The sequence below is a fragment of the Morus notabilis genome, unplaced genomic scaffold, assembly GCF_000414095.1.
Source record: "Morus notabilis unplaced genomic scaffold, ASM41409v2 Scaffold1219, whole genome shotgun sequence".
Classification (NCBI taxonomy): domain Eukaryota; kingdom Viridiplantae; phylum Streptophyta; class Magnoliopsida; order Rosales; family Moraceae; genus Morus; species Morus notabilis.
Window position 1 is genome coordinate 371589 of NW_010360067.1, and position 52259 is coordinate 423847.

The window sequence follows — 52259 nt, forward strand, 5'->3', positions numbered from 1 at the left end:
TTGTAAGACAGATATCTTAGCTGGAATTTATTCTTTAGCAGTAGTGTATTACTCATCTAAATGAGAAAATTAAAACAAGAAGTTGGTCTTTTAGTGCACCAACTCCATAAATATGTTTGAGGACACGAGATGACTAGAATGCCAAAATGGGTGATTCCGTTTTTATGGACTCCAATAGAAATGCTAGATTACGGTTCTCCCTTGAGTTTTCAAAATCAAGGTGTGACGGTGTATCTCCTGTTTTCACCATAATATAAGAGTAGCGCATTGTTTTGGTGCTGCTTTCCACTTTTTTATTTTTTTTATTTTTTTTATTTTTTTTTAGTTACTATAATTTTTAACTTTTGTTTTCCATACCCATTTTAGTAATTCTCCTCCTTTTTCTTTTTTTAACTTTTTTTTTTTCATACCTGTTAGCTAAGTCCTAAATCAGAAATCCTAATCTTAAATATATAAAAGAGTAAATATGTAACTTGTAGTTTAAAATGGAGAGTGTTTGTCGCTTTATTTTTATTTTTCATTTTTTAAGTTTTAATTCCATTACCTTTTTTAAAAAAAATTTTGTTCTCTCATAATTTATATTCATCATATGGTACTAATCCAAAACAGTTCCTTTCCTTTTTTAAGTTTCAACTCTTTTATTTTTTAATTTTGTTAATTATAATTTTTTTTGGTTCTATAATTTTTAGCTTTTCTTTTCCATACCACTTTGGTGATTCTTCTCCTTTTTTTTTTTTTCTTTTTTTTTTCACTTGTTTTTTTTTTTTTTTTTTTTTTATAGTATTCTGTTAGCTCCTAAATTCTAAATATATAAAAGAGTAAATACGTAACTATTGTTCGTACTTGAGGAGTGTTTGCCCCTTTGTCTTTTTTTTTTTCCTTTCTTTTTTTAGTCTCAACTTTATTACCCTTTTTTTTTGTTACCGTAATTTATATTCATCTTATAGTCTAAAAATGTCTTTCCTTTTTATTTTTCAACTCTTTTATTTTTTTAATTTTTTTAATTATAATTTAGAATGTTTAATGCATTTTTATGCATTAAATGTAAACTTTTAACTCAAACTACTACTAACATATATTCATTTTTTCTTCGAAAATTGGATGTGGGGCTCTATATTTTATAATAGTGTTTGTATTCTACGTTATAAAAACTTCAATTACAACTCAATACATGCACTACACGTACTTAAACTAGTGGTCATGAAATAGATGAAATAAATCAAAATCCAAATGAATTTTTATTAGGACTGTCTATATTAGGGTATCCTGCATAAGCATATAACATCTTGGGTATATGATGAAATATTATGAATTGTTTTTGTATTTTTTTTAAATACGTAACTATGTCAAATACATTAATTATTTCCTTATTTTTTGATCGTCTAGATGGGTTCTCATTTAGTTTGTTAACTATGCATGAAAATCGCTATTGCTTTTTTCCATTACTCCTCAAACTTTCCATCTAATCTTTCACTCCTCATCATTTGTTCTTTGTGAACCAATCTCTCCGTCTTCTCCTTTTCCAAATCTAAGTTTTTATTCAAAAAAACTTGCCAAACAGTTGTGGAAATCCAACCATCCTCTATATGTGTGTTCACCCTAGACTATGATGTTTCTAACTACCTCATTTTGAATTTTCGTTATCTTCGTGAAATTTCAAATTAGAGATGAGCTTTTTACTTGTAGATGCATCCTTAATATGATGGCTATAGGGATTATTGAATAGGTGGGAGCGGGTATGGGATATCATGCTCAGAATCGGGCATACGCATGTCCTACTTCTATCCCGATACACATATATCTTTAATTTTTTAGAAAAATATTGCATATATATATATATATATATATTTCATCTTATTTCATGTTACAAATTTCGTTTTGTGAACTATGATACTAAAAGAATAATAAGTAATGAAGTTGATATGGAGGGAATAAATAAATTAGAAGAATAATATTCTTGGTGCTTTTAATGTTTTTGTTTTAAGACTTTTGCATTGAATTTTTAGAATGTAGTTTCATATGATTTTGAGATTTGATGAGTTATTTTTAGCGTTTGGAATTCCTTTTAAGGCTTTGGTTTGTTTCCATGAGATATTAATGCTATGTTGTTGAATTTTATATTTAATTTGATGCAATTTACTTGATTTGTTAATAATGTTGCGAGATATTTTTTTTCTTAATAGGTAAATGGGTAGCGTATAGAAAATGATGCGTCTATTAACACCTCTCATTTTATTTTTGACACACATTCTAAAACATCCCCTTTCTACTTATTACACCTCTCTTAAAATTTTAAAAAAGTCATTGCAATTAAATCACCCAACATTCTACTTTTTACATACATTCTTAAGCCACCCCTCTTAAAATTTTAAAAAGTCTATACAACTAAATCAAATTATTTTATTTAATAAAATTTAAAACGTTCAATTTTTTTCCTTTTTTCTTTTGGAAAAAATGTACAATTTCTCCTTTTTATTTTCTTTAAGAGAAATTGTGCTTTTTTTTCTCTAAAAGTATGATTTTTTTTTTCCACTTGTTGTTCTTGCACTTTTATCATATGACTAAATAAATTATATAGAAAATTTGATCATTTGTTCTTATGATGAAGGTAGTCACAATTTGTTTATATGAAAAAAAAGCCTTATAAAATAAGATCATAAGAATTAGTTTTGTCAAACATTAACAAGCGATTCAAAATGTCAAGATCTCAATGTAAACCGTGATACTTTTTATGATATCTTAAAAAATACCATAAATATTATGGTGTGTAATGAATATTTTTTTAATAGTAAGGTGTGTAATGAGTAGTTTTGTCAAACATTAATAGTAGAGTGTGTAATGAGTATTTTTTTTTAAATAATATTGTCCTTAAAAATAATTTTATTAATGAGTATTTTAATAATATTAAAAAATAATGCGTGACAAGTAAACAAAGGATGTCAATAGACGCCTCCTAAAGAAAAGCCTTCTTGATATGGATTAAGATGTGGTGGAAGTGGAGGATGCATACCCCCTTTATGCCTGATAATCATTCGTATTTACAGTCATATTTTTTGCTGCAATCTAAACAAACGTAAACCTGTAATTATGACCTCTGTAGAACCTTCTGAAATCTCTCTCCTTCCCATGAATTAGAGCTTCTTAAACAACGTAATTTAATGAAATAGCGCCCCAAAACGAAGGAAAAAAATTACTCTAAAAACTTTTAGAGAGAGAGAGCGTGTCCCTCGCTAAGAATGAGTCAAAATACCTCATAAAACGATGTGTGCTTTTTAAATATTAACTAATGACGAACTAACAAATACTAGTCACTATCTTACAGAAAAGATCGACGTTAGGTCGGTTATGATAAATTAAAAAGACTTGCATTGAAAGTGGAGGGCATTTTGAAAGAGTAATCATTTCTTGTGGAGCTCAATTTTGAATCCTCGTGGAGTTAGGTACTTTTAGGTTCATGCTAATTGAAAGAGTGCACGAGAAAAAAATCCTCAAATTCTTTAATAGAAGTGGTTAATTTTATAAATGTTCTATGAGGTTTACATTCAATTTCACTTTAGTTCATACTTTTTTAAACGTCGTATAAATAGTTATTGAGATTTTATTTTGTTTCAATTTTAGTCATTCCATCAACTAGGTGTTAAAATTTGATAAAATATGTATAAATTAGAGTCTAAAATTAAAAACAGCTACAATTTTAAGTCTATATGTGAAAATTAACTTTTAGTTTTTTTGTATTATTTTACTCGAAACTTTATATGCTTCCAATTTTAGTCCATCATTTCTACATATTCTGTCAAATATTTAACACTAAATTAATAGAACAACTGAAACTGAAATGGAATAAAACATAAGAGACCAACCATGCAATGTTTGAAAAGTCAAGAATTAAAGTGGGATTGAGGCTAAATCTTAAGGACCATTTATGAGATTAACCTAATAGAATAAATAGTTTAAATGTTTTGTTTATTCTGTTGGTTTCAGAAACGATTTCAAATGCGAAAGCGTGTGAGTAATGGATCGTGTATAACAAAAATTTTCATAAAACCTTTGAAATACTCTATAGATTATATTAATTTATGCACGAATAAATTAATCAAATTAATTTATTTACCTAGCAACCGATTAGGACGATAACTTGAATTCTTTGACTCCGAACTTTCCTCGCTCTAAGCTAGTTTAGAACACCCGAATCTTTCTCGTCAATTCCTTGCATCTATGAAGACGTGTGTGTGGAAACACTTGAAACAAAATGAGATTAGCGAATAAGCACTCAAGGTTTTCACGAAGACCAACACATGTACGATGTGGATTTTTTGGAGAAAATTTTTCCTTTCCCCACTCTATAAAATTCAGCCACTATAGCTAGGAGAGAGCAAAAATTGTGTCACACAATTTTCTACATATCTTCTTTTTTTATAGAGTAGTAGTTAGACACCCAAAAGAAATCTAATCTTTATCTCTAAAATAAAACTTGATAATTATCTCAAACTTTAAATTTGATTTTGAAACAAAATCTCTCTCTCTCATCCAGATGTCAATTTTAACTCAAATTCAAATTTCAATTTAAGTCAAACTTAAATAAATTTGAATTTCAGATTGGACAACTTATCAAATAAGTTAATTGGATAACTATGGAGAGCAAGCAATTTGAATCCCAAAGGTATTCACACTGTGCTGTGCGTTCACATTATGTGAACACCTTCACATGTGTGTTTCAAAATTTAAATTTAAATAATCACATTATTTAATTTATAATTAATTCTCAATTAATTATCCTTGAGTATTATATTTTAGAATTCTATAATTCTAAAATTCTCATTTTGTCTTTAGTGTCTTGTATAATTACAAGGACAACGCGAGAACTCATGGACCTATAACTTTGAGCTCCAATGAAATTAATAATTAATTAAACTCTTTAATTAATTAATTATATTAATTCTAGAAGTTACTCTACTATAAACTTAGAATTGCACTCTCATAATTATAGACATGAATTATTTCTAAATTATGACCTATAATGTCCATTAATGCTTAAGACTTAAACGACACAGGTAAATTATGCAACAATAACATTCTTCTTTTAGAAAAAAGAAACAAATATCCCCTCAATTGTATGGATTTTAATTTTTACTATTTTACTCTTGATTATACCCTTATTAATCAAACACTATATTAGTAGAAAAGATATTAATTAAAAGTAAGATAAAAATCTGAATGCATATCTACTACGAGCAAGTTCATTACACTTCTATGTTTTTTTTTTTTTTAAGACTATCCTAAAGTTCACAAAAAGAACAAATATACATGTAAACAAGAAGTGCCAATTAGTGTTGAAACTTTGGGCCAGTGGGCAGGCCTGATGCTTGGATTTTTCAGGCTCGGCGGGCCGGCCCATATGCCGGCCCGACCAAAGTTGTAAATTTGGGCTCGGGCTCGGGCAGCCTGAATTTGGTCACCACGCCGGAGCCCGCTGCCGTGTAGGCGCCGTCAACTGGCATCCGCAGGACTTTTTTTAAAATTTTTCCGGCCAAGCCCGATTTGCCCAAATGCCCGAACTGCCCGACTGCCTGAGAAACGGTCAAAATTTTGATCGTTGGTGCTCGACCCGAAAATAAGCCCGAAAACCCGAATTTTGCCCGAATGCCCAACATGCTCGAAAACCTGTCCAACGGTTAGTTTTTTTACCGTTGCCGCCCGAACCCGCCGAAACCCTAAGTTGTCTTTGTTGTATGATTTAGGTACTATTTTTTATCCTAGATTAAAACTAGAAGGTTTAGAAAACTTAGGTGAATTTTTGAGCATCAATTGTTCGGACCAATATCCAATAATATAAGAAAAAATATATTCGATCTATAGTAAATATGAGATTAGGTTTAGAGTACCTCCTAGAGTACAGGAACCGCAATAACAAGACGAAAACCCGCATTCATTCTTGAATGTTTTCGGGTTGAAGAAGAAGAAGAAGACAACTCAAACAGAAGCTGGGAGTAAATCTTCCTCAACAAGTGGCAGTGGCAACGGCGGCGGCAGCTTCAATGAGCTTATGGCGTACCTCAGTGAAGGCTTAGTAGTCAACGGTACGGCATAATTGTTTGACTTAGTTCAATAGTGGAGGGCACGGGCATTAACTTGGTTAATCCTAACTCAATTGGCAATGGATATATTTTCGATCTCAGTCTTCACTATTTCATCCGAATAAGCCTTTAGTACGACAGGAAGAATACTTGAGGAACGCCGGAATGCATTGCAAATGGACATTGTTGAAGCCTTGGTCTGCATTAAGGATTGGGATCGGGCCGATCAACGTTTACAGGATACAATTTCACCAGTAAGCCAAGAATGAATCGATGAATTTAATCGATTATTTAATTTTGAAGACGATCCTTCAGCTTCAAATTAAATTGTAAATTTGTAATTTGTAAATATGTATTTACTTTTGACATTGTATTTGTAATTGTATAACTTTGTAAGTTTGTAAAATTTGTAATTCGTCACAAAATGATTGCACTCTTTTTTTCTTGCCAAGTTTTTATCCCAATTAGATTTTTCTTGGTAAGGTTTTTAACGAGTTAATCATGAATTACGAATTTAATATACATAATTAATTTATTAAATTGTGTTAATAATGTCTATTGAATGTTGATTTTGATTTTTATATAATTTTAACACAAAATAACTTAATAATTATAAAAATTAAAAAATATTAAAAAAAATTCAAGCTATTCGAGCGGGCTTGGGCTGCCCGGCCGGGCTCGGACAGCCAAATATAAGCCCGCGGCCCATTCAAGGGCATTTTTGGGCTCGGACGGGCAGCCTGAATTTGTTGGGCAAGTCGGGTCAGGCATGGGGCAAAAAATCAGTATTTTCAGGCGGTCACGGGCAGCCTGTCTAAAGTTCCAGTACTAGTGCCAATACGTCTATTTTTTTTTTCTTTTCTATCCTTCCTTTCTTTCCCTTAAAGGGATTGAAGGGATCTTGTAGTAAATAGTAAATTTTTAAAACTAAATTAAATAAATAACATAACATATTTTAAAACTATTTAAAGTAAATAATAATTTATCTCATTAATTAATTCTTAACATAGTAAATGACTTATAGAAAATAATTTACATGATAAAAATCTTTATTTACATGAAAAAAATCTTTTTACTAGTCGTAAAAAGAAAATATACTTGAAAAAAAATTGTTTTTACTAGTTAGAAATAAACCATTTACACAATAAATGATAAATTTACCACACAATTATTATTTACTTCAAATAATTTTAAAATCTGTTACTTAATTTAGTTTTATAAATCTACTATTTATTACATTCTCCCTTTAAGGGTAAATCTCAATTTTCAATTAGAGTAGTAATGAAACTTTTTAAGTAAATACGTAAGAAAATATTATTAAGGAAAACGAGTAAAAGCACATCTACTGAAATACAGTATTTGAAGTTGGAAAAAATTATTGTTTTCAAAACATAATTGCAAAAATATTGTATTTAAAGCAAAATTACCAAATTATTCATGCTCAAAGATATCAACCGCATAGAGCTTTATTTTCAAAGTGAAAATAAAAAAAAAACCAAGCGATAAACATAATTAAATACAATGCCTTCCAAAAAAGAAATGTTAACATTACTCTTTTTATCACTCTCTTTATCACTTTCTACATTCACTATTTGACACATGAAATCCACTAACATGACATTATTTAAACAGAAAATGTTGACACATGAAATCCACTAACATGATATGTTATTATTTAAACAGAAAATGAGAATAAAATCTACATGTCAAACAATGAATGCAAAAAGTGATAAAAAGAGTGACAGAAAAAATGATGCTAGCCTTTCTCTTTCCACAAATTACATGTTGCTCAAGTACTCACTATCTATAGGTGTTTATCGTCTTGTATCGTGTCATCATGCCTATACAGTACATGTGAGGAACATTGTTAATGGCTATCAACATTTTTTTTTTCTCAAGCTGAACAACTTTAAAGAGCGGAAGAACTCTTAACAAATCACGGTCGCATATCTATAGCACGGCAATTACAAATTCTATTATTTTTTCCCCACATACACGACTGTAACTAAGAATCAATATATGGATGTCAAAGCCTCCGGAGAGAAACACTACAAAACTTACCAATTGGTGAGATGAAGGGGTTGAACAATGGATGGATCCAAACGACCAGGGCCAATCAATGCACAAACAATGAGATTTTGTTCAAAACATGATCTTGAATTGCATTAATAGCTGAGCATATCACATCAAGTCCTCTTTAACCCCAAATTTTTTGTCAAATTTGAGATCTCCTTACTTTGGGATGAAAACTGATCATCAAACCATGTATGTCATGCCAACCTGCATTAAATGCGAATGGGGCACGCTCAAATTGGCAATCCCCCTCCTGCAGTTCTTTCTCAAGAAAGCATAGAAGTAATTTATGATTAGCTTCTTAATAAACCAGGAATCCTTCCTGGCCCTAATATCCCCATGACCAAGAAGGTAAACTACTCCAGATTCTTTAGCCTTGCGTATAAAAGACAGCTCCCTCTCGAGACTCTGCTCCGCTGACATTGGTGGGTCTGAGGAAGGTACTGGTTTCACCTCTTCTGACGTGCTCGCTTCAGAGATAGGCTTGTTTGTCTCCCTGTATTCATCCAGAAGAGGAATACCAAGCGAGTAGACACTTCCATTAGGAGCTATCAGAACCCTTGAACGAGATGACTCACCCTCAGAATCTGTATCATTATCCCCATCGCTCTCTAATGACCTCGCTTGAGCTTCACGACGAATGAATTTCTCGAGGCTCTCGATCAGCAGCTGCTCAAACGTCTGGTGATTTTCCTTGCGCACATCCTTGTATCCATACCTGATTTAGTGAAACACGTTTTAAAAAGAATGAATTAGAAGTGATTTAATGGGTGGGTGGCAAAGTTATTTTATGTCATTTATTTAGAGCATGAGGTCCTCAATTAGTAGAGAAATAAATTAAAATCTCTATTTGGCAGAAAAGCCGTTTAGTTAAGGTAATAAAGATTCCAGTAAAAAGGCTTGAAAAAAAAAAAAAAAATTCAGTAAAAAGAATCTTGGCATGTTTCCAGTTTCTAGCCCAAGTAAAGACAATGGCACTGTCCATGAAAATTCGTCTTTCCTTTTTTTGTTTTTTTTTAACAATTAGTCAAAGCTTACCATTAAGGCTAAATGCTAAATCGTAAGTTCATATAAGATTAACGCTCTTCTCTTTACTCGTTAAAAAATAGAGGATTAAAATCCAGTAGGTTTATTCTTAGATAGCAAAGTGACAATTTTACGAGTAATCTGCTAATATTTGGCTGAAAGTGTTCTAGTCCTTTCTTCTTTAATTAATCTATCATTTGTAGTTCACTTGGATGGCTTTTGTAGATCAAACAGGGGAAGTTTAATGGATATGGCTTCGTTCTGGACACTTGCTTGTGCGTACCAAAAACCAAATGTAACCATTTTCAAGGAAAAATATTAAAAATGTCATCTCGTCATGGGACTATTAAAGCAATGCATGTCTTTTCGTCTCCCGCAATGGAAAATTTTAGAGATGGTTAGCCACCAAATACAACACATTAGACAGTTGCAAGAGTTCAATTCTTTTTTATAAATTCATCTTGTTCTGTACAAAAGTTATGACAATTTTCCTGCTTTCAAGGGAGGTTTTACATGAGCACGCTTTTTTTGTTAAGTACGGTTGGCAATGTTTCTTTATTTTTTATTTATTTCCATTTTATATGAGCACAAGAAATGGTCCAAGACTTTCAAAAAGTTATGAATAGATGGTATCCTGTCATGTACTAGTGACTTTTTATCCTCCTTTCTAGTATTTTTCTGTATAACAAATTACTTGATTTCCAATTATATAAATTATAAAGCAATAAACCACTAATCTCAAGACTCACTACAGATTAAGTAAAATACAGCTTTAGGGAATTGGAATGTTACCTCGCAATGCAGCGAAATATATGGTAGCCTTTTGGGCAGACTCGACGGAAAAGAAATCGCTCACTCTGAGGAACTACGGGAACTGGAACATATTTTATGCAAACAAATATGATCATTGAGTGAATTGCTGGGAGTGTAGTCAAAAAATGGCCAAATATTGCCGGTATCCCCTTTACCAGCTCATTATATAGCAAGCCAATGCCAGGAGCTCGTATTGTCCCAAGATTGCAACCCAATTCCCGCATCAGATCCGTTGACAGCTTTTGCTTGACTTCAGTTTCATACTTAAGCTTGCTCCCATAGTTCCAAATGGACATGATCAGAAACATAATTACAGCAAAGACCAAAATAATCCAACTTCCATCTCCCACACTCCACAAAACTGACGAGAAAAAGGTCAGTTCCAGCCCAAGGAAAAATATAACGAAACTTAGCACTATTACGATGTTTATCTGCCATATAAGAAGCATAACAATGGTTACCAAAATTGTTGTCATCATCATTACTCCCAGCTCAGCAATTCCTGCAAAACATACACACGTTTTAAAACATTAAACTCTTGTCTGACAAAAGAAGGGTAAAATCAATTAGTGATGCCATAGGAAACACACAATTAGTTCAAACTATGAACTTAATGCTGTTACTACGAAAAATTCTGGTCCATGTCCGAACTGTATTCATTGCAAGTTAATCAAATCAGATGAGGGATTAACTTTTCAGTTGAAGCAAGGACCCACTAGTAAGTTTGATAACTAGTGGTGCTGACGTCAGGGTTTTTAATAATGGCAATTGTAAATTCAGGGTACATAATGCTAGAGCATAGGAAATAATAAATGAATGAAAAAAAAGGACAAGAAGAAGAAGAAACAAAGAAAAAATACCAACAAAAAGCTGGTTAATTAAAGATTTTTCTCTAATCACCCAAAAAAAAAAAAAATTAAAGCTTTTTCTCTGGAAAGAAAGTGGTTAGTAAAGAAAGGCTAAGGTTTTTATGATCTTAAAGCTCAAAGAGCAAAATGAATAAGAGCTTAAAGGACCGAAGAAGTTAAGAACAGTTCACCAGTTTCACTAAGACCTCCCACACACACCAACAAGAAGAATATAAAAAAATAAAAAATAAAAAATAAATAAAAAATCCTAACAAGATTATATATTAATTTTGCATAAAAATTCTGGCGACTTAGATTTAATAGGAAAAAAACAACTACCAAATTGATCAGTGCCCGTGTCAAATGCAATGTACTCAAAATCCATACTAGAGCCTCCCAAAAACGATAACAGAATAGACAATGAAACCAGGAAAATTTTTAAAAGTAACAAGAAAAAAGAGTTACCATATGCATTTCCAATCTCATCAATGCTTGAGATGGAACAGACGGACACTAAGCAAACCACCAACAGAAACCAATTTATGACAGGGATATAGATTTGGCCCATGAATTTCCTAGAGGTATGAATGATTTTAAGCCGAGGAAAACAACCAAGTGCCATGGATTGTTTTATACAAGAAAATGTGGCTGTCGTCATTGCTCGGCTAGCAATCAATGCTGCAACATTAGCAATAAGGAATACAGGCCAGAAAGCACCACCTGTAGATAGAGATAGATGATTTAGTATCATGTAATGACTTCCAGGAATAATGAATAGTTAGTTACAGGTTGTAGGAAGCTCCAATATAGTCTAGATCAATGGATGCAGTATCAACAGAGACTCAAAATGCAGTTACTTGGGATTGAAGAGAAGAAAGCTTGCTCAGCCCCTGTCTGGTTTTCCATTAGGTACGCAGCTTGACCCAAATAGCCCAAAAGAAGGCAAGGCAAGACGAGAAAAACAAAAGTAAGCTGCAAAAAGCAGCAAGTCAAATGCGAAAACAGTCATGTCATGTCAAAAGCATGTAAAAATCTGAATTCTAAAGTATACTCTTTTGCTTCTTTACCTGAACCGATCGCACCGAAAAATAACAAAGATCTGCAAACATTGCCTCAGAACCTGAAAATTATCCCCATTAAGAAACAATAGAAAACCATTGGTGACACAAAGATTCTGATAACATTCATATCATAAGCAGAATTACTTTGATCATCTATTAGATTTTTGTTATAAATTTTATGAATTGGAAAGATGTTTCTGTAATTTGGATTGGGATAATCAAAACTATTCCCCTGTTATAACTCTTTTCCAGATCTACTCTTCTAAATGTTAATATTAACATTCTAGGGGAAAAAAACAAAGAGAAAAAAGAAGAAAGAAACAAAGAAATGGAACTTTAAATGGATTCATCAACAGTTCCCAACCAAATAACAGAGGAAGGAGCTATAAGGCTCATAAATTAGAATGATTGCCAGACGCAATGCTTGTACAAACATAAAGCCAATAGAATCCGGACAATGCTTTAATTACTTATCAGAAAAACAAAAACAAGAACACTGAAGTTACAATTAGATCCTAAGAAGTAAACTTTTCACCAAATAAATATAGCAACTATCTAGTATCTCCAGAAACACATCCAAATTCCACATGTATTTACTTTACCTGTTGCACATAGAAGACAACCTCCAAGAGCATACCACGCCTTGGTTGAATTCCTCTTGAAAAAGTAATAAATGTGAACAGGATTAAATGCCCTCAAGACACTGCTGTCATATTTAACAAGGTTGTAAATTCCAATGCTCGCAAGCGAACAAAACCACAAAAATAAGGCAGGGCCAACAGCGAGTCCAACTTTACTTGTCCCATATTTCTGTACACTAAATAGTATCACAAGAAAAGTAACTGAAATCATCACTACTTGATCTGCACCAAAAAAAGAGTAAAAGAAACAAGTTAATATAGTAGTTTAACTAGTTCACCAAGACATGACGTTACAAAAACTTATTAAAGATACATGAGTGCAGGCCGCAGGGCTAGGGCACATATAGCTCTTCATGAAGTATAACTTATTCCTAATATCGGCCAACAAAAAACTCAGATCGTATTCAGAAAGTAACCATTTAAGGTGATTAATTAAGGCATTGCTCGTTTCACAACTCAAGTATTATTGCTACAGTGTTTTCTATCACAACAATTCAAATTCAACTTTCTTGATACAGTGTTTTTCTCTCACATATACAATTCAAGTCATAACTCAAGTTATGACTTGAGTTGTGAAATGAACACACCTTAAAACATTATGATAAAGTCCTTCCAAGCAAGAAGGAAAAAAAAAAAAAAAAGGGATAAAGTCAACTCATTTCTATCCACTTTTATGTTTATGAGATCAATTATGATTTCCTTTCATGTTTCATGTTGTAGTCACGGTCAAAGGTCAAGTTATCTTTCAAGGTCTTGGAGAGGTTTTGATCAATTAAATGTGGCGTGCCTCGTCTTCGGTGGGAACATCATTAGTATTAATGAAGAAAATGCAAACCCTGCAGATATCAAAAATCTTGTGTTCAATGAAGAAAATAAGTAATGGTCGCCAGTTGGCCACATTGACAGTTACTGCACTATGGTTCATAGAGAAAAGCCACTGATCTCACATCATGAATATTAAATGGTAATTGGTACTCGTGAAAGTTAAGTAAATTGAACAAGGAATGTGGTCAAATTGGCTAGAAGGAAATGGTAGTTTTTGAAGAAAAGGAACAGTATACAAATTATTTTTAATGAATGAAGTATTTAGCTTCTTTGTGGGCTCCAACACAAAGTCTTCAAAGCCTTTCATTTTTCTTTGATTACAACAACAACAACAAGCCTTAATCCCAACTTAATTGGGATTGGCTAAATGGATTTCACTTTTCCACGCAGTTCTGTTCGAAATTAAACTTTCCTAAAGGCCTAGATCTAGAATGTCTTTCCTAACTACTTCGGTCCACGTAATTCTTGGTCTACCCCTCCCTCTCCTAGTATTAGGTAAAAGAATGTCCTCCCAAGCACGAACTGGTACTTCTAGCGGTCTACATTGGACATGCGCGTACCACCTCAAGCGGCCTTCGCGCACCTTATCTTCTATTGGTGATACACCTACTTTACTGCGAATAACTTCATTCCTTATGCGATCTATTCTCGTATGGCCACTTATCCATCTTAACATACGCATTTCTGCCACCCTCATCTTAGATATATGTTGTCTCTTAATGACCTAACATTCACTACCATATAACATAGCTGAGCGGATTACAGCCCTATAGAACTTTCCTTTCAAGTTAATAGGCATCTTGTCATCACATAAACTCTCGTAGCATTCTTCCACTTAACACACCCTGCCTTAATCCTATGTTGAATATCCTCTTCTATATCTTCTTCGTACTGCACTATAGACCCAAGATACCTAAACTTCCTAGAAGCCTCAATCTCCACACCATCTAAAGAAATTTCATCACTCTGATTACTTGAGTTACTAAACCTACAATGCATGTATTTAGTTTTTGTCTTACTTAACTTAAATCCCTTCGTCTCGAGAGTCTCTCTCCACAGTTCTAACTTACGGTTAACTCATTCCCTATGTTCATCAACTACAACTATATCGTCCACAAAAAGCATACACCAAGGAACTCTATCTTGGATTTCTCTTGTCAGCTCATCCATCACGATGGTGAAAAGATAAGAACTAATAGCAGATCCTTGATGAAGGCCGATCCGAATGGGAAACTCTGTCGTGTAGCCTCCAGCAGTTCTCACACTCGTGACCACCCCATCGTACATGTCCTTAATTACCTTGATATACCTCACATGCACTCCTCCCTTTTTCTAGCACCCACCATAAAACTTCGCTCGGAACCCTATCATATGCCTTTTCTAAATCTATAAAGACTATATGTAAGTCCCTCTTCACTTCTCTTTACCTTTCCATCAGCATCCTAAGAAGAAAAATGGCTTCCGTAGTTGATCTGCCTGGCATGAAGCCAAATTAGTTATTTGAGATGGTAGTTGTGGCCCTTAATCTCCTTTCGATAACTCTCTCCCAAAGTTTCATAATGTGGCTTATTAACTTTATGCCCCTATAATTGTTACAATTCAACACATCTCATTTATTCTTGAAGATGGGGACAAGAATACTTTTCCTCCATGCATCAGGCATATACTTCTTCTATAGTATCTCATTAAAAAGCTTAGTGAGCCACACAATTCCAGGATCTCGTAACGCCATCCAAACCTCTATTGGAATATCATCTGGCCCACATGCCTTTCCCTTTTTCATCTTCCGTAGTGCAGTTTTAACTTCCAAGACTCTGATTCTTCTTGTATACATCACATTAGGTTTTCCTTGTGACCTAAGATTGTCAAACTCTATCGTATGATCATCATTATAAAGCTTCTCAAAGTAACTCCTCCACCTTTCCCTAATGTGTTTATCTTTTGTCAGAACCTGATCCATATCATCTTTAACACACCTCACTTGATTTAGGTCCCGACACTTCTTTTCTCTTATCCTAGCTAGTTTATATATATCCTTCTCTCCTTCTCTAGTCCCAAGTTTCCTATATACCTCATCTAAGTAAGTAGAACGAGCCTTACCAACTACTCGCTTAGCTTCTTTCTTCGCTTCTTTGTACTTATTAAAAGTTTCAACATCCTTACGCTTTGGTAAATCTCTATATAAATCGCTCTTGGTCCTAATAGCCTTTTGAACTTTCTCACTCCACCACCAGGTTTCTTTTCCAAGGGGGCCTTTACCTCTCTAGATTCCCCTAGTACCTCCTTTGCCACTTTTCTAATGCAGCTGGTCATGGCATCCCACATAGTATTTGCATCACCTATATATGACTAAGTAGCCTCATCTAACAACTTCTCTTTAAAGGCCAATTGCTTTATTCCCTTGAAATGCCACCAACGAGTTCGTGGGAGGTGGTTTATATTAGTCATTCTATAGCAAAGCTTACTGCTCACATCTAAGATCACTAACCTATGTTGGATGGCTAGTACTTCTCCAGGACTTACTTTACAATTCTTACATAGAGAACGTTCTCTATACCTTGTGAGAAAATAATCTATCTGACTCAAGTTCCTCCCATTCTTAAAAGTGATCAAATGAGAATCTATTTTCTTGAAAAATGTGTTTGTTATGATAAAATCATGTCCCAACGCAAATTCCAAAATAGATTTTGCTTCTTCGTTTCTAGCTCCAAAACCAAAACCACCGTGAATCCTTTCGAAGTTTTCCCTATCCTTACCAACATGCCCATTGAAATCTCCTCCAATGAAAATGCTATCCTCATTACCTATACGACACACTAACTCATCCATGTCTTCCCAGAACTTGACTTTAGTTTCCGCATCCAATCCTATTTGTGGAGCGTAAGTACTAATTACATATATGAACTTATTTCTTAATACCAATTTGAGCATAATAATTCTATCCCCTATTCGCTTAATCTCAACTACGTCATCTTTCACAATTTTGTCCACTAGAATACCAACTCCATTGCGATTCCTTTCCCAACCTGTATACCATAACTTGTGTCCTAAATTTCCAATCTCCTTTGCTTTCTTTCCTGTCCACTTCGTTTCCTTTGCACTAATTACATATATGAACTTAACTCCATTGCGATTCCTTTCATTTTTCTTTGATTGTGTTAAAAAAAAAAAAAAAGAAGACAAAAAGAAAGAAAGATGTAAAAATAAATGAAGTATTTAGCTTCTTTGTGGGCTCCAACACAAAGTCTTCAAAGCCTTTCCTTTTTGTTTGATTGTGTAAAAAAATAAAAAATAAATAAAAAGATGTCATGGGATGTTGATGTTTTTAGTTTCTTAAGTTTTTGTTGTATCTTCGTTATTTTCAACAAAGTTTTTGTTTCTTATAGAGGGAAAAAACAATATTGAACATGGCTGAGTGAATTAAAAACAAATGTTTGCTATCTATATGCAGCCACTATGGATTCATATGGCGACAATCATCAATAATCAAGTGTATTAATTGATAGGAATTTTCTATGGAACTTTAATTTTTTGTCTCTGACTTGACAGTATCTAACAAGTACAAATTAAGCAAGCAAAAAAAGACAGGTGACTAGCTGGCTGAATACCTTGGTTAATAGCATCAACTCCGACCTTTAAGCCACCAACAGCAGACACCACTGCATAAAGATAGACAGATAAATAAGTAAATGAATTTTTTATAACATGATTAGCCAAAAAAAATACAATAAAAAAAAAAAAAAAAACCTAGGAAATAAAGAATATTTATACAACCTACAACCAAAAAAAAAAAAAAAAGGCCAGCAACAACAACACCACCACCACTAGTATAGACCAAGAAACAGCTTACATCTATTTCAGGCATGGCATTCAAAAGAATGAGCAAACAAAAGAGACAGGCTAGATAAGAAACCTGACATCGCTGGTGTAACAACTCCATCAGCAATCACCATGGCAGTACCAGCAAGAACCAGCATCAGAAGAAGCTTTTTCAGAGTCAATGAAGCCTCAAGCCTTTCCTTGATTTTCAGAGATCGCTCAAGCTCAGGGGAAGGAACCTTCAGCCTGAAGCTTGATATACGAGCATCCGATGGAAGCTGATTTGGAAGAAGACTGACCTTTGCATGCCGACAGATCAATGAATACAAAGCAAAAGTGCCACCTGGAATGGATATGAGAACTAAATAGCTAGCTTATGCAAAAATCCATTCATACGTTTAAGTTGCAATATGCAAAGGTAGAGAAAGAGAGAGGGGGGTGGGGATGGGGAAGAAGAATAAGGAATATATTTCACTTTTACAAAGCAAAAATAAAGACTAAAAGAAGTGAAACTACAAAAGAAGCTGAAACAAGATTGAAGAGAATATACAAATAAGATTAGGGAAAAAAAAAAAAAACTGATACGAAATTGAAGGTGTGATTTAGAATACATAATACCTTCACCATCATCATTGGCCAACAGAACGACTAACACATATTTAACCAGGGGGATCAAGATTAAGGTGTAAAGAACAAGAGATAATGCTCCAAGAACATCTTCATTTCCCTTAATGGGTGCCTTACTAAACATCACACTGAAGGTATACAATGGACTTGTACCAACATCACCAAAGACAACCCCAAGGGTCTGAAAAGCAAGAATTATTTTCCTGCCCACAGTGAAGTCCTGCAAGTGCACATAAATTATCAATGAGATAGAATCCTACCATGCTATTTTGTGCCATATGCAAGCGAAGTTTCAAAAATTGCATAATTCAAAAGTTAATACAAATATAGTTTCTAACTCGGGCACACAAAGTGGGCTTGGAGGATTTCTGGGTATAAAAAAAAAGCTAATACAAGACAAAGTTGGTAACCAAAAGAAAAGGAGTGTGTACTGACCAACGATGGAAAAAAGTACTAGAAAAGAAAATAGGTCATATGGGACTCCAGTACTACAGTTCAAGTAACGAACCACGCCTATTGGAATAAATTATGATTCTCATTGTCATTCCATTATAAGTCAATAATTAGGCCATAATTAGGTTGCGACCATCTAAGAAACCCTTGAGTTAAGACTTTCACATTCTAGTTCACAATACAATGGATCGCGTAGATGTAGGCATAGCTTTTTCACAAGGAAACTCAAAAATGTTTGATACTTTAATATCGAAAAAGAAATGTTACATCTTTTGTACAAGAAATGGGTCAATCCTAACATAAAACGGATAAACCATACACCTTTTGTCATTCCACAACAAGCTTTCTGTAAAACGGATAGTAATATCCTAATCGGTACTCGCTTCATTAGCAAGACCTAGATATAGATTCACAAAGAAAATCTCAAAATCTCACCAAAAATAGAAACGAATAAACCATACACCTTTTGTCTTACATTCTTTCCAAAGATAACACCAACGAGGTGAAGAAAAGGAAAGAACACAGACCATCAAAACAAAACATTTTCAACAACTCCTGCACTAATCACCCATTTTGCACTACGGATAACTAAGAAAGCAAGTAATCAAACAGCTATAAGATTCGTGAATCGCAACAAAGAGATCCCAATTATGGATTTCACAAGCTCAAAGTTCGATGTGAAAGAGAGAAATCATAAGCACCTCGTAGTCGTTTCGCTGAGCACCGGGGACCTCTAGGGCTTCGACATCGAACGAATCGACGCGCGGACCGGTCCTAATCAACCTCTGCTCAGCATTCTCATCGTCTTCATCGTCCTCTGAATCCATGGACGTCCGGTGCCTCAAATTTTCTTCGTCCTCATCGCCGTCGAATTCCGAATCGTCCTCGTCCTGAAACACCCACCGCGACTCCGTCGAATCCATCGACGCAAGTCCGCCACCATTGATCTCGCTCCTCTCCGAACTCGCCTCCTCCGCCATCACTTGCTACTATTTGCCGTTTCTTCGTCTACGCCTTTTCCAGCATCGTAGCTTCGGGAATTTCAGTTTAATTGGGTGTTTGGATGGGGGGGAAAGCGATGGAAAATGTTTGGGTTTGGCATGAGAAAATCAGAATCAGAAAACAGGAGAAATTCGAAGAACTAATAACTAACAGAAAAATTAGGGTTGTAATAAGTGTGAGATTAACAAGTTAATAGTGGGATAAAATAACGTTCGGTTAATAAATTAAAATCATATGATTAAAATTATTTTTAATTTATATTTTTTTTTTATAAAAAAAATATTATAATAAATCATTTGTATATATTTTATAAAAAAAAATTATAATAAATTATAAATTATAATTTAAATCATAATTTAAATCTTCAAACTAAACATATTGTCAAATCAGAATTGTTAATAAAAAAACTAAAGTCGATAGAAATTGGCACCACAATGGCAAAAACGAATGTGGTCTGCAAAACGACAGCTTTTATGTCTTTTTATAACCAGCCTGGCCATTTGTCGCTGTCTTTCTTCTTTTTCTTTTTGATATATAAATGTTCGTCCCTCTGGTCTAGAAAATAAGAATACTTCTTAAGTTAATCTAAAAAATAATCCTTTAAAATTGGTTTGGTTAGAAGATTTATTTTCTAATTTGAATTATAGTTTATGATTCGTTATAATATTTTCTCTCATAAAAAATACACGTACATTAAAAATAATTTTAATCTCATAATTTTAATCCATGAACTAAACGGACTCTAAATTTTAAAGTATTTCTATAAGGCACTTGGACGACACCGTCTATTAATAGAAAGTGAGTGTGAAATTCACATATAAGACTCTTTTTTTTTATTAGTGATGGTATTTAACACCGGTAATATTTTTAAATATTTTACTTAATTTTATTCAGTTTTTAATTTTTAAAGAATAATGTTATTTGGTACTAGTGGTGTTAAGCACTACTCACTAATAAAATTATTTTTAATACAAATGTTAATGTAAATTGTATATTTAACATAAAGAAGTATGATATAATTTGTTATTTTTATTTTTAGTCTAACGCATAATGCTATTTAAAATACTAAATCTATTTTTTCTCATAATCATTAAATTTTAAAAGTTGTATAAGTAAACTTTTATTTTTAAAATAATTATAAAATATAAAAATTACAATGATTAGGACAACACTCTGTACGGCGAGACGAATGACAGTGATAATCCCTTCTTATATCAAAGAAAAAGACGGAGAAAAATAAAGCCCAAAAGTATGGCAGATAGCCTTAATAACTTATATACTTAAATTAAGGGTTCGTTCGGTTAGGGTACTCAAATTTAAACTATAATTCTGTTACAGTATATTTTTTCTCACAAATAATTTGAATTTTAAAATTTTTTCTCTCACGATATTTTTACCAATCATGATTATGATTTGAGTACGCGAACAAAACGAACTCTAAGTATAACCACATAAAAATTATTGGTAGTGTGCTAGCCCTAATTACAATATCTATGCATTCCTTCAAACAGTGATGGTATGACGTCCTACCGATATGTATGACATTATCACAATACTCTCTCTTGCAATGTGGAAGGCAATTTACTCTGAAAACCACATAACCGCCATCAGGTGTGGCAAACGGTGGGTCTCCGGCTTGTGCAACGTTTCCAAGTGTTGTAATCATTCAAATCATAGTCACAAGTGTTTTCATTATATCATACATCTTATGATTTACTTGTGTAATATACGTATATATAACAAGATCCTCTATTGATTAAATTTGGTTTTGGCAAAAGCAAACGCAAAATGATGGTAGTTGTAGGCCTAAATCCTGAATTCGTGGTGTAGTTGTTGGGTATTTAATTGCAAATTAACAACAATATTGTTGCTTTTAGCTTTAGAAGTGACTTAATTTTCATGTGTGTATGTATATTGATATATTTAACTTATATAGTTGCTTTTGGCTTAAGGAATGATTTAATGTTACAAGAAAAACTTTTAGTATCTGTTTAGTTCGTTAATTTGAGTTTTAATTCGAGTTGAGATGTGACTGTTTCTGAAAGCTTTTTACTATAGCAAAACTCAAATTATAAACCTGAATCGGTGAAATAAACGGAGCCTTAGAAACAATATATTGTTGCTTTTGGCTTCAGATATTATTTATTTTTCAAGAACATTTATAACTTTAAAGTAGTTTTTTTAGAAACAACATATTGTTGCTTTTGGCTTCAGATATGATTCATTTTTTTAGGAACATGTATGAATTTAAAGTAATTTATTCAGACTTGTTCTTTTGGATTAAAACTCAAAAAAAATTTGAACTCAAGTTATAACTTTATTTAAGTTTATGTTCTTTTGTAAAATTTGAGTTTGAACTTGAGTTTTAACTTGAATTACGGCTAAAATCTGATATCCCCGTTCATTTCACCGATTTTAGTTTAAAATTTAAATTTTGCTCAGTAAAAATATCTCAGTAACAGTCACACCTAACTTTTTTACTACAGTAAAAAGCTCTTACATAAAATCACATCTCAACTCGAATTAAAAACTTGAATCAGCGAACTAAACGGGTCTACACCTTCAACTCAAGTTCCTAAACTCAAACTCAAGTTAATGAACAATATTTTTTCTATTCTTAAAAACGTCATTACTTTTTCGTTTTAATTCCGATTGAGATGATTTTTTTTATGCGTTCACAACAAAAAGATGAATAAAACCCCACCCATATACTCTATTAAAATTTTCTATCACCATTGATTTTTTATTAAAATACTATTTAAATACAAATTCAAGTTGTGACCAAGCCAAACACAAACTTAAATAGATTCTCAATTCAAACCATAACTCAAATGTGCAATCTAAACACAAACTCAAGTTACAACTTTAACTCAAATTATAACTCAAATTCAACTTAAAATCTACACTCAAGTCACTATAACTCAAAAATACAAGAGAGAAGAAAGGAAATAGGCCTAATTAAGAGAGTAATAAGAATTAATAGTCCAAAGTTTAGAGCTAGTTAACAAATAGACCATTTACTATTAATCTGGATTTATCAACACTTAAATTTACAAAAAGTGTCTCCGTGTAAAAAAATTAAAAATAATACCTAAGAAAAAACCAAAATTCTCTCTCGTCTTGCTATCTCTCTTTCTCTCTCTATGTTCGTTGTACTCGGGCTATAAAAAAATAAGAAATTCATCAAACATCTACTAGACAATCAGATTGTCTTACCCAACACAAAGCAAAACCCGAACATTAATAGCCAATAGAACTAATCAAAACAACAATAAACTTTAAGAGATTCAAACCAAATGACCCAAATTAATGGTTTAGAACATAACTTATAAATTTACATTCCAATCAACAATTTATTTATTTATTTATTTTCTAGCATAAATTGCTTAAAATACATATATTCAAATTATTCTTGAAACACCATTATCTCTTCATGTCCATCACAGTACATGAGGTGCCGACTAACACTGAAGGCGGATAGAATGACGGCAAGAAGATTTGGATGCAGATCAATGAAATCCGTTGCCGTCAAAAGGGCTCGCATTGTCTCGACTACACCGTCGTGAGTCTTGACTGCGAGGTCTGAGCTTAGATTTTACCAGAAGAGAGAGAGAAGTCGGGGAGGGTGAGAGAGAAGCAGGAGATCAGGAGAGAGAGAGAGAGAGAGACGTTTGGTGACGAGAGAAGTAAGTAGAGAAAGATGGCTCTAGAAAGAAAAGAAAAAAAAATCAACAAATCCTATAAAAAAGGTAAAATTGGAAGATAAAAGGTTTAAAACTGCAAATGACCTATTTATTTCTAACACTCGGTAAATAATTTATTTACTTCCACAAGTTTTAAATGTTGGCTTATACACTGCAATTTCCCTTGTTTTTGTTTTTTATTTCACTTTTTCTCTCTTATTTCACACTGATTCTCTCAAACTTAAGCCATTGTCCGTGGGACTCTTCCAGTCCGTTCCTCAAAAGTAAACTAGTGATTTACCTTTTTCTTTTTTTTCCTTCAATTTCTAGGTTTTTGTTTAATAATCAAATAAAAGAGAAACCACTGGTTTATGCTTTGTTTTTTAAGGACAATGTGTATATATATATATATATTTTTTTTTTTTTTCTAAGAATCAAATTAAAAGGAAACTACTGATTTATACTTTAATTCCCTTTTTTTTATTATAGTTAATGGCTTTTGATTAGTTATTTGAATGCATAGACTGTGATGGAGGGTTTCTCTTATGCTCTCATGTCCAAATCTTCACATACCAAATCAACAACTGAAAAAAAAATGGTGTTTCAGGCCGTTAACAGGGGTCGTTATCATATTGCCCACGCTACTCACATACAGCTACCTCAAACTTCATAAACAAGTTGTTTCATATATTTACATAACATGCGTGAAAATACCCAGTTACGCACAAACGAACATCCTAAGATGAAACAAAGGCAAAGCATTAGAAACTCCGCAGGCAAAAGAAAAAAGCTTGCATTAGAGAAGATAAGAGTAAATAGTTCCTTGCATTCGGCGAAACCTCGACCTCGACCACGACTCCAACCTGTAAGAAAGAGAAAAAAACGCACGTGTGACTATAAATTATTGAACTCATTAGGAAGACAAAATGAATTACAACCCCAACGAATATCTCATCATTCATACCTAAGTAGAACATACATTGATTACATAGAACCCACGCACACACGCATGAATTTTTGCTGCCCATGTATGGGATTCGGAGACATGGACATATATTAGTTCAACAATTGCGTGTGATATATGCAGTCTTAGTGGACGTTTAGTTCATGAATTCAGAATCATGATTCAGAATCATTCTCGATTTATGTGTGTTTTTTGTGAGAAAAAACACTGTAGTGAGCCACGAATCATGACACGAATTCACCAACCAAACGCACAGTGCAAATACAAAGTTGGTGAGATATCAATAACATTGTGGCATTATCAAACTGTAAGCAGGGTTAATATTTTTGTTTCACCTGGAAACACAACCTCTGTGTCAAAGTCATCGCCGTTGACGTCTTGGACCACTACCATTGACATCACTTTGGGATTCATTCATGCACTGTTCTACTCTCTTTGAAGCTTCAACAAGCCCGCGAAACTCCTTCCAGCCAACAGCAGTCACTATCATCCTAATTTCCCTCCGGAGGCCATACTCAAACCGCCTAGACGTCTCAATTTCATCTGCCACTAAGGATGGACCATATCTCGACAACTTGATAAACTCATCCTCGTATTCTCCCACAGTCATAGACCCTTGTTCCAGTAGCAAAAACTCTCTCAGCTTTGCATCAAGATAGGTACGTGGAATATACTTATCATTGAACTGACGGCTTAACTCTTCCCAAGTTATTGATGATGGATCAGGGTAGCCACGTTCTATGTCCGTCCACCAACGAAAAGCATTTCCCTCTAGCAGAAAACGCCCAAGGAAAAGCTTTTGCTCATCTGAACAATAAAGCACATTGAAAGTCTTTTCTAGCCGTCTCATCCATTCTTCAGCATCAGCAGGATTTGCAGAACCGTGGAACTTTTCAGCACCCAAATTGAGGACTTGCTCAATTAGTGATACTCTCTCTTCTATAGATCGAGTTCGATTATGGGAAACAAATGCACGGGCAATAATGTCCACTGTCTGCTGTAGATTACCCATTGGGGTTTGCTCACCACATTCAGGCATGTCTGTGGTGGCATCAGATTCAGGTGTCTCAATTACCATCTCTTGAGCTTCAGGTAAGACCACACCACGGTTCTTGCGAAGTCGGGCAGATTGGCGCATAATGGACCTACAATATTAAAAGTCCTCAGAAAATTATTGAACACAGCCATATGCGTGAGTGCACAAGATCTCTTCCAAAAATGCTATGATAATGAATAGAACCCATCCAACAAAGAATGAGAATCCCCACTGCGGACGCCTTCCCACGCCCACGCCAATAACCACCAATGATATTTAACTATGCCTAATGTGTAGACAGCTCTAATAAACAGCAGCCAGCAGGGTTCATATACACAGAGCAAGCCCCTCTGTGTGCCACAAAACTACACCTAATTATCACAAGTATAACAATTATATTCAACTGATAATAACCTATTCCTTTTCAATTAAGAACAATTAAGTAGACATAATGACATGAGTGAAAAACTAATTTGATTATACAGTCCAAAAAGTCGGTGACAAGCACCTGCATGTAGAATTGTAATACACCATGATCATCAAGGTATAATAGCTCTATTTTCACTAATCATAACTTTTACTTTTCAATTCGGACAATTAACTTGATGATTTTCCAAATTTGTGACATAAATAGGGCTGTCCATGGCACACCAAATATGCATCAGCATAAATTTTATGATCTTTTATCTTCGACTTTTATTAGTGTCAGTACTTGAGGATGTTCAGTCCAATAATTCCAGACACACAAAAAGAAAAAGAAAAAAGAGAAAAAGAAAAAGATCGGATTGAACAAAAAATTTCCACCAGAAAAACAAAACCTATTCTCGAGGAAGAAACCATGAATCACTTCAAAGTCAAAACCCAAACTGTGAAAGCATGAGCTGCAACGCGATACTGAGATAGACAAGTTTCGATTTCTCATAAATTTATAGACAAGCAAGGCCAATATCTTCCCAAGAATATTCCAAATAGAGATTTTGATGAGCTCTGAATAGTGAATCCAATTAGTTTTGCTTAGGTTGGCCTTAAAATAAACCATTTGTAAAATGACTTAATAAGAAAGCTTTATTAGTAAAATAACTTTCCAAAAAGTTTTTATTAGCAAAATGACTATGGAACGACTGGGAAGGGCCATTTTTATAAAGAATGACCAAGTGGTTGTTCTTTGTAAAAACAAAATGGTCATTTTGCTATTTCACTTCGTAGGGCAATCATTCTAGCAAATTCCTTGGGAAGAAATCGAGTATCTGGAAAATGATGCCAAAATTTTGGACCTAACTAATTTTTTTCCCCTTTTTTATTCCTTATATTTCAAGGTTACCAAAAAAAATCATACCTTGTATTTTAGGCTGTATAATATTTTGTTAGGAACCTGCGTGTTAAAGAGAGAAAAACCACAGAAGAGTAGAGAAGGATGGCAAATAACAGCGCAAAAGGGGCGTCTGTTCCTTTTATTTATTATCTAACCACCATAGCCGGTGGTCATAGCTAGGCACAAGCTAATACTGGAAAGAAAAAAACGAAAAAAACGAAAATGGCAGAGGCAAGCTTAGGAATTTCGAGGTCCCACCCTCCCAATGCCAAGGCACTCCAAAATAACCGAATACCCTTCCCAAGGTCCCCTTACACCCTTAAATCTCCTGACTCCTAACAATTCTTCTAACAGATTTCTCCACGTCAGCTCTTAGTTTCCAGAAATTACATTTTCCCCCCTATCACTTACTCTATTCTCACTCCCCATGCCCTTGCGCTTCCTGGAATAGACAAACTTCAGTGGAGGGCAAACATATTTATACATCCAAATTTCAAATTCATGCACAATTCTTAACTCTTCTTGATCAACAGTCAATTTCGACCATAAAAAGGACCTAAACACTCATGAAGACAAATATGAAAAGGAATAAGAAAATATAAAAAATTTCAAAATGTGAAGGATATTTAGATCTTTTTTATAGTCAAAATCAACCTTTGACCGAAAAATGTAAGGATTTAACATGAATTTAAAATGTTATACAGTTTAAGAAGAATTTGCAGAGTTGACTACTCTACAAAGTCAATTTAGCAAAATAACTTTCTTGAAGTTTTACACTGAAGGACCATTTGGTCGACAGTGTAAAAAGTGTTTCTGTGAGGTTGTTCCAAAGTCATTCCGCAAATTAAAAGTTTTGGAAAGTTATTTTACTTATAAAGCTTTCTTATTAAGTCATTTTTACAATGAGTACTTTTAATTCATGCTTCATTGAAAAAACAAAAGAGCGGAAAACAAAGACGAGGGTAGGCTAGCCGACAACTAGCTCCCACTCCTTTTGAGTCCGACAAAATCGAGGGGGGAGTCACATCCATGAAGAAGACTCCCTTGACACAAAAACAAGAAGCATATCTAGCTACGTTGTTGGCCATGAAATTACGAGTCCTGGAAATGCAAGACGACTAACAAGCTTCAAATCCACTAGTGGAGACAACAAAAGAGTCAAAGCAAATTAGATAATTCCCACAGTTGATAATTGACTACCACCATAATTTATTTTTCTACTGGTCAAATAAAATGTCAGATTTTCCCATGTTTATAAATTTTTCCACTGAAATAATATCATTCTCTCTCTCTCTCTCTCTCTCTAATCTACTAGTGGAGACAACAAAAGAGTCAAAGCAAATTAGATAATTCCCACAGTTGATAATTGACTACCACCATAATTTATTTTTCTACTGGTCAAATAAAATGTCAGATTTTCCCGTGTTTATAAATTTTTCCACTGAAATAATATCACTCTCTCTCTCTCTCTCTCTCTCTCTCTCTCATCTTCATCGCTATTCTTCCATTTCCTAGGGTTCTAAAGCTATTTATTTTCAAAACAAAAATGTAAGAAAATTCTCAAGGCCAAAACAAGATTTAAAATCTCTCTCTCTCTCTCTCTCTCTCTCTCTCTCTCTCTCTCTCTCTCTCTCATCTTCATCGCTATTCTTCCATTTCCTAGGGTTCTAAAGCTATTTATTTTCAAAACAAAAATGTAAGAAAATTCTCAAGGCCAAAACAAGATTTAAAAATGGAATATAGACAAGAATGTTTTACCTCTTTGGCATAAAATTCTACGGATTTCTAGTGACGCCAGAACTGCTACAATCCACACACTCGCTCCCGGTATTTAGAACCTAACAAGCGTCAAGGTAAATTTGATAACAAGGTCTCGAACAACAAGGTTCAGTATGTCAAGTTCTTGGTTGCTAGCGTGCCAACATCATTTGCTCTTTTTAACAAAACATGATGAATATGCAAGATAATTTCTAAAATGTTTTAACATATTACATATGTTTTCTCAAGGCATACTAATCATAAAATGTCTGGGAAATAGGTGTTTGGGTTGTTTTGGGAAAAGCAGGGTCACTGTCTGCTCTAAACTACAGTATGTTTGGTAGGAGGGATGGATGGAGAGAGGGAAAGGGGTGGAAGGAGAGCCCTAATCCATTAGTAGGAGGGAGAAGAGCGGTAGAGGGATGTGATCTCTCTTATGAGATCTCCCTTATGACCCACCAAACTGGATCCATCCATCAATAGAAAGATCCAAACAATCCATCACTTTTTAAGCTTTAAAAGACTATTTCACCCATTAAACAAATTATTAGCAAATAGTTTAAATGGACAATTTAAGTCTCGTTCAGTTCGCCGATATAAATTTTCAATTCGAGTTAAAATATGAAATTTTTAGCTGTAGCATAAAAAGTTAGATGTCTTTTTATGGGAGCTTTTAACTGCAGCAAAACTAGAATTAAAAACTCAAATCGGTGAAATGAACGAGACCTTAGTAATTTTATAAATAATTATCATTCATCCATTCAACTTTCTCTCACTATCCTACCAAATAATATGAAGTATTACTATAATTCTCTCCATCCTTCGTACTCCTCATCTCTCCAACCAAACGGAGCCTAAACTGCACACTCTGCCAATCTCCAGTTGACCGGACATCACCGTCCGATACCGGACTCACAACTAGAATTTCCAGTTCTGCTATTTTTTGCGTAGTTCGAGTTAAACTCGCATTTCCAGTTCCAATACAGTTCCAGAAAGTTCAAGACACAGGCAGCAACCAAATGTAAACATCGTGACAAATCCATAATTTCATTCTTCCTAAATTTCATGCTCAAAAGAGCCCTAAACTCATCTTTAAGCAAAAATCTAGGTGTATGATGTTCATATCATGAGTTTAAATATTTCAATCCCAACAAGAAGTTCAAGAACTCATTCAGATCATGCGCATGCAAGAATTAATCCATTCTCCATAACTTTGCAACATCACAAAGTCAAGTACATCCAAGGGTTTGTGAAAAATCAGCAATTTATCCACTCAAATTGAAAATAACAAGGGAAATTCAAAAAGAGAAATTCGGATTTCACAGGTGAAAAAGAGAAAAAAACTTGAGTTTAAGGATTCCCTCCCTACCTAAACTCCTTCCTTTTGATGAAAATCTTGACAAATCACCTCTCCTCTAAGGTGTTCCTCCTCGAGTCAAAGTAGAGGGGTTTGTTTTTGGACTTTGCATGTTTGGAAAGAGTTGGATGGACCTTCAGTTTAGAGAGAGAGAGAGAGAGAGGGGAAATTTGCGTGTAAAGGGTCAGATCAAAGACTTGTTCTTTTTTGAGTTTAACTTGAGTATAATTCTTGAGTTGAATTTGAGTTATAACTTGAGTTAAACTTATAACTTGAGTTTATATATAGTTGTGTACATTTGAGTTATGGGTTTGAGATAATAATCTTTTTGAATTTGTGTTTGAGTGAGTCAAAACTTGAATTTATATTTAGATAGTATTTTAATAAAAACTCAATGCTGATGAAAAATTTTAATATGGTATATGGGTCAGATTTTATTCATCTTTTCGTTGTCAACGCATAAAAAAAATCATCTCAATCAGAATTAAAACGAAAAAGTTATAGCATTTTTAAGAATAGAAAAAATACTGTTCATTAATTTGAGTTTGAGTTTCTAAACTCGAGTTGAAGAGAAAACTTGAACTCGAGTTTTAGTCCTAAACTCGAGTTTGAACTCGAGTTTAAACTCGAGTTTAAACTTAAAAGAATATGAACTCGAATAAAGTTGTAACTCGAGTTGCTTTTTTTTGAGTTTTTCACTCAAAAGAACAAGTCCAAAATCTTCGTTGGAAGAAAAAAAAAAGAAAAAAGAACCGAGAGAATATCTAGTACTCGTTTAATTCATGCGATTAAGTAAGTATTTTTTATTTTGAATTTAAATTTTATAAGAGAACTTACCGACCGTAAACTTTTTCATTTGAATTTTTTTATCGAAAAGTATTTTAACATAATTAGAATTATAATTTTAAACATTTGAATTAAATGATCCTTTAATATCTTATTTTTAAGAAAAAATGAGATAAAAATACTCTTTAAAAGTGCACGAGTCGTGATTTTTATCTTTTACTATTGATTAATAACTTTTTTTGTCAAATAACTATACTAATAAAAGAGTATCAATAAAAAATGAGAAGTAAAAATTTAGACTTATACACTCTTAAAAATAAATTCTGTAATTTTTTTTGTTTTTTTTTTTTGGTGAATTGTATGGAGTAGATGTTAAGTATAACATTGAACGACATAAACATAAAGTCGAGAAAATTAATGACATACATAAATATAGATTTTTGTTTTTTATTATTAATTAATGTTCTTTTTATTAATATAGTTATTTGATTAAAAATTATATTAATTCAACATAAAGTCGAGAAAATTAATGACATACATAAATATAGATTTTTGTTTTTTATTATTAATTAATGTTCTTTTTATTAATATAGTTATTTGATTAAAAATTATATTAATTAAGAATAATGATAAAAATTTAGATTGATGGACTCTAAAAATATTGGTCTCCATTCTTAGTATAAATATCCCTTTTTATTGATATTGTATATTTCTCTTTCATAAAACAAAACTATTTGAAAGACCTGGATAGACATATTTGTATTCTCCGCAAAGAAATCACGCGAAAGGGGTTTTGGAGTGCAGAGGGGTATTTTTGTAAAAATGAGGAAAGTTGGGACAAAAGTATGATTTTAAGAAAACAGCTAGGAGGAAAAACAAAAATTAGAAAAAGGTCAGAATTTTTATGGAATTAATTCTAAATGAAAAAATAGCCACGTTCATTTCGCTGATTCGAGTTTTGCTACAGTAAAAAATTCTCACAAACAATTACATCTAACTTTTTTACTACAGTAAAAAACTCTCATATAAAATTATATCTCAACTCGAATTAAAAACTTAAATCAATGAACTAAACAGACTAACGACATGATTATAAAATTTTGGCGCACTGATTAACCTCCAATTTATATTGATCTTATTTATTTATTTATTTATTTTGCTAATCGATCTTTTTTAATTATATCAGGTGTTAGGGGCGTAGAGATCATTAAAGAGAGCTATAGGCAGCACAAGATCACAAAAAGTGGGAGGTGCGAAATCGTTGTAGGGGACAGCGACCGCAATAGATTGTCGGACATGGGGCCAACATCGTTGGAGACTCATAAGTCGTTCTTTTTTTTTCTTTTGCTCAAATTTGTTTCTAAGGTGAATTTTTCAATTCTTATTAAATCTTTTGAAGTTTCAATATTTCCATTTTTTTTCTCTTTTTTTAGGGTATTATAGACATTTGAGAATTTTGAGATCATAATCGAGTAGGCCAAAAAAAAGTATGATTTGTGTATACATTTGATAAGATTAAAAACTAAATGTATATCTTTTTTAATAAATTTAAAATACAAAGTAACAAAATGTAAATAACCCATTAATTTTTATCTTTATTTTTAAATAATGGGTTTTTTAGTTTTATTTAGGTTTTACTTTCTTTTAGGTGCCATATCAGCAACTCCATCTATGAAATAAGTGAAAGGAGAGAAGTTGCTAGGCCTTTTAAAGTTTAGGGGAAATAATATCAATTTTCAAATTCAAAGTGCAAAGTGAATAAATGAGTTTATTTAAGAGAACAGAGGTGGCACATTAAAAGATTAGGCTAGCATATAAAAGTGAGTATAAAATAGAGCCTTTATTTAGTACTCGTCTAATTTCTTTTTGGTCCTTCTTAGCAAACTTTAAGTGCACCAAAACATAAAATAGAAAAATGCTTGGAATTACATGCGGGATTAATTTCCACAATTAATAAATAGTCGACCATATCTATAATTTCCAAGTGTTTGACCGCGATACCCTTAGCATTGCTCACTAAAAAATCATTGTCACCATCTAAAAATTTGGTTAATGGAAGCTCAGAACAAATAACTCTTCTCAAATATCTAATCTTTTAACAAACATAAAAGAGTCAAAAACTCTTTTTTATGTGGCTGATACATGACAGTCTCTCTTTTTATCTCCCATTTTTTCTCTTTTTATCTCTTATATCTTTAATTTTTTTATTTTTTTGTGTTTTTTAAAAAAATATATATATATTTTTTACTTTACTCCTATAAAAGTAATTTTTTGGCATGTGTTTCTATTTTATTTTTTTGTTAATAGTTAAAATAATTTTATTCAAATGTATCTTTTGATGTTTAAATCTAACACAACACCATGTGCGGCTGCGCATGGTGATCTGACACACTTTCTTCATCATATCTAATTGGATGTCCGGATCCGATCCGTTCAAGAACGAAGCAGAGGTGATCATGCACGAACGGAGTAAAGAAGCTTAAAAATTAATGGGCACCGGTGTGGTGCTGACCAATAACCCTCCGATGCTCAAGTTAGTGTACTACTCGGGGCAATTAATTAAGGGGTGGAGTTAGGTGAGAATATTGTTCGTACCTCAATAAATGATATGAGGGTATTTATAGTTTACCGTTGTACTCAAATTAGTCCCATAACTCACCCGGGGCCCCAAGGTATGGTCATATAGCTCTGTCAGTGGCAGTCCCAAGTGTCATTAATCTATACTAGTCGTACAGTAGCCCGGATGAACGGTGGAGATGATTTCCAATGGAGGGTAAAGTATGAAATATTTTCCTCAATTCGTGTTCGACATGATGGAGCTGAAGAGGAGTCTACTAAGCCCTGCTGGGGCGAACTTTGGCGGTGAACAGAAGAGGAGATCAGTGTATGTTGCTTGGCAGGTTAACCTGAAGCTTACCAGCAAACGAGGCCTGCTCAACACTATTATGGTGGGAAAGTGATCAGTGACTAGGAGTTGATCAGACCACAAACAGTGTCCCTACTTAGTATTTTTCGTGTAATTTCTATTATATCAAAAGTTATCTTTACACATAGTCTTTTTAAAATAAATTCAAAAATCTTTAAATGTTTGTATAAGTGAATTTCTCTTTATTCAATAAAAAAAAACTTTTCAGGTATTTGTAACATGGCAATACGTGCAGTGCATGTTAAAAAAAGCTAGTTAAAAGGAAAAAAAAAAAGAAGTCTTTTTTTTGCTAGAAAAAAGAAAAGTCGATTGTCAGATAAAATTCTTAAAGCTTGGTTAGGGGTGTTTAAGGCATTATTCTTTTTACAACTCAAATTACAATTAAATTTTTTTTACTACAATGTTTTTCCTCATCAAAATTCAAATTAAACTTTTCTATTACAGTGTTTTATCTCATATAAAAAGTTTGAGTTGTCAAAAGAACACACCATAAATTACGAAAATTGACTAAACCAACCAAAATTCTTTTAGAAAAAATGTACCATATAGCTCATTTCATATATATGTTTGAAGTAATTAGGATATTTTCAAATAATATTAACAAAGTATAGCATATTCTCATTTTACTTTCAAAAATAGAAAATTTCAATTCTAATTTTACCCTCTAGGGTTTCCTTGGGTCTGTTTGTTTCCATTTTTCACAGTTTTCGAGAATGAAAAATGAAAAGGCTTCAAGAAAACGCGTTTGGTGTAAAATTTTCTAAAAATAAAAAATAAAAACGTTATTGTCATTTTCTGAAAATCTAAAAACAATTTATTCTCGTTTTCGTATTTTCCTTTTCTCTCCTCCATTTTCCTTTTCTCTGAAAATCTGCGCTCGTTTTTCACTCTTCTGCGACTGCGCCCCCCCCCTTGCAGTTTTCATGTAAAAATTCATGTTTATTTAATATATTATTATTTAATATATTTAATATTATTATTTATTTAATATATTATTAATTTAAATATTATTACATGTTTTTAAAAATTAAACCACCAAACACAATTTCAATTTTTTTTAAACCGAAAACAATCTTGAAATAAAACTATCAAACACATTTTAAAAATAATTTTAAAATAAAAATAAAAACGTTTTCATTTTTATTTTTATACAAAAAATAAAAACGTTTTAAAACTAATTCCAAACACACCATTATTTCTTTCCCCCCTCTCTCATATTCATTTAACACTCTCTCTCTACATCTCTATGTCGTTTCTCTCTCTTTCTCTATAAGATTTTTTTTCTTTCTCAATCTTCAGGACAACAACAACCTTTCCCTTTTTCTCTCCTCTCTTCTCTCTCTGCTACCTAGCCTTCTCTCTCGCTGTTCTCTCTCCTCGAGCCGGGAAGGATCTTCGCCAAGATTGACCGCCGTTTGAGATCGGGATCCGCCATTTTTTACGGCCATCTCTGTGAAACCATGACTTTGAGCTCTACCCCGCAGCACGTTTGAGTTCTGCTCCGGTGACTGGGAAGACGAAGTGTTCAAAACTGGAGAAGACGACAAGGTGTACTTGAGATCTCCATATCCAAGATCGTGCAAGGTGTGCCGGCTCTCTCTCTCTCTCTCTCTCTCTCTTTCTCTCTCAACTCGCAGCCAAAACGGTCAGATCCTTGTCGGCCAAAAATCGAATAAGCCGTCATCGACGATTCTGCAACCCTAAGTCCGCTTTTTCTCTCTCTTCTTTACGAATGTCACGATGTGAATTGTTTTCTCGTGCTTTAGTTTGTTCTTGTTGATAAAGAGCAAAAATTAGAGAAGAAATTTGTTTAGTTTTGCTTGGCCATTGGCTAGTTCTTGATTTCCTTGTGGCTGAGAATAATATTATTCGTGAATTTATAGTGTGCAATTGCTTCTATTCTACTTTGTTTATAAGAAGAACTATTGCGAGAGATAGATTTTATGTTTTGTTTTAGAATCTCATGCACGTGGGAAGATTTGAACGACAAAAAAATTTGCGTAGAGGAATTTGTGTTTTGTAGTTTGTGAGTATGGTATCTTAGATACAATATTTCACCGGAGCCAGTTGGCGGTAGCTGAATTTTTGGATAAATATAATATTTACCGATAAATATGGTACTTACTAATCACCGGAGCGTGTTGTTAAATTTGCAAGCAAATACGGTAAATATGATATTTATTAGTAAACATATTTATCGATAAATACAGTATTTACCAGTTATCGGACACAATAGCCGGGTTTTTGGACAAATATGGTAAATAGGGTGTTTTCCAGTAAATACAGTATTAAACGATCATTGGAATCGGTGTTCTGCTTTTCGGATAAAAATGATATATACTGGTAAATACGGTATTTATCGGTAAATACGATATTTATCGGTAAATACAGTGTTATACGGTCGCTAGAGTCGACGGCTAGATTTTCATGTAAATATGATATTTAATAGTAAATACGGTATTTATCGATAAATACAGTGTTAGATGGTAGTCGGAGTCAGTGCTTGAATTTTCAGATAAATATGATATTTATTAGTAATTACGGTACTTACTCGTAAATACACTATTTACTAGTAAATACAGTATTAGTGCCTGAATTTTTAGATAAATATGATATTTATTAGTAATTACGGTACTTACTCATAAATACATTATTTACTTATAAATATAGTGTTAAACGGTCGCCGGAGTCGGTGCCTAAATTTTTAGATAAATATGATATTTATTAGTAAATACGGTATTTACCGATAAATACAGTTTTAAACGGTGATTGGAGTCGATGGCCTAATTTTTGGGTAAATGTGATATTCAATAGTAAATACGATATTTATTAGTAAATACGGTATTTACCTGTAAATACAGCATTAAACGGTCGCCAGAGTCGGTGGTCAACTTTTTAGGTAAATATGATACTTACAAATAAATACGATATTAAATGGTAAATACACTGTTAAACAGTCGCCAAAAACAGTCTCCGAAAAATGGTCACAAGTCGCCAATCTTCGGAACCGGCCATGGTGGACTTGACTAGAATCTACATACTTTAAAAAAATATGATATAATTTACTATTTTTTAAAATTTTTTTTTAAAAAAATAGATGTTTAGAGGGGAAGAGTGAGGTGAACAAAGAGATTTAAAGGTATTTTTGAATATTTAATAATGTTTAAAACTTAAAATATTAAATTATATTATAATTTACTACTTTTAAAAAATATGTTATAATTTATTAATCACTTTATTAATTATACTATTTCCCTCCTTATCCCATTCTTTTTTAACATTAAATAGATAACCAAAATTCTTTTAGCTTAATGTTATCCTATGTTATTGCAATTTTAGTTAAATTTTACACCGCTTAAAGTCCTATAAAAAAAAAAAAAAAGAAGTTAATTTTACAAGCGACTCAAACTTTTTAAATATCAAAATTTATTTTTATAAGTTTGAGCCGAGCAAATCAAAACGATCAAGTCCATTATGTTGCTTTGGTACCTCTTAAAAAATTTCGAACAGTCCAAACCTACTAAAAATAGGTTTACATTTTTATTTTGATCGGTAGTTTTTTCTCTCAACCCGAACACCAGCTTAGTTTTGTTGCTTTTCCCACATTCCTCATTTTACGCTTGTACAATTTTTTTTTTATTATTTTAAATTAAGAGATATACCTACAACAACATAACTACGACATGACTGCATTAAACTTCAATGTCAAGAATTAAAAGATAATAATATAATAATATAAGTTTAAAAAAAAAAAAAAAAAAAAAGGTAGAAGCCTAGAAGGCTACAACTAGACTGAAGAATTGGTGCACAACAAACAGGTGTTCTAAGCAGAAACAGAAATTTCAACCGATCAGAGAATCATAAAAAAAAAAGAAATCATTGTATAATCAAAGCAATCTAGATTCAGGAGTGTGTATACATTCACAGTTCTTAAACTTCACAAATTTACAAGGTTTGAATTAAAAGACAATTTCACCCTTTTCTCGAATGTGACTCTGTTCCTCCAAGCGTTTGAATTATAGCTTCCAAGAGTTTAATTTCCTTATCACGCTTGGATATTTCTTCCTGCTTTGCACGCAACTCCTCCATGTGCAGTTCAAACACCTCTGAATCCAATAACCCAAATATAAAAAACTTCAGGACGAACTCTGACTTTGGCAATATAATGGGATTAAATAAACAACGCTCTACAAAGCTCTCGCAAAGATAACAGATACAGAATCATCGGACTATCAACGTAAAAATAAAAAAAAAATGTAACAAAAAACGTTAACAATAAGTTTGGCAGGGGTAGTTTCACAATTGCAAAGGATCATCAAAAGTTCCCAACACTGATTACAGACGCAAGGCCATGTGCTCTACCAAAAATAAACCATGAGACGTCATCGTGTCACCAAACTCCGGAAAAGTGCACAAATAAAAATGTTTACCGCACTAAGTAAATAATTTTAAGAGTTCTCAAGACTAGGTCTCATTCATTCCGTTAGTTCAAATCACAGCTCAAGTTTTTACTAGTGTCTTCTCTGACAAAAATTCAAATTCAACTTTTTTATGCTACAATGTTTTCTCTTACATAACTTTACTTTTCAACTCATGTTCTCAACTGGAATCAGCAAAACAAACAGGGCCTTAACTGCGTAATAATAGAGGTGTTCTAGTCTGGAATGGCCAAGGTTTCTAATCGGACATTAGTCACAAATTATACAGATATCAAACCAAGAGTGAATATTTATTGATGAATGAAATGAAGAGTCAATAAAAATAGTGGGTTAAGGTTAATTTGGTTTTCATAGCTAACTCAGATTGGTTATTAAAGAGTACTAAACCAACAACAATGGGAAGGATGGGAATAATTCTCTTGAAAAAACAGGATATCACATCGTAAAGTAAGGATTGTGCACCTTAAGCCAAAAGGAATTTTCTGTGTCTTGGTGGAGAATTCTACGTTAATTACAAAAATGTGCAACCCGAATGAAATCCATATTCTACGTTAATTACAAAAATGTGCAACCCAAATGAAATCCGTTTTGAATTTCCAATACCTCGGCAAAATCTCTCAAATTATCTGAAAAACACAAATTTTCTATTTTGTGGAAGTTTGCCTTTTATGACCGCACCTCGCTGCTAATTTGGAATTTTCAATTTCCTTTTAGTAGAAGAATTGTAGACTGCACTTCATATTAACCCAGACCAATTCTTACCACATATTAACCCCATGCCAATTCTTTTATTCAGATCCTTTTTACTAGAAATGTTAGACTAAACTTATTGTCTGATAAAAACCAGCTTCATTAAAAAGGAAGTGGAGGAATTATCGTCACATACCCGTCCAAATTTCTCTAATAATGAATGTTAAAGAATATTGTAAAATGTAAAACTGAAAATCAGCGAAGCTATATATCTCAATGCAAACAACATATTGTTACTTTTTTTTTTTTTTTTTTTTAACTCTATAAAACTTCCAGGTTTGAGCATAAGATATTCCCAGATGCTTATAAAAAAGGGAAATACTTCAGTTTCACATACTTGTGGTATTCTCGAGTTCTTTTGTAACCTCTAGCGCCCGTAATTCAGCAGCTTTTTGTACTGCTTCAGCCTGTCGTTTTTCTGAACGAGCACGAGCAGCAGCTGTAATGGCAGCATCAAGTTCTCTTTCTAAAGTCTCCACCCGTTGTTCAAGAACCTAGACAGAATGTAAAGTTATAACATTTAAGTCTCGATGTGCTTCACTAAAATCCTATGAACACATCAGGCATTGCACAGTACAACATACCATGTACCGGAATATACAGCATAATAAGTTTATTCTTTTGAGCTACATCGTTTAGCTGAATGCAAATCACAAAGTTTTGCTATGGTACAGGTATGAGAACGAGGCATCTACCCATCTAAAAGCATGACACATTTATTTTGATAAAACGGATGCTGAATTTATGTTAGACACGTGAAGAGATTCTTAAGAATCTACAACTTCTAAATAGTTGTGAGTATCAAATGTATGTCACAAAGTTAGTGAATTTAGCAACATAGGTCAAGGCACATGCTAGCAAAAAGGAAAAAAGAAATCTGAACAAACCACATAAATTCAAAGACTAGAATGAATTAGGAAAAAAAAAAAGGTCCATAGATTTAAGGTAAGTGATATAGTTAATGTTGAAAGTATCAGGCTGAGCTGGATTTAAACCATCAAAATAAGTTTCTGTCATAAATTGAAATCGATAATCTACCCTTCGTCAACATGCATTGATCAAAATTGTCAATAACACAGCTAGTAAAACACTAAAATTTCAGACACAACATTATAAGTTCGATTACTTAGTTTAACATAGAAAGGGTTAAAATCTATTGAACGAAATTTACGCCATCACCCTTTTCACATATTGAAAATTAAAACACATAAAAAAATCATTGAACAAACTAGAGGATCAAACACAGTTTAAGATGTATAAATTGTTAAAATTATAAATTAACCTTGATAGTTCGGGCTTGTTCTGAGCTGAGGGAGGCTTTGGCAAAGGTTTCTTCATCGACAAAAACTGCTTTCTTGAGGAGAAGCTTCTGAAGCGACTCCAGATTGGAAGACATCTCCGTGAGATTGGTAATCGCTCCATTCCATCTCTCACTCCCTTTGTTTTTATCCTCCATTAACCTTCACAATGCTTGAGTAAAAAAGGCCACCAAATTCTACACATTTCGAATAAAAACAAGCTTATTAGGTCAGGCAACAAATGTAGACATTTCTTAGCAATGCAAATGTCATAAAATTAGGCTCTTCACTTATCTAAACTTTTTCATCTGTGTTGGGTCTTATTTTTATAAAACAGCGCAAAACAAATTCCAACTTCTTTGCCTAATACATCCATTAACTTTCACCATTCACAAGTTGAAACTTAAAACCGATTTCATTTGACAAAAAACAAGGTTTAAACTTTTCGCACAGATACTAAGATGCAATCGTTTTGAGTCTTATTTGTTGTTTCAGAAATGGGAAAAAAGCTCTTCCCTAATTTTAACTTTTGACTGCAAAGAGTTAAGGACTGAAACAAATTTCAAATCCAAAAAGATATAGTATAGTGATTTCCACATTTTCAATGACATTATTTCTTATCTTCAACTCACATCAATCCGAACTCTTAGGATTTTCAGACCAACAATTAAAGACAAAAAAAGTGTCAAATTGAAACTAAAATTTTCACGGCAGAAACGAAATCTATGATCGACAGAGAGACCAAGAATCACCTCAAAAATCGAAAGCAGAATCAGCGAAATCGTGAGCTGAAAACGCGACGCTGAAATCGCAATTCACGAGTTCCAAAAAATTTTAAAGCATTTCACAGAGGTCCCAAATTTTCCCGAGAAAATTCCAAATTAACTATTCTCCGAACGAGGCTCTGAACTAGTTTTCCTAACAAAAGAGAAAAAAGAAAAATTATAAAGTTTCCGATTTGCCCTCCGGAAAAAGTAATTAGAAGACTGGTACCCAAGGACTCTTTTGTCTTTCCACAATTTAGTCCAATTTTATTTTCTCTGTTGGTACCCTATTTCTTTTCATTTTCTTTTCCCCTTGCTCACGATACTCACTCTCTCTCTCCTTCGTCTGCTCCGAATTTCTCATCCCTCTTCCGTCGTCTCTGGTAATCCCATTTTTCTAATTTCTATACATTTTCTTTTCTTAATTTCTCAACAAAAAAACCGAAAGTTTTACTTGTTTATTTGTTCGGTTTCGATCTTTGTCCATAGAGCGATATATTTTTTTTTTTACTTTTTGTGGTTAATTTTCTGCTTTTGATCTGCAAAACGTTGCGTTAGACCTTTTAATTTGGGTTTTAGTGAGGGAAAAATGGTTCATTTTCCAGTTTGTGGTTATGGGGTTTACTTAATCGAATAGTTCTTGTTAGGGAAGATCTGGGTTAGTAGTAAGTAGGGTTCCTTGATGTAATTTGCTGATAAAAACTGCAATTACGTGTTGGAATATTTCATAAAGAAACTGCTTAGGCTTAAATTTTGTTTCAGCCCTTTGATTACTGTCGTTCGTATATTATGTGATGTCGTTTTTCTTGTTCGGGTGAAATTGTGATTGTGAAATTTTACAGTTTTTTTGCTTCAAAACATCAAATCATCGGTTTGAACCAAGCATCAAAAAGTTTTGCCAAACGTTGGTTAAAAACACTTGAACCTGTTTACCAAACGGCCTTGTAAATTTAAGTCATGTAGAGAATTTTGATTACTACAGATTTAGAAATGATCTGGGTTTAGTTATCTTGGCACTTTGATGATTGAACATCCTATGCCTTCGGTGTGCTAGATTTATTTGACTTCGAGAATATTGCCATGAACTGATTTGGACTGAAGAGAACAAGAGGTAATTTATAAATTTAGATAATTCAGAAGTGCAATTATTTTCTGAGGTGTATCGTTGTGTGTTTGATTTTGTTTGATTCTTAGAATGGAGGATAGAACTTGGTCATGCCTAGTTTCCATTTTGAAAATTTTGTTTTTCCTTACATCCTCATACTTGACTGGCTGTGCTGCTGTGAAAATTTCAAGAACTTTAAGTTACAAAATATATATATATATATATATGGGTGTGTTTTAATAGTTACTCTATTATTCACCTATCGATAGGTATCATTATTTTAACCGTAATATATTGATCCGATGGTTGTAATAAATTGAAAAATTGACTAAAAAAATTATGAAAATTAATGAAATTGTATTCTTATCTCATCAAATTTCTATATTTTATGGTAACCATTGAAAACTCATCAATATATATATATATATTATATTTGTCAGAGGATTAGGTCCCGTTCTTTTCGCTGATTTGAGTTTAGAATTCGAGTTTTGCTACAGTAAAAAGCTCTCAGAAACAGTCACATCTAACTTTTTTACTGCAGTAAAAAGCTCTCACACAACATCACATCTCAACTCGAATTAAAAACTCGAATTAACAAACCAAACGGGCCCTAAGATTGTTTTCTACAGCTCCTTCATTAGTCATACGATGTGTTTACAACTACATTGTGGCTTTGAAGATGCAGTCTTTGTTTTTAATTTCTTAATTTCTTTTTTTCTTTTTTTTTTTTCCTTTACCTTTCATTAGTTATTCCTGTTTTCCCAATTAATTTGACCCTTCTTTCATTTAGTCATGCTCAATCTTTATCGGATTCAGGAGTTTCGTGGCTTTGCTTGCTTGTTCCTTGATAATTGGTTGCTGTCATATATATTCATTCCTAAATTAACTTTTTTTTTTTCAAGTGTTCCACTGTATAGCTTCGTGATCACTGTCTTAGTAATCACTGTGTATATTAAGACCATGTGCTATTTTTGTGTTTTTGAAGGCCATGTGCTATTTTTGTTTTTTTGAAGGCCATGTGCTATTTTTGTTTTGACCATGTGCTATTTTTGTTTTTTATTAGTTGCAGTGTTTCAAATCCTAGTTTTTTCCTTCTTTTGCTCCTAATAATATCTTCAGAAGTTCCGAGTACTTTTTCAGTTTTTTCCCATATCATTACAGTCCATATGACTCTCATTCCATTTTTTTTTCGTCAGTTGTAACTAAAGATGTCTAGAAGATATGATAGCCGCACTACGATCTTCTCCCCTGAAGGTCGTCTGTACCAAGTTGAGTATGCAATGGAAGCGATTGGTAATGCAGGTACTGCAATTGGAATACTGTCAAAGGATGGCGTTGTCCTGGTTGGTGAAAAGAAGGTAACATCCAAGCTCCTGCAGTCCTCAACTTCCACTGAAAAGATGTACAAGATTGACGACCATGTCGCTTGTGCCGTGGCTGGAATAATGTCGGATGCCAACATACTGATAAATACTGCTAGGGTTCAGGCTCAGCGCTACACCTATGCATACCAAGAGCCAATGCCCGTTGAGCAGCTAGTTCAATCACTTTGTGATACCAAGCAAGGCTACACACAGTTTGGTGGCCTCCGACCCTTTGGTGTTTCGTTCTTGTTTGCAGGATGGGACAAAAACTTTGGTTTCCAGCTTTACATGAGCGACCCTAGTGGTAACTATGGTGGTTGGAAAGCTGCAGCAATTGGTGCCAACAACCAAGCAGCACAATCGATGCTTAAACAGGATTACAAGGACGATATGACAAGGGAAGAGGCGGTCCAGCTGGCGCTCAAGGTTCTCAGCAAGACTATGGACAGCACCAGTCTTACTTCTGATAAACTTGAACTGGCTGAGGTCTTCCTTTCGCCTTCTGGAAATGTGAAGTACCAAGTCTGCTCACCGGAAGCTTTGAGTAAGTTGTTGGTGAAGTCTGGAGTGACCCAACCGGCTGCAGAGACTTCCTAAGTCGCTTTTTACCTTTTTCTTTATACTAGAAAGGTTGGACTTTCTCTTTGGTAGATTGTTTTGCAGTGGAAATGGATTGTGAGAACATTTACCAATGCTTGATGGATTGTCTTTTAAGTCTGCTGTAATTCGCATTGTTGCAACTTTAAATTGCTTGATATTAACTTTATTCTCCTTGCTTTTGCTTCCTTTTTGTTCTTTTGGTCGTTTTTTTTTTGGTTCTTTTGCTAAGGTTTTGGTTTTTGCTTTGATACTTGATTTGACTACATGGTTCATATAAAGTTTTGACTTAAAATATACACTTCGCCAACAATGAAACAACTTAATTCTCACATTCATTTGCTATTCCTCTGGAAGCAAAAAGTTGTTTTTCAAGTTTTTTTTTTTTTTAAGGGAAAAAAAAAAAAAGCATGCATGACTTGTTTTATGAACACAAGGGTGAGAAAGGCGCTTAACATTAAATGAGAGTTAAGGTTTTGCATTATATTGAAGAGTTATTTGCCATTGGACTATAACTTGAACCCGTTAACCACTTGCGTGGAAAGAGAGTAATCGTGCGTGGAATGTTGCTTTCTTGCATCTTTCAAATCACTTTTCAAAAACCATGTCCTCTTCTGTGCCCTTTTCATGTCAAAGCTAGTTGGCTTACGAGTGAATTCCCACTAAAACTTTGTTTGGGAGGAGAGAAATAAATTAACAAAAATTCATAAACCTACTATCCACATGCCTTGCAATATTCTCCCAGCAAATCTAACCTTGCATTACCCATTTCCCACTCTCTCTCTCTAAATGCTAAAAGATTACTAGATAGGGAAACAGAGATGAATTATGGGGTTTGTTCTGCGGAGATTTCTAGATTTTGAAAAAATAAATTATTAATAGTCAGATTTTTATTAAAATTTGTCTGTTTTGTGCACGCGCACATATACATATATATATTATTTTGATATGATTTTGACTAAACTAACAATCGAGAATATGCATAACCAGTCGGAGGCCTTATCGTGGAAGGAACCTTATTCCACAGACATGAGACATTGTTGAAGCAGAGAAGAAAATAAAAGAAAACTTGGGGCAACAGCTGGACTTGTAGAAACATCACATCTATATTTTTTTCATAAACTTGGGATTTAATTTCAAAAGTAAGAATCTAGAAAATCAGTTGGATGCCCGTCGTATTGTTAATCCCTCCACCTTTAGTTGTGAAATGTGAATGATGCAGATCCATAGATTATAATTTGTGTGCTAGTAGTCTTATAATGTAAATACAACATTGCTCCACAAAGCCATTGTTATTTTTTTATTTAAAAAAAGGAAACTTTTTTAGTAGAACTAGAAAATATGAACTACCATAGTTCTCTATTTTTAACTATTAGATCTAAATCAGAAATTTTTTATTATGTATATTTTTTTAATTTAATGTGATTTGACTTGATCTAACAGTCAAAAATTGACATTTCCGATAGAACTGATTAAAAAAAAAAAAAAAAAAAAAAAAAACCTCTCATAAAAAAGTTGTAACTCGAGTTTAAATTTTTTCTGAATTTCGTTGTAAAAAAACAACCCCGTGGGCATTAAAATTTTGCCAAAAAAAAAAATTAAGAAGTTAACAATAACATGGAATAGGCCATGTCAGATCAGTTACATTACACATACATCTTCAGTATAACGCAATATATATCACCGCCTGTAATCATCACCGCTAGATCTTACATGTCAATCTCTAATCGATTAAAAAACCGATCTAAAGTGATGATATATCATCACTTGTCCAAGGGCGATACATAACATATATATAGCATTTTTCTATATACGTTATCTTTGTCTTGCAACAATTCAAAGGCCTCTCTGGAGCATTTCTTGGTACCTCTTGAAAGATTCCAGCTTCTGCAAGCGCATTTGCTTGTGGAACCTCGTTATGAACAAGTCGGCGACGCGATCAATCTCGTCTTCCAGGCTGAAATCCTCTCCTTCTTCCTTGGAGTTTCTCACCAGATCAATCACAGATCCTCCTTGCAAATCCTGGTCATCTTCATCAAACTCGTCAAATAGCGAGTGCCTCAGATCTGGATACTTTTCGCCGTCGTCGTCGTCGTAATAAACGTAGTCATGATCATTAGCCCTGGCATTGTAAAGGACTACGGCCTTGCTTAAGTCCTCAACATTGTATTCCTCTTCGTCCTCGCTGTGACGATTTCGTAGCAGGTTGTGAACTTTGTGGGACAGTGAGTCCATAATTAGGACCTTCTTGCTCTTCGTCATCAGCGAGAGCATTACAAGGCGGGCTTTCGCGGTCCTGGTGATTCTGCTCTTCGCTTTTCCTATAGAGCTCAACCAGGAAATAATGTGTTTCAAGACAACAGAAGCCTTGTTCTTCATTTTGTTGTAAAAAGAAATGATAATAAAATTACAACAACAACAATAATAATAATGAAGTAATGAAAGAAGAGAAGTAGGAAGTGCTGTTTGATGTGGGGACAATTACAAAGTTGTTCTGAAGAGTAGTAGTAAAAGGTATGGAGTTGAAGTACTTAGTCATGAAGGAAAAACAAAGCCTTAGATGGTGTTTATGTAGAGTAAGAAAAAGTGATGCTTTTTGGTTGTGGGGACTTTGGTGGGGGGTGAAAAAGCGATGTTGGCTGATAAATATCTTGAGAGGGAAACTTCCTAGCACATCTTATGGTTACAATATATTGTTTAATTAAAGGCTCCGTTCATTTCACCGATTCGAATTTAGAATTCGAGTTTTGTTACTGTAAAAAACTCTCAGAAATAGTCACATCTAACTTTTTTATTACAGTAAAAAACTCTCACATACATCTCAATTTAAATTAAAAACTTGAATTAACAAACTAAACAGACCCTTAGCATACACATACGTCACTTATTACGCTTGTTTTCCTTGTAGTTCAACCAATCGCGTATTTACGCGTATACTTTGGAAGCCAATGTAGTGGCATTGGTCATGACCGGTGACGTTTGATCTTTTTAGATTTTAAATATATGTGGTTTTATTTTTAAATGGTAATTACATTCTAAATCTCATAAATACAAACATTAATTCATATACGAAAGAGTCTAATACATTTAGTGACGCAACTTAATGCAACCCATATCAGGAAAAAAAAATCAATATTTTTTACTCGAAAACAATTATTATGGAAGAAAATCAATTTTTTTTCTTAGAAGTATTCCATTAATTAAATTACTATTTCTACAATTAGAAAGTTTCGTATTTGTATTAATTTGATCTAAGAAAGTCAAGTTTCATTTTCCGCCTAATTTTTTAGCCAAATGTAAGTTAAGTTTCCTTTTTTCTTTTTTATTTTTGGAGTTATTTTTGTCTATTTTTCTTTGTAGTTTCTCGTTTACCGGTTGAATTTTTACACTTTTTATTTTTTAATTTTTGGTATTCTTTGTTAATCAACGAATCTTAATGCCAATTTTTGATATGTTGTGTCAATCAACGGATCTAGAAGCAGTTTTCTTGACATTTGTTTACCCCGACTACATACCAAAACCATCAAGTTCATTGTTCTTTTTATTAGTTCATATTTGTGATGTACAATTTGAAATGTCCGAGGGAGTAGTACATATAACGAGCCCAACAAGAGGAAACTGAAGAGGTACACAATTAATTAAGTACACTAATGATTCTTTCATACACACTACTATAGTTGGTAGATAACTTCTATTGATCGAGACTGGAAGATTAAAAGTATGTTCATTTCATGACTTAAAGTCATATTGCTACAGTGTTTTCTCTCACACAAATTTAAATTCAATTTTTTTATTATAATATTTTTCTCTCACATACACAATTCAAATCATAACTCAAATCATGCAAAAAAATAAGCCTTAAAAGCACCGGACCTAAAAAATAAGAACTTACAGACTAAACATAAAAGCTACATCAAAATATGGAGAAACCACCTCCGAGAAACAAACTAAAACCAAAAAACAGAAATATTAATACTTTTATTTGACAAACACATAAATTAAAACAAAAAGGTAAAGCCTAAATGATATTAATAGGATCTTCGATGACAAGCGACCACCTCCAGAGATGAGTAAAAGAGCCCCAACACTGCAAGCCAGCCAAAGAAACACCGAAAAAGAACCTAGCCTCCGACGCGTGAGAACCATGCACCGCCGACCCGTGGAGAGAATCGCGACCGCTTTGCTTGTTCCACCATCTCTGGCCGCCATACTGCACTTCGCACACAAGCCCCCTCCAAAGGACCACTATTTTAAGGGAACCAGATCACAAGGGCCTCAGAGTTTTCGGCACTCGGGAGCAACCAGAAACGACAGCCAAAATTTTGAACTAATATTATAATGAAACTAGACTTTTTTTTTATTTTAATTACATTCGTTTATTTACTTGTATATCTTTTTCTTCAAAATAAATAACTTATAATAGAATTGAATTCACTTTTTAAGATTTAGAGCTAAGAAATAATAAATACATAGTAGCAAAGTCGATTTTGTAGTTTATTCACTATATACTTAAAAATCAAAATTTTAGGACAAAATGAAATCTTAAAAAAAATAAAAAAAATAAAAAAAATAAAAGAGTTCAAGAGCCCGGCCCCGGACCTCAGGCATAGCTCCCTGAATATATATTATGTTGTTGCTAGCAAATACCTCTATTTTACTTTTATTTTACGTGGTAGTCTGCGATTGAATGATGATAATACCAATTTTTTAATCTCTATATGGTCTACTACATGCAAAGATAAGGGTATCATCGTCTTTGGATAACTCGTGAGAGGGATAACGATGTTTATATAACATCGTTTGTTTGTGTGTAACACTCAATTTGTTTTGATGTAATGTTTAATAAATATAGTCCAACGCATGTAATATCTAGTGTTAAATTTAAATAAATTAAGTATTATACACACATATAAACGACATACGAGAAAAATTACATTTATCGAATTGTATGGCTGCCGAATCAAAGACTTTGCCTACATATTTCCTATATGAAATGCTTAATAACGTTGATTATAAGTATTAGCATGCATGCATATTGCTAGTTGGACAACGATACTCTTTGTGTGGTGCTAAGCAGTTTCATGCATTATTAAATAAACAAGACAAAACACGAAAAAGAAGTTTGGACGGTGAAAGTTAAAGTTGCTAATAAAGCTGAAAAAAGATGAGCAACGTGGGAGGAAAAAATATATTCTTTCTTATTACGTAGTGCACCCATTTAAGTGCTTTGCTCGAAGAGGAATCAACTACGTACATTAATTATATATTACTGACCAATATTAGCTGTCAACACTATTCCTAAAAAATAACTATAGATGGTAATTCTTCAGCAACTTCAGTTCTTTTGCTTTTTTGTTAAAAAAAACAAAAAAAACAAAAGAAAAAAGCAAAAGTCAGTTCTTTTGCTCCACTTTTGAAAACAAACATTGACCAAAAGGAAACACAAGTTGATTGCACACCTTCCCATTCATTTCGTTGATTCGAGTTTTTAATTTGAGTTGAGATGTGATTTTATGTGAGAGCTTTTTACTGTAACAAAAAGTGATTGTTTGTGAGAGTTTTTTACTGTAATAAAACTCGAATTAGCGAAATGAACAGAGTCTTTGTTATCTTTTGAATTCCATGTCATAAGTCTCAACAATAAACTTTTGCTCTTGCTCGGTTTATGAATTGCAGCAGATTCTCTGTCTGATTAACATGTCATAATCATTGGACTATAATTTCTTTTTGGAAACTGAAAGGAACCCATAAAAAGTTTTATGAATTATTTGGTTTGTCATACAGTTTTATCTACAGCTTCTTGAAGCTTAACTATAGGGCAGGTTAAGCCTTTGCTTAAGGCCTCATTCTAAAGAAGGCCCTCAAGTTTTCGTCTTTTATCTCTTATATTTTAGCTATTATCCTATTTCAAAAATTAAAGGGAAATAATAGGAAATAGGTCAATATGAAAAACTTAAGAAAGTATATAGGTCAATTTTTAGTTATAGAAATTAATAGATCATAATTTGTTAAGTTATGGTTCATAACTAGAAAGTTATGGACAAACTTGTCAAGTTATGATTCATAGCCAGACAAGTTATGGATAAAAATCGGGAATAACTTGTCAAGTTATGGTTCATAGCCAGACAAGTTATGGACGAAAACAGTAATTTGGCATATTTATTAACTTATGTAAACTATTGACCTATTAATTTTAATTCATCTCAAGTCTTAATATATTTTCCTCTTTCTTCCAAAATTAAATATAAATATGTTAGATGTGGCTCATAAACATACCCCATGATTCCTCATGGGTAGTTAAAGGGTCAACAATAACAGGGATAGTTACTCATTTAAACCAGCTTTTTTGCACCCAAGTATCCTAAATAATAGGGATTAGTAACTGAAACAATATTTTTCTCTTTTCACAAAGAAAAAAAAAAAGAAAAAAAGTGACTTCTGCACTTCTCTCTCTTTACCTCTCTAAACAAAACGTGAATTTTTATTGTTTTCTAATCTCTCTTAAGATTTTTTTTTTTGGTTTGACTTCTTAAAACTGTACTGTTGTTCTCCTGTTTTCTACACTTTTCAACTAATAAAAAAAAAACATAAAAGAGAAAAAAAATCATTTCAAAAAATATAAAAAAAAAAAAAAAAAACCAAGTCATTGAAAGGTTTTTATTTATTTATTTGTTTTTTGCTGAAACCAAGTCATTGAAAGACTTCTTGAAGAAAAATTACATTCTTTGGCCATAAGATCTCCAGGTTATACTTTTCTTACTCATTTTTTATGTACTTGTTGATTCTTGCATTTTGAACTTTATGTTAGATATTTATTTTCTGTCATTGCTGTGTTGTGTTATTGATTTAGTAATTTATAAATTTGTAATTTTGTAATTTTGTTATTTTCAAACGATATAAGAGAGTATTCACTTCATTTTTTTTTTCAATGTATTATATTCTATTAAAAAAAGGGAAATAATAGAAAATATGTCAATATGAAAAGCTTAAGAAAGTATATAGGTCAATTTTTAGTTATAAAAATTAATAGGTCATAACTTGTCAAGTTATGGTTCATAACTAGATAAGTTATTGACAAACTTGTCAAGTTATGGTTCATAGCCAGACAAATTATGGATAAAAACCGTGAATAACTTGTCAAAGTTATGGTTCATAACCAGACAAGTTATGGACGAAAACAATAATTTAACATATTTATTAACTTATATAAACTATTAATTTATTAATTTTAATTCATCTTTCTTCACCTATTTCTCCCTTTCTCCCTTAAAAAAATGACCATTATTAATAGGCCTCTGTTAAAAAAGTTTTGCTTAAGGCCTCAAAATACATTGATCCGGCCCTGAATTAAGTTTCAGAGCTTATATACATATATCTATCTTCTAAAAGTGAGAATGGGTTTCTGGAGGCTCTAATTTTTTTATTTCTTTTACTTATATTTTTTTCCTTCTCTCTTTTTTTTTAGCTTTTTTTTAGTTTTTTTTTTCTTCCTCCCTTATCTTTTTTATTGCATCTTTTAACCTTTAATTTTTATATATTTTCAAATATATCTCATTTATTACTTTTCTTACGGTTGTTTAAAATATTATTTATTTCTAATTACCTTAATAAATTAATTTAGTCTCAAATGTATTCTTACATAAATATTTTTTACATGTGATCCTCATAAATTTCAACTTCAATTGCGAAACATTTCACAGAGTTTTTTTTCTTAAATTTCTTTTTTTTTTATCATGTTTTCCTGTCTTTTGCTTCAAATATTTTTCTTATTTTTTTCTTTATTTCTTTTATCTTCTTTTTTTTCTCGACGATTTTTATAACTATTATTTTAAACAAGTGTTCGTGCGTGTTTTTGACTAATATATACATATATAAATTGCTGGTAGTTTCATTGCTTATATTCCTTTGTCATGTTACTGAGTTCATTTTTCACGTGTGTTCCAATTTGTAGCTTCATCACTCCTCACTTGTGTTTTTAACATTCTACTGTGGGATGTCGCACTGTAGCGCACGGTATGGTATACTATTTTAAATTTAAGAATGAGCTTTTCGAAAAAATTTAGTCAAAATCACATTAAAAAGATAAAAAAAATAAAAAAACTAACACAATATAATATACTGTTAAAAATAAAGCCCTATTTTTTCATAACCTACCACATAAGGACAATATAATAATTAAACAAATATTCATTCATTCATAATCCTCTCCATCATTTTACATTTCTCGTCTCTCTCAAACTCTCTTTATTCCTCCTCCTTTTATCCCTCCTACCAAATATGACCTTAAACTCATGAATTCTAAGGAATTAGTTCAATATAATTCACCAATTGAAAAACAATTCAATTATGACATCTACGCCAAAATTTGTTAACAATTGTAACCAACCAAATTGAATCAAGGAACTTTAGTTCAATTCATTTCACTAATTCGTGTTTTTAATTTTTAATTTTTACTGTTAAAAACTCTTAAAAAATGTCACATCTAATTTTTTCTGATACAATTAAAAACTCTCAAAAAATATCACATCTCAACTCAAATTGAAAACTCAAATCTGTGAAGCGAACGAAGTCTAGAGCTCCTTTACAACGTTTACACAGTGGATTTAAGAGCTCTTTTTTTCTTTTTTTACTAAATCGAGTCTCCAACCAGTATAAAACAAAAAATTGCGTCTCCATATGAGATATGGTTTGAACGGAGAGTTTTGAACAAAAATTCAAATTTGTTTAAATTTTATTAGCGAAAACACAATAGTAAAAAAATAATTAAAAAAAAAAAAAAGTTTCTAAACCAGATTTTTTGGCTTAAAACATTAAGCTAAATCCTTCTCATTGAATATAATTCTCTTTTAAAATCCTTC

At 32.8% G+C, this 52259-nt stretch overlaps 6 protein-coding genes across 9 annotated transcripts in view; 1 reads left to right on the forward strand and 5 right to left on the reverse strand.

Moving 5' to 3' along the window:
- Positions 1-7655: 7655 nt before the first annotated feature.
- On the reverse strand, positions 7656-19407 carry LOC21400211 (potassium transporter 7). Its single transcript, XM_010095859.2, has 10 exons — positions 18962-19407; positions 17799-18027; positions 17275-17523; positions 16970-17020; positions 12498-12758; positions 11902-11954; positions 11692-11806; positions 11300-11554; positions 9966-10488; positions 7656-8865 (listed from the first exon to the last, which is right to left on the reverse strand). Exons 1-10 carry the CDS (start codon positions 19238-19240, stop codon positions 8331-8333), a joined length of 2550 nt encoding a protein of 849 aa, XP_010094161.1. The 5' UTR covers positions 19241-19407; the 3' UTR covers positions 7656-8330.
- A 4076-nt stretch (positions 19408-23483) lies between these two features.
- Positions 23484-29541, reverse strand: LOC112091168. 3 transcript variants are annotated; one of them, XM_024164113.1, is made up of 4 exons: positions 29385-29541; positions 28016-28095; positions 24258-25054; positions 23484-23808 (listed from the first exon to the last, which is right to left on the reverse strand). In XM_024164113.1, the coding sequence occupies exons 2-3, from the start codon at positions 28024-28026 to the stop codon at positions 24271-24273; spliced, it is 795 nt and encodes a 264-aa protein (XP_024019881.1). In that variant the 5' UTR covers positions 28027-28095; positions 29385-29541; the 3' UTR covers positions 23484-23808; positions 24258-24270. The 3 variants fall into 3 exon arrangements, with proteins under 3 accessions (XP_024019881.1, XP_024019880.1, XP_024019882.1); XM_024164112.1 differs by having other exon boundaries at positions 24245-25054; XM_024164114.1 differs by lacking the exon at positions 28016-28095 and having other exon boundaries at positions 24245-25054.
- A 7422-nt stretch (positions 29542-36963) lies between these two features.
- On the reverse strand, positions 36964-40451 carry LOC21400212. Its single transcript, XM_010095860.2, has 4 exons — positions 40324-40451; positions 39556-39768; positions 38611-38767; positions 36964-37190 (listed from the first exon to the last, which is right to left on the reverse strand). Exons 2-4 carry the CDS (start codon positions 39727-39729, stop codon positions 37057-37059), a joined length of 465 nt encoding a protein of 154 aa, XP_010094162.1. The 5' UTR covers positions 39730-39768; positions 40324-40451; the 3' UTR covers positions 36964-37056.
- Positions 40452-40646: 195 nt separating this feature from the next.
- LOC21400213 (proteasome subunit alpha type-4) lies at positions 40647-43524 on the forward strand. 2 transcript variants are annotated; one of them, XM_024164111.1, is made up of 3 exons: positions 40651-40718; positions 41390-41446; positions 42637-43524. In XM_024164111.1, exon 3 carries the CDS (start codon positions 42649-42651, stop codon positions 43399-43401), a length of 753 nt encoding a protein of 250 aa, XP_024019879.1. In that variant the 5' UTR covers positions 40651-40718; positions 41390-41446; positions 42637-42648; the 3' UTR covers positions 43402-43524. The 2 variants fall into 2 exon arrangements, with proteins under 2 accessions (XP_010094163.1, XP_024019879.1); XM_010095861.2 differs by lacking the exon at positions 41390-41446 and having other exon boundaries at positions 40647-40718.
- A 1447-nt stretch (positions 43525-44971) lies between these two features.
- Positions 44972-45912, reverse strand: LOC21400214. The gene has a single exon (XM_010095862.2). The coding sequence runs from the start codon at positions 45778-45780 to the stop codon at positions 45238-45240; it is 543 nt and encodes a 180-aa protein (XP_010094164.1). The 5' UTR covers positions 45781-45912; the 3' UTR covers positions 44972-45237.
- A 6315-nt stretch (positions 45913-52227) lies between these two features.
- Positions 52228-52259, reverse strand: part of LOC21400216 — a 4387-nt gene continuing 4355 nt past the window's right edge. Inside the window, exon 10 of the mRNA XM_010095864.2 lies at positions 52228-52259. This exon is cut by the window's right edge and continues 304 nt beyond it. The gene's annotated coding sequence lies outside the window, so the exon portion shown is untranslated.

What these genes read in the sequence shown, in the direction of transcription:
- LOC21400211 (XM_010095859.2), bottom strand. Translation starts at nt 19,240, where the DNA reads ATGGCGGAGGAGGCGAGTTCGGAGAGGAGCGAGATCAATGGTGGCGGA. An exon ending in GGCCAATGATGATGGTGAAG is followed by an intron (nt 17,524 to 17,798) that starts GTATTATGTATT and finishes TATCCATTCCAG; the next exon opens with GTGGCACTTTTGCTTTGTAT. An exon ending in TTTCGGTGCGATCGGTTCAG is followed by an intron (nt 11,807 to 11,901) that starts GTAAAGAAGCAA and finishes TGCTTTTTGCAG; the next exon opens with CTTACTTTTGTTTTTCTCGT.
- LOC21400212 (XM_010095860.2), bottom strand. Translation starts at nt 39,729, where the DNA reads ATGGAGGATAAAAACAAAGGGAGTGAGAGATGGAATGGAGCGATTACC. An exon ending in AACAAGCCCGAACTATCAAG is followed by an intron (nt 38,768 to 39,555) that starts GTTAATTTATAA and finishes CATTCTGTCTAG; the next exon opens with GTTCTTGAACAACGGGTGGA. An exon ending in AGAACTCGAGAATACCACAA is followed by an intron (nt 37,191 to 38,610) that starts GTATGTGAAACT and finishes TATTGGATTCAG; the next exon opens with AGGTGTTTGAACTGCACATG.
- LOC21400213 (XM_010095861.2), top strand. Translation starts at nt 42,649, where the DNA reads ATGTCTAGAAGATATGATAGCCGCACTACGATCTTCTCCCCTGAAGGT.
- LOC21400214 (XM_010095862.2), bottom strand. Translation starts at nt 45,780, where the DNA reads ATGAAGAACAAGGCTTCTGTTGTCTTGAAACACATTATTTCCTGGTTG.